Source organism: Populus euphratica, unplaced genomic scaffold (genome assembly GCF_000495115.2).
Source record: "Populus euphratica unplaced genomic scaffold, PopEup_1.0 scaffold184.1, whole genome shotgun sequence".
NCBI classification, from domain to species: domain Eukaryota; kingdom Viridiplantae; phylum Streptophyta; class Magnoliopsida; order Malpighiales; family Salicaceae; genus Populus; species Populus euphratica.
Window position 1 is genome coordinate 80,805 of NW_011500065.1, and position 70,836 is coordinate 151,640.

Below are 70,836 nucleotides of genomic sequence, written 5' to 3' on the forward strand. Positions count from 1 at the left end.
TGCTGGAAACGTTGTTCCAGGTTTTGAAAACAGCAAGATTTGCACCAAATGGAATTCTCTTATCAGAGAAGCTCTGAACAATAGTACTTCGAAACCTGTTCACGAAGATAAGGTAGGAGAGTTTCAAAAGGTGCTCCCCGTGAAGAAAAATAGGAGTAGTAATTCTCTTGGCAAAAGCAGCAATACTTTTCCTCACTGCTTTGATTGTATCATAAGTAAGCAAATGGTTGGAATTTTTATCACCATTTGGGTTCGAGGTGATCTCCTTCCATACATACAACATCCTAGTGTCTCATGTGTAGGCTGTGGCATCATGGGCTGCCTAGGCAATAAGGTATATATACATATATTCCTCACGCAATGAAAAGGAAAAATCCATGCAAATAGATATGTATCAGTGCTTTTTTAACTTGAATATGGCTTGTCATGCAGGGATCTGTCTCGGTTAGGTTTTGCTTGCATGAAACAAGCTTATGTTTTGTGTGTAGTCATCTGGCTTCTGGAGGGAAAGAAGGAGATGAAAAGAATAGAAATGCCGACGCTACTGAAATCTTGTCACGCACAAGATTTTCTCGTGGCCCTTTGCGCAATTTGCCACGAAAGATTCTTGATCATGAGTACGTATATTTATGTGTGAAATTTTATATCACAATAATATGCAACCAGTTTAGGTGATTGATCAGAAACATCAAAACATCACTTTCTCTTGCTCTAATATCCTTCCATTTTTTTTTTGTTTTAATTTAAAGTGAGGGTGTGAGATGCTGGTTTCATGACAAACTTTTATAGTGTGCTTGGCATTGAAAGTTTATAAGATTTAATTAAGGGTAACCTTTTGTTTTCATCATAAAATAAAGAGAAACTTAGACGATCACTTACAATTTGGAAAGTTTTTATTACAAAAAACAATCTAGTCGGTTAATACCCAACATGATAATAATTAACATGTTTAATTAGATGGATTTGTGATGTTTTCTGTTGTTTTGAAGCTGATTAGCTAACCCAGTAACTAAAGCCATTTGCCTTGTCATTTCAAGTGATTTGAATATTGATTTCGGCTTTCATAATTAATTGCTGTGTGATTCAAAATTTATATGAACCATAGACTAATAAATCTTTTTAAAAAACTCATGATGTATAATATCTCCCGCCCCTCTCCCGTTTATTGGTCATAATGCTACTCTAGATTGTCTGCAGGCAAGTTGAATCCTCAGCCATTAATTAGTTGGAGAGAATTTGTTTAATTAGATTCAACAGTTCTTGTGTGTTTTCTTCTTCTTCCTTTTTGTTAATCAAACTAGGCCAATAATGCCATTGAGTGAGACAATTTGTTTTCATATAAATAGTAAATTTATTACAAGTTGCATATGTTTAATTATTGTTTAGCACTATTTTGGCTATCCATATGCAGTCAGGTAGTCTGGCTTGGAGATTTGAACTACAGGATATACCTGCCTGATTCTAAAACAAGATATTTAGTTCAGAAAAAAGAGTGGAACATCTTGTTAGAAAAGGATCAGGTATATATGAATAAGTAATATTGATGGTGAAAATCTTATTATATCCTTTCAAAATGATTATTACAGTCCTGAGGATGATGATAAAGTTAAGTTCCTTTTGAAAATAAATATTTAGCTTAAGGCTGAGCTCGTGGAAGGTCATGTATTCCAAGGTTGGCATGAAGGAAAAATTGAATTTGCACCTACTTACAAGTACTATAAGAATTCACAAGTCTACTATGGCTGTGATCAGAAGAGGAAGGGTGAAAAGAAGCGTGCTCCTGCATGGTAACTCGTTGTTCTTCATGATATTTATCTTGAATCATCTAAAACAAGATAATTAACTATGATGATTTTGCCCAAGAGAGGTGTTTTTGCAGGTGCGATCGAATAATTTGGTTTGGAAAGGGACTGAAGCAGAAACAATACAGCAGAGGTGAATCTAGATTGTCTGACCACAGACCTGTCCGTGCAATCTTCACAGCAGAAATCGAAGTCTTAAGTAATTCCAGGAGATTAGGAAGCTCTTTTCCAGGCAGATTCGATTGCTTAAGAAACCATTTTGAAGCATGTAATGACAGAACAAGCTTCTATTTACAAGAATAATATCAGTAACTTCCCATATGCTGTGTGAATCATGCAGGAGAAACTATGAATAGCATACATTATGAGGGCTCAATGGTACGCGCATGCATGCTATCAAACAGTGTATCATGTCATTGTTAGCAGATACAAAACAAGCATGCAAGTCAAGAGAGCGGATGAGATTAAATTTAAAAAAAAAAACTAAAAAAAAGATTGGAAACAAGTCTTATACAAAACAAGCATGCAAGTCAAGGAAGATCTTTAACAATTGATATCAGAGTCTCATTCTTGAAACCATCAGTACATTATTTTGTTACCAACAAGAGACCATAATGGAAAATAACAAGTTAAATGGCATTAGAAGAACACACCTGAAGGATTGATGAAGAAATGCAAGAGGTCAAGAGTTGCATGAGATTAAGGCTGATCTTCAAAAGCAAGGAAAAGAGGAAACTAAGAGGATTGATAAGTTATCTAAATGGATGGAATCAGGGTTGGCTACTCTCTAATCTTTTGCAGCTACTAAAGAAAGTATAAGAGATGGAAAGGAAAACTCTAGTCCGGGTAGGTTTAATCTACCTTAAAGAAATTGCAATCGTGAAGAGATTCTTGGGCAACGAGAGAGCATTAAAGGAGGATATAATATAACTTTACGAAGATTTGATATACCATTCTTTGTTGGTGAGTGCCCAAGAGAGTGTATCAAAAAATAAAGAAAACTTTTCAAGATGCATTATACCCCCAGTGTACTAATAGGTTGAGATTGCTTCAATCTACGTACAAGGAAGAGCTTATAAAATATGGCTTGAAGGGTTTATGTTGGAAAATAATAACATAAAAACCTAAGAGGAATTTTATAAAGCTCTTTGTGTCAGGTTTGACGATCATAATGATGTGATAGAGGAGTTTAACAAATTAGAACATAAGAGAAAGGAATGGAAGAATACACAAATAGATTGCATGAATATTCTTAATCCAAAATATTACCTAAATCATAGCTTTATTAGTAGATTGAAGGAAGATGTTAAACTAATGTTAAATACCCTCAAGCTTGCTACTTTAACGTAAGTTTTTAATCAAACAAAGTGTTAAGAAGAGTCAAATATTACGATAGCTAGAAGGAGTAAATCGGTTTCAAAGATCAATCTCTCATTAAACAATAACAAACCAGAAAATAATTTCACTCATGAACCCTTTAATCAATATAGAACTAAAGTATAACTAAGTTTAAAACAGTTTTCTAAAAATCTTTATGAATAAAGAAGAAGACTTGGATTGTGCTTTAAATATAAGGATAAATTTTTTTTTGGACATAAATGTAGTTCAAAATGCATTCATTTATTTAGGAGAAGAGAGAGTGACGAGGAAGAGTTTTTTTTTTTAAGTAGAAGAAGAAACTGATAGTGATGCTATGAAAAATGGAAAAAATTAAGGAATATAGGATGTCATTAAATGCTTTAATTAGTTGTTATGTTTATAACACAATATGTATTAAAAGAAGTTATTACATGAGAGATCTTATGATTTTAATCAATAATGACATCATTTATATTTTTATTGATTAAACTATGATTAAAAGGATTATTATTGTTATTGTTAAGACTACTATTTTAACAGTGATAATAGCCAATGACAACATTATAAAATGTGATGCTCACAACCTAGAATTCTAATGGTTCATGTAGGGGTATGAATTCCATGCTAACTTAAGAATATTAAAGCTTAGAAGGTATGATATAGTGGTAGTAGTAGATTGGTTAAGAATCTACTTATATATTCAATTTGATTTTATCAAGATGAAGACTTCTTTCAAGAAAGATGGAAGAATGATAGATTTAAAAGGAATGGTAAAAGAAGTTAGTTTACAAATTATCTCAACCTTGAAAGTACATAAAATCTTAAGGAGGCAATTTATAGCTACATTGACCAATTCTTATCTTTAGATGCTCAATAAAAGAGTGGGTAAAATATACAAATTATAAATATGAAAGCTTTACTAGAAGAATATCAAATAATATTTCAAGAACCAAATCATATTTCTCCTTCTAGAGTGATTGGACCATCAAATTCCTCTCATTCCAGGAGCTAAGCTAATAAGTTTAGACTTTCTATGAGCTTATTCATATATAAAGAGGAAATTAAAAAAAAATGATAAAAAATATGTTACACAATAAAATTATATACCCCAGTTATATCCCTTTTGCTCTTAAGTTTTGTTAGTAAAGAAGAAGGCCAATGCTTGAAGGTTTTGTGTGAATTACATGTAGCTTAATGATTTAATTATTAAGAAAAAGTTTTTCATTTTTTTAATTGTGAACTTTATGCTTTATAATTTTTTTATCAAAACTGGATTTAAGATCTGGATATCATCAAGTGATAATATACGACAGTAATGTGGAGAAGATAACTTTAGAACTCATCATGAGCATTATGAGTTCAAAATAGTGCCTTTTGGTTTAACTAATACCCTGGCAATATTTCAATCATTAATGAATTATATATTAGAACCTTTAATAAGGAGATTCATGTTAGTATTATTTGATGACATCTTAGTATATATTTCCACATTGGAGCTTCATCTTAACATCTAAAAGAGGTTCTGAAGATACTTAAGAACAACTAGTTATTTTTAAGAAGTCCAAATGTTTATTTTGTAAAAAACAAGTTGGATAGTTGATGACATATAATATCTTTTGAATGAGTTGCCATAGATTTTTAAAAGACAAAAGCTATTAGGGTGTGGCTAGTTCTAAAATCAGTCAAAAAGTTAAGAGAATTCTTAGGGATAGTTGTATACTTTATAAGATCTATTAAAGGGTTTGGAGTGATTATGAAGTTTTTGATAGAATTACTTAGAAAGATAGTTTTAGTTAGAATCAAAAGTCATAAAAAACTTTTGATCAACTAAAATATGTATTACGCCAATCTTTTATTTTAGCTCTACAAAAATTTAAGAGTTCCTTTATACTTGAAACAAATGCTTATTATATCGGGTTAGGAGTAGTCTTGAGCCATAAAGAAAGACCTTTATCCTTCTTTAATAAGTTATTAAGTTCCGAATACTGGGGACTATTCAATTATAAATAGAAATACTTAACAATTCTAATATTAATGGATAAATGTAGGCATTACTTGGAGAATATTAGTTTGTCATAAAAATTGACCATGAAAGTCTAAAATATTGATTGGAACATAAGATAAATACCCAATTACAAATGAAAGGACTGAAAAAGCTATTGAGGTTAAGATATCATATTCAATATAGAAAATGAAAAAAAAAAAAATATGATCATAGATACATTATCTAGATCCATTGGAGCAACCAGTGAGTTAAAAGTCATGACAAAATATGTCAATACAAATTTAGAAAGCTTGGGATCAATTCTAGTAGTCATGCTAGTTTGGTATGAAGAAGTTTAGGATTCCTATGATAATGATCACGAATTATATGAAATATGGTTGATAAAATATTGAATATTGATAACTGGACTAATTATACATTTATCAATAGAATACTAAGGTTTAAACACAAGATAATGATTGATAAAAAGAGAAATATTGGAATAAGCAAAACATGATTCATATATTAAAGGACATGCTAATGCATAAAATTCTTATAAAAGATTGAAGTCTATGCTTTATTGGCAATTAAAAGCTTTAGTGAAAAAAATAAATGTTATATATGTAAGGAGGAAAAAGTGGAAATAGTAGCCTATCTTGGAATTTTACAACTTCTACCAACTCATGAAGGTACTTGGAGGAATATCACAATGAATTTTATAAAAGATCCTTTGACTTTAAAAAGAAAATGATATTATATTGGTGATCATTGATAAACTCATCAAGTATGGTTATTTTATTACTCTCTTACACCTTTTCATAGCTTAAGAGGTGGCTTAATTATTTTTGGATTAATTTTATAAGTTGAGTGGCCTATAAGCTGCTATAGTAATTAACAAAGACAAGAAGTTCATAACTTTATTTTAAAAAGAACTATTTAAATTTCTAAGAGTCAAGCTCCTTGTGAGTTCTTGTTACCATCTTAAGAATGATAATCAATTTGAAAAAGTTGACTAGTGCCTAAAGATTTATTTAAGATGTGTGACCATGTATAATTATAAATGATGGGATCATTGGCTATCTTTAACTCATTGGTGGTATAATTCAAGTTATCATTCTTCTATAAAAACGACTCTATTTCAAGTATTGTGTAGTTATTTACATCCTAATTAGGAGTTGATTACATAAGAAAAAAATTATGTTAGTTGTTGTAAAATATATAACAAGGGAGAGAATCAACATGAACCAAATATTGAAGAAAATAGTTAGAGATTGACTAAACATAGGATCACAATATACAACAAAACCATAACTTGAAAGGAATTTCAAGTAAGAGATCAATTATTTCTTAAACCGCAACCTTATAGATAAATAAACATGGCTTTAAGAAAAAACTTCAAGTTGAGCCCGAGATTTTATGGACCATTCTTAGTTATATAAAGGATGAAAGAGATGGCATATAAGTTATAATTATCAACATGTTCAATCATACATCCAGTGTTTCATGTTACATTATTAAATAGAAAGGTTGGAAGTAACGTTGTAGTCACTTTTAACTTACTTAGATTGGATGAGTATAGAAGGGTCAAGGTGTTACTGGTGGAAACTCTAGATAGGAAAATCATGAAGAAAGGTGACATAAATTTTGTTATGTGATCAATTAAATGGTCTAACTTGTTTTATAAAGATGTTACATAGGAGAACTCAAAAGAATTAAACATATAATTTTTAAAGTTTAATGTGGATTCTTGAGGATAATAATCTCTTGATAGAAAAAGTATTGTTATGATAATAAAGAAAATAAGTACATGTAATAGTAATAAAATGACATAAATAATAACAATGGTTGATTCAACATATGTTTGTAGTGGTAGTAGTTAGTTTAATATGTGTTTGCTAATAATTCTATATGATGTAAGTAAGTTAGTTTAATGTTAAAATGAGTTGTGAAGCAATTTATTGAAATTGTTAGTTAGTTAACACAATTAGTTAGGTGGAGAAGATACTATAAGTTAGAAACTTATAAGGTAAACAATAAAAGTTTGTCATTTCTGTATTTCTAGAAGCTTGCTATATTTACCTTTTATTTTTTTTAATCCTCTCAAACCTCTATTCTTGAAAGTGTTACAAACCAAGGATTGATGGAAGGATATTAGCAATAACATGCGATAAATATATCAAAAAAATATTTAGTTATTGTTAACATATTTTTCATGTATTGATTAATGTATTTTAGCATGTGAAGATTAATTAGTTAAGAGTTAGTTAGATGAAAGTTAGTAGATAGCTATAAAATTAGTTCATTATATAAATAAAAATGTACAAGAATGGTGGAATCTAGGCAATAAAAAATTGATTTCGATGTAGAATTATATTATCTCACTCTTCTCTCTATTTCTAATTCTCTCTCAATTTTCTTCTAAAACAATTGTTTATTAAGGAGAGATCTTTAATAATTAGTGTTAAAATCATTTTTTAAGGGTAAAGGAAAGTAGCTTATGCTCAATAAACTATTAATAATGATGGAAAACAACATGGTGAAAGCTTTGGAAGAATACATCAAGAGATTTAAAAAGTGAATGTAAAACATTCATCATCAACTTCAAGAAAATATTGTTGTGATTTAGAAATGAGGCTTAAAATAATTATCTTTGGTGATTTTTTTACCCACAAAAAGCATTCCAAACAAAAGTCAATCATCAAGACTATGTAAGTCTAACTTCTTTCAACGAGGGTTGCTGAAAAATTTCAACGAGGGTTGCTGAAAAATGTTTGAACCTTTTCAAGTTATTCATATTTGTAACATGAGGTGTGATATTTATGAAATTAACTTGTTTCAGATATTTCAGTTATTTGAAATTATAACGAAACTTGTTATACTTTATGATAAAAATCATACTTTCCTTTAAATACAAGATGTTATTTCCACAATTAATGCTCATCAATAATATACAAGCATTAGTGTATATGTTCAATTCTCATTGCATCAAGAACTTGCTACAATGGGTCAAAATACTTTCAATGAGATAAAATGCTCTTTTTTAACTAAATTTGAGATGAGTTTTACAGAGAGAGAAAAAAAAGTGAGTTTTGAATAAAATGAAGTAAAGTTTGATTCTTTTAATAAAAATAAGAATGTTGCTTATTGTGAATTATTGTTTAGATCTTCTAAAAGTGAAGAGTTTGACGAAAATTTAGAGAGTTCTAGTGTGGAGGTGCAAGAAGCTAAGAATTATATGGATGATGAATTGAAGAGGGAAAATAAAGCAAGATTAAAGAGGATTAAGGAGAGTGGATCTAAGAAAAAAAAGATTAAGGAGGATCGGTGACAATTCCATAACAAGGAGAAGCCTATTTGGTTGTGCAAGCTTGAAGAGATCACCAAGGAGGAGCATGCTTCTCCCTACAAGAGTTTGACCAGTGTTTGGGATGATTATATAGTTGTTAAGCACTTCTCTATTAAGGATCAACGGGAGTTAAAGGCTATTCTTTTTATGTCGAAAAGAGATCCATTTGATTTGTTTGACACTAACAATATAAAAAACATTAAATTTTATGACAGAGGATCTTCGTTATAGATGACTTCAAATAAAACTCTTAAGGTTAATAGAAAGAACTCAATGAATAATTTTTAAATATTTGCAAAAGTTCATGCGGACAAGGATCTCTCGAAGAGGCAAGTATTGCTACGAGCTAATGATTGATGAAAGAAACTTAGCAGCAACGTGTGATGAACATGGCAAAAATGCAGTATTCATTGTTAGCTTGTTTTGCACGTATTGATTAACACATTCTAACGTGTCAAGATTAGCTTGTTGAATTAGCTAGTAGGTTACAAGTCCGTGGATAATTCAAAGAATGCACGAGAATAGTAGAATCTAGACAATAAAAGATTGATTTTAATGCAGAATTGCATTATTTCGTTCTTCTCTCTTATTTCTTCAACTTGTTCCTCAGTTTTCTTCTAACAAAATGAATAAAGAGATTCAACAACACAGTGGAGAACTACGTACCAACTCCACCCATTGATCTACCTAATTACAATATATTATGGAACCCTCAGCGATAAGAGGCACTTTCTTGGAGTGCATATCTTAGGTGATAATCTCTCAGATGAGTAATTAATCCATAATAATTTAGCATTTATGGCCGCAGCATTCCCGTGCAGCTGTGCATGGAGCTTTCCAAAAGTGAAATATCTAGTATTTTATCACACGCAAGCAGATGCTATTTGTAGTTTTGTACAAAGTAAATGCTTTTGGAAAGTAGCAATACGTTAAACAACACCCAGCCTCACATATTCCATGATGAATTCTCAGAGCTGTATGCTTTTAAGTGGACCACGTTGCTCATCCCACCGACAACATTGCTGATGATAACCTGGATGGAGTCGTGGCTGGCGTCTCAAATGCTATAAATAATGGGCATGACTCATGGGGGCCGCTGTTTGGTAAGCTTTTGTTTGCTTTCGGGGTGGCAGCTTAACTTGAACCTTTCCTCAAAGGTTTACTCGGGGTTGTTAAAAAATTTTTACATGATTATTATTTGTTTTTCAGAGAGATTGGATGTTGCTCTGTGGTTGCAAATTGTTTTTTCAGAGCTTTTGGGGTATTTTTTCAGGTATTTTCAAGTTAAAACAAGTCGAAAAATAAAAAATCAAGCTTTTTAGAGTTCTAAAACTTAACACCGATTAGAGACTGCGACGAGTCATTTGCTGCCGTGACAGGAGATATTCACCATTGATTTCATGGCGTGTAGCAACCCTGCTAGTGGTTTATCCATTGCCTAAAGTCAGTAAATTGTTTTCTAATACGCCCATAATAATAGGAAAACGACAAGTATCCAACCTTTCTTTGTTTTTTCCCAAGGAAAAAAACAAGCTTCGAAACTGCAGCAGCTTAATATCAGCACCCCCTCCGCCCCCCAGATGAACAACTTTTGTAAGGGCAAACCACAATCTTGGTCATGGCATTTAAACCCATGCTCGATCCAAGATAGCAAATAGTCTTGAGTAACACAAGAGAACAGAAACAAGACGATGATAAAAAAGAAACAGGTCCATACGCGGTTGTAATATATCCAACCGAATGAAAGTTCTATCTCTTAGAAAGTTAAATAGAGTAACTTTCAACCTCCACACGTACAAAACAATAGTTTTCAGAGCACCTCTAACAACTCAAATGACATGAATAGGAGAAACCTCAGAACACCAGCTAAAACTCAGAATTGTTCACATTATTATTAGGACAAAAAAGAAAACCGAATTAGGGTACAGCTCCGATAACAAGGTAGAACCTGCTATAAGCCCCACCAATCTAAACATTCGGTCCAAATTCTCCATGCCTCATTACAACTGACAAACAAAATCCTTCTCTGATATATACTAGGTTATCAGCAATTTTTTTTAATTTTTATCTAAGATAGTTTTTTTGAGCAACCTATCTGGACGATACTTCCTTTATCATAATTTCCCCACAATACTTTCCAAAAGAACATACTTTTGGTGGAATCAATCTTCTCCGCACAATATCTTTACACTAGAAATCTTGAACAACCCATCAATGCCCTCTAAAGTAACATAAAATGATCTAACACTGCACAAGCCTTTCCTAACAAACTTCCATACCAATCTATCATTCCTAGACCGGTTCAAGTTGATGTATCATATTCCAAAAATGTTCATTGTGCCAGATCCAAATCAAATAAACTTTTCCTTGAGAGTAAATTTTGACACCCACTTAGATCCCAATTTGCTATATCAGAAACCTTTGCTTCCATCAGGTTTCCTAGTGAAGACCTGGGCAAGTGCCTTAGTTTTATAGTCTCAAAAATGACATGCAAACAGCTTAGAAATTATGCCCAAAATTTTGAACTGCACGACCTTGAAATGCTGCTTTTTTTTATCATTCAAAATGAAGGCCTCTCTTTCACCATGCAGACCAGACCTAGAACAAGATTTATCTAAATTAACCAGAAGAAGAAACAGTAAAGAAAAGGAAATCTTTTTCCTGTACATTAGAACTAGCATGTAAAGCATGGCACTAACAAGTTTGAGACTTAAGGCTAAAGTAATGAGGAGATGTCAGTAAAACAAAAGGTTCTCTGAGACTGCAAGAACAAAGTGAAATTAGGCAATATCAGCTCCCTGGTATTTCACTCAAGTGACAGCCCACGACCTGCTAAACAGTCTCCCAGGCTTCAATATTTTGAGTCGCTTCTTCCATCCCACCATGCAAATTTTCATATACTTTCAAGCAACCACAGAAATTGGAAAAATTAGAATATACTGAATATCACACAATTTCAGCACAAACTAAATTCCAGTGAATGACTATTTCAAAACAGTTATCTATAATCTGGAAAATTTACAGCAAAGCTAGTTGAAAAAATCAAGGCTAAAACCTTCTAAGCGATGCTTTTCGAATTGAGAACATACATTCCCCTAATTCCTGGATTGCTGGAGTGCTAAACTTCTTGGAGATGCCAATGACCTGCCGATATTTTGTTGTATTAAATCAAGCATGAGCAAGAGAAAAGAGTCCATTCCAGTAATGAAATGTCAGAGGTTTAAAAATGTAATGGATGGAAACAAAAAGAAGACCAGGAAAAAAAAAGGAGAGTTATTACAAAACATAAGGAAATAGATCAAGCTAAAGTTGTTAGTGTGCTGACGAAGGAAAATATTCCAACAACGAAGAATAGCAGTTATGTATTTTGATAAAATTTTTACTTCAATATATGGGTTTCAGTTTAAGTTAATTGCTAGGTTAGGAGACTAAAAAATATCATGTTTTTTTCTATGGTCCTGAAATAATAAATTCGGGAATATTACCTAATTATCATATAACTGCTATGAGTCAGTTAAACCTGCTATAGCAGGTTAATGCTACTCGTTTAAATCATACTAGAAAATAATTGCAAATTCTGGGTGATTGGCTTAGCAATTTACCAATAATCGAGAGGCTTTTAATCCAAGGATGGATAATTTATTTGTTTCAATCCAAGGGCCTTATAGCTTTTCAGGATAGGTTCCAAAATTTTTAAAACGGGTCCACATAACTGCCAAAATATCATGCTACAATAGTTGTGACAATTTTTTATTATAATATCATCCAGGAGCTATTTTCTCTTTGTTCATACCCTCTATCTCCCCGTGGTTCAGAAGACTTTGCCACATGATTGACAAAATTAACAGCCATGCAAACACTTATGCTGAATGTCAAGTGCCATCCTAGAAGTTCACTTTTCTCACTTCCTAAAACTAGCACTTTCAACCAACCTAGCATTTAAATACTTTTTTTTTCATGCGAATTTTATTTAAGATAAATTTTGCAAAGGAAATGGTTTTGGAACATCAACAGATTTCACATAACACTTCCTTCATTTTTGTGTATTTTAGTGAACTACTTCTAAAAATTGGGGAGCAAATATTTCCTAGAAAAAAGAACTCTTATTTGTGTCAATGGATGAGTTTTTCTCATTCAAGGAAGTTCTTGCTCATCAAAGACAAGTGAGAAAACCTTGTCTTGCTCTGTGAATCATCAGCTCCCCCCTCCCCTTCCCACCCAAATACACTACCAAGAAATAAATGAGGGAGAAAAGCTCAATGCATTATTAGCTACCAACTTTTCGACACAATTATTTCACTTTCCACCAATAACCCCAACACTCTTTATAGCTTAGACCCTTCTGTTTACTTCATTTAGAAGCCAACAAAATTTATCAACACTCACATTCCAATCCTAGAGTTAAATCAATAGTACAATCACCACAATACATAGCGCAAACAGTTTAAATAAAACTGAGTTATTTAAACAAGATGCAATTTCACAATTCAGGATCAACTAACATAATTATAAGCCCACAACTTTGGGGGAAAAAAGAAAAGATTCGAAGTTCAATTGTCAATGACGGTGAAGAGCATCAGTCATCGAGATGGTTCATGCACAGAATCAAATTTAATGATTCTCTGTAATTAATCCATTCTATCTTGTATTTAAGAAAAAGGGAATGAGAAAGGACATACAGAAAAAGAAAAGGTTTAATTCAGAACATACATCAAGAATACACTGAAAAGTCATCTCTCTCCTGCTCATCCACTCCCCTGCATATAAAAAAACAAAATAATTTTGTATAATAAACAGGAGGATGAAAAAATCCTTCAATTAAAGTATATGTCAGAAAGAATTTGTATGAGTGACCCTCAAAAGCTTGAGAATCCCCCCCCCCCAAATTAACTGCACCAAAAAGAACCAAAAAGATGAAGACTTTTGTATCAAATCAGCAATTTTTTTGGGTTTCTTCCTAGTACTGCCTTTCCATCTTCTAAACAGCATTCCTAGAAAGCTTATTGCATCACGGCCAAATCAGAAGACTTTCGTAAATAAATCTCTGAAGGCCAACCGGTCAAGTTTGTAGTAGCAATGATTAGATAAAGTGCTCTGACTTCAAGATTTCTCTTCACATGTATTCCAGAAATGGGGATGGGCATGTGGATTCGGTTCCACATCATAGCACAGAATATTTTGTACTTCCTATGGGCTTCTAGTTTATTTTGTTGGGTGACTCTAAGAACAGCATGCTAAGGCATGTGCTATTTGGTGGTGGTTTACAGCTTCTCTTTGATTAGTAGATGGTTTTGCCGAACAGAGCATGTAATGGCCAAGAGTTGCACTAATGAGACCATCCATTGACCAAGTGAAGCATTTTTTGTGGAAGTTTTCCATCTTTGCAATTTTATTTCTTCAAGATGGACAAGAACATTTGATAAATGAAACGTTACATGTGCTTTTTTCACTAGTGGAACTTTTCATTGGTAAATATGATGGAATACATAAGTGGAAATCAACAGAAAAATTTGTCTCCGGAATGAACAGGGCAGTGCTGTTGATGACAATGAAGCCTACTAACCTATGAAATACATTGGTTAAATGAACCCCAGAAACAAACCCTAATTATAGTGCAGTTTTACTCTTTAACACTAACATTCAACCACACAATGCTAGCAATATATGGTAGAAATCTTCAATCATCTGTCTGTTTATTTACAAAGGCTAGCCATGTGCAAACATAAGCACATCAAAATTTTCTCAACATGCACGAAATATCAAAAACTATACCTGGAAGAAAGCTTCTTTTTCTATCCTGAATTCTCACACGAACAAAATGGCATGTGTTTTTAAGATTACAACATTATTATTCATAGAAAATAATGTCATAGTTTGTACCTCCAATATAGCTTTGGCTTCATGGTCAAATGCTTTGCAGAGAATCTCGTAACTCTTCTCAAGACCCATCTGTACAAGGAATAAAGCTCCTTATAACTGAGGGGGTAAACATAAATTTTAGATACTGTACATAATGTAATCAATAATTGCATACCAAGGGATCAACTCTGGATGGTGATATGCTTGATATTGTGTATCTGCATAAAAATGATATTGATGATGAATAAAAAAGTCTTAAAAACCATTTTTTTGTGGCAGAAATGATAAAGAAAGATCATGGATTGGTGGGAAATGGTTAGTAGCCTAGGAAGGAAAGCGGTTTCTTCTGGTTTTTAACTACCATTAGCATCCAAGTATACTCATTACCATTGCATTTTATCTAGCAAATGAGTGGAACTCAACTTAGATACTCAGAGCTAAATGTCACTAAATTTAAGAGATCACTAAGATAACAGTATTTCGAGCAAAAGACAAACCTCAGCTTACTTCTGTAGAAATTCATGGCTAATGCATTCGCTTTTTGAACCGTTAATACTACAGCACCCATGCAGCTCTACAGAAGATGAAATGAGTAAATTAAATCTCAACTATGAAGCACAATTAGCATCTAGAAGATTTAATTCTGAGGTACAAAGTAAAGATACTAGAGATTTACATGGCAGGGGAGAAGGATAGTTCATATTACTTGTATGCTGTTCAATTAGAAAACCTAGAAACATGGGTGTTTTCATATATCTCATTAGTTATTCACCATCATTAAAGAGCTACAAGAAAGAGCATTCAGCACCTTGCGAGCAATAAGCTCAATTAGTTGCATAAGGAATTTCCCCAATCCCTTCCCTTGGACATGAGACTCGAGCTGTATTTCATACACATAAAGAACAGGTATATCTTCCTCAAGAGTAAAGCGATAATTTACAAATCCAACCAAGGGGCTTTTATCTAACTTCATTGAAATTTCATCAACACTAGCATTTGGAGCCTCGTGAACAAATATATAACGCGCTTCTGAAGCAACCATGTCCCTACATTTCACCTTTTCTTCTGTTGACCACTCAGGACCAAACGCCATCTCCATATTGACCTGTAAATTTCAAACAATTTAGGCAATTCCACAATGGTACTAACACAGAATCTCCAACTGACATGTTTATAGAGCACGTGCAATATGAGATCACAGAAGCCCAAAATAACAAAAACAATAAGACTCTTAAACTCATTTTATTTTATTTTTTACCTTAAGGAGGTTTTGAATGTACCGCTTTACAGAAGAGGAAAGTTTATCCCCACTTCCAGATTCTAAAAACACAGACAGACCTAGTAATCAAATCATGACAGGGATTCAGCTTTCAAAAACATAGAATTTGTAAACAAAAGGAACCAACATGCTAAAATCTAATACTAAATAACTAGAGTAAATCAGCCAACTCAATCATCCAATAAAAATGCACTCATAAGAACCAAGTAAAGAAATACAAAAAAAATAAAAATCAACCATATGAACCAATTTTGAGCGAGGAACTAAGGATTATACCGTTTCTATTGTAATGACAAAATGGTTGGAAATAAACAAGATGGTCCTTCTCAGAAGATGCTGCTTTTATCAATTCATCAATTGCCTTCTTCTTTTCCAGTATCTAAATAAAAAAATAAAAAAAGACTGAAACTTTACATCTCGAAATCCCTTAAAAGAAAAGAAAGAAAGCCTTTTTTTCGTGTTGTTTTTTGGGTTATACCTCTCTGCGTTTAGCCTTCTTTTGTTTGCTGCTAACAATGTTGCTGTGGCTCGCCACCCCCCTCGACTCCATTATTTTTCTGCAGCTCCACTCAAAGCTCACACTCCACAATTTAATTACATCTTTCAGGTAAACTTTATCTTTATCCCTATAAAATCATTAATATCCACTCTTAACCCTATATTTTAAACTTTCCTAATGTTACCCTTGTAGTTTTCAAAATAATTCAAAAATTCCCCAAACCATTAAATAGCCAACTTTTGAATTTGGTTTTTATTTTTTAAATATTATTTTTTATTGTGATATATTTTAATATATATTAAGACTCCTTTTTTTTTATTTCAAAAATATTTTAAAAAAAGTTTAAATTTTAAATTGTTTATTTCAAATTAGAGTTTTTATATTTTTAGACCGTGATGATGTGCTGATGTTAAAATTAATTTTTAAAAAATAAAAAAGTATTATTTTAATATATTTTTAAGTAAAAATATTTTTAAAAATAACTTTTATGACATACTCAAAAACACTATTAAAGGAATATACAAGGGAAAATAATAAAAATATGAAATTAGTGGGTTTTAGTTAGTTGTGGCTAAATTGAAACATTCTGAAAATATAGGGATAACAATGGACAATTTTAAAATAGAGGGATGGAAGTAAAACCCTTAAAAACGAGAAACCTTAAGAGTTAAGAGGTCTTGGAACCTCTCGTATCTTTGCCACCCTTCTGTCTCTCGGAAGGGTTTTTGGTCTGCCTGAAAGACACGACCATGGCAATGATCGAGTTTTCACAAGAATGGAAGTCAGGATTTCCAATAGACACTGTGTCTAAAGCACCACTCTTACTCTCAAAAGAAACCTCAGAATCCCTTATTGGTCCACTTATCTTCAACCCAATCCCTGAATCACTGGCACACCTCTTCACCTCTCCTGCTCTCGCACCTCCTCTTCTAAACCCACCACCCCATCTTTCTCTCACAAGATTTATCTCCACTTCAACACTCGCTGACTCTCCTCTCCCTCACTCTACTGCTTCCTCTATTGCCTTTTCTTTTGGCCCCCAAGATCTACACTTTTCTTCTCCTTTGGTAGCTTATCATAGACTCCAGTTCCTTAAATGCCCACATGATGATACTGTTGTTGTGTTTTTTTCCACTGGGACTAATCTTGACCGAGTTGGGTTTTTGTTACTTTCTGTTAAAGATAAGAGCTTGGTGGCTACTGGGGATCAAAAGGGTGGGATTTTTACTGCTAGTAAGAGTTTGGGGTCAAAGATTGTGAGGGTCTTAGTGAACCCCATTGAGGATGATTCTTTTTTGAATGGTAATTATTCCTTTTCTGGCTCTTTTGGTTATTTGTTAGTTTATACCATGTATTCTGTGAATTGGTTCTGCGTTAAATATAGTGAAAGTATGAAAAGGCCTGTTTTGAGTTATTTAGGTTGTAAGAATTTTAAGAGTTGTGGAATTGCGAGTGCTTGTTGGAGTCCTTATATAAAAGTTCAGAGTGTGGTTATGTTGGAGAATGGTGCATTATTTTTGTTTGATTTGGAAGCCGATTGTTCCGATATGTATTTTAGGGGTGCTAAATTGAAAGTTTCGTGGGGTGATGAAGGTAAGTTAGGAGATTGTAAATGGTTAGGGTGTGAGTTTAGTTGGCATTGTAGGGTTTTGATTGTTGCACGGTCAGATGCTGTTTTTATGATTGATTGGAAATGCGGTGGTTTTGATGTGACTTGTTTAGCAAGGATTGATATGTTTAGTGCATATGCTCTTAGTGAAAGGGAACGGTTCCTAGCTATGTCCAGGGCAGTTTCAGATAGTCTTCATTTTGCTTTGGTTTCTGAAACTATGTTAGTTATTTGTGATGTGCGCAAGCCTATGATACCATTGTTGCAATGGGCACATGGTCTTGATAAGCCATGTTTTATTGATGTGTTTAGATTGTCTGATTTGAGGTCCAACTCAAGGGATGACACACATGACTGGGCGAATTCTTCAGGTTTTGGCATTATTTTGGGGTCATTTTGGAATTGTGAATTCAGCCTCTTTTGCTATGGACCATCCTTTCCTCCTCGTAAAGGGTCCACTGCCTTGGAAATTTCTAAATTTTCCAGTTGTTTATATGCTTGGGACCACCCTTCAGGTCTCATGTTATCAGGTGATGATTGTCAACGTGGAGATTGCCTTGTAAGAGAACAGTTTTGGAAGGAAGCTCTTCCTGAATGGACTGATTGGCAGCAGAAAAAACACATAGTGTTGGGCTTTGGTGTTTTAAACAACGATCTCTCTTCATTGTTGTTTGAGCCTGATGAATTTGGTGGTTTTGTTTTAATTAGATTGATGTCATCAGGAAAACTTGAATTACAGAGATATTGTGCCTCATGGGAATTGGTTAAAAATATAGAAGTGGCTCAAAGAGATCCAATGCTGCATTCAGAAGACAACTTACTTTACTTCATGGGTGATGAGGAATACAAGGTCCCTAGAAAATTTAAGTATTTTGAACTGAACTATCTACATGCACATTTGAATGGCAACCTTTCTCAAGTTCTCGATTCAAGCATGGCAAAGCCTTGTGAGTGTCCTCATGAGAAGGAAATGTTCAGCCTAGAATTTCATGAAGTATTGTGCAAGAAGCTGAAAATTTGTGGGTTTGGTCAATTTAGAACATCCCCCGCCATTACAGTTACATTTAATGACATAAACTTGCCAACAAGCATCCATGAGGTAGCTTTGAGGAGAATGTGGGCTGAATTGCCAATGGAATTCTTACAACTCGCCTTTTCCAGCTATTCTGAATTGCATGAAGTACTTTTGGATCAGAAAAGGGTTGCTTTGGAATTTTCAGTTGTTCCAGAACTACCTCAATTACCTCCATTTTTCTTGCGGAAGCCTTCAAACCACAGCAGTAGGTGTTCACGTAAAGTGCAAAGTAGTGATGCCCTTGTGGGTCCAGCTCTTCCTCTCGCTTTTTTGTCTACGCTTCATGAGCTTCGTAATGGTTGTCCAAATTCACAGGAAGAAACAGGCGGATTTTCATCAGAATCGGAACTCAACGTTCGATGCAATGAAGTTGTGCAGGTGGCCAAGGAAGTGGCTGTTTCAGATTCCACAACCAAGCTTCAGGATGATAATGCTATCTCCCTTGATGATGACAGAGATGACTTTTTGGATCATTCTGAAAAACCAAAGTCTTTCCTTCTATACCATCCAACTGCATGTCAGCTCTCTTTTCAAGTTCACAAAGAGGATAATTGTGTGTATCAGGATGACAAGTTTGCTTCCATGATTACAAAAGTGCATGAGAAACAGTCACCTCATCCTGAAAAGGTGGAAACTTTCAAACTAGAGTTCTTTGATGATCTGTGCCCAATCGACTTGAAATTTGATGCTCGTGAGGTGAAATTTAGTTCACAAGAGTCGAAAATTTCAAATTTATTGAAGAAGAACTTCTCAAAATGGCAAGAGGAATTCACTCCTTATCGGGAATTTTGTTCCCGATTTACATCCCCTTGTGACAAGATGGCCTAATGTAAGATTTCTATTGATTGCAATTTCTACTGCTTATTTCTTCTATTATGGTTGTTTCGGTTTCTTATAAGTTCATCCCTTTTCCCTTTAATTTTACTTTTTAAAACATCTATCCAGCTGATGCTTGCAAACTGCAAACATTATTGTATAGTTTCTTTTCTTTTTTCTTTTTCTCCCGGGACCTCGTTCTTCTCATACTTGGTCTGATGAACAGAGGTTTGTGATCTGTGCATAACGCTCCACTTGCAAGTTATGTTATACTGATTCTATAGTTTGATGGTTTTCTTGCAATTCCATTATTTACAAATAGCGGGAGAGTGGTGATTTTGCAAAGCAGCTGCACTGAATTTGCATCAATTGAAGGCCTTGAATATCGATGAACATTCTTCCAGTTTGATTCATGTTTTTCTCATACTTGACTTGTGCAATCCTCAAGGTAACTGTGAGTATGAAATAGAAAAAGTCTACGGATAAAATCTGCACTCAATAACCGAGAAATTACTTCATCAAAATTATTTTTTTTAGACATCGGTGCAATATCCTTTTTTTGTGTGTGAACCAATCAAGGATTGGAATTCAGAAATGCTAACATTAATTGACTGTAAAATCAGAAAAATTCAAATTGTAAGATAAAATAGTAAAAGCATTTTTACTGAATCTGCTTTTTCAGTTGTTTGACCCACGAGAATTGCATATGCAGGTTCCAGTTCAACAGGTGAACTTTCCGGACTATCCATACTTGCAGGTTGTACACCTGGTCCGTTGAAAGCCCATGTATTTCAGTTTTAGTTGAAAATATTGTGTTTGAGGATCTATACTTCGACACAGTATCAGTTTATAGGATGGTTATGGCTCATCATGGGACCTCAACTTATTGAAAGAGGAGGTATCTGGTCATGACATTGACATAGCAAGATGTTCAGTTCCACTGAACTTTTTACGTTGTACATACCCCCAATTAGTTTATAGAGTCTCAATTCCAAGGCTTCTGAATCTGTACATGCTATATGATTCGAGAATTCCTTGCCTGGCTATCTTGGTGCTTCTACCATTGACAGGTTGGTGTTGTACTTAATTCCAGTTTATTTTCAGACGATTACAGTAGGATTTCAGGTCACCCTGATGTGCATTATGGAGTACAATATTGAGTTAAGTGCTGCATGCTATGACTTCTCCTTTTGTAATCCTGACCCTAATAGTAAAACACCTTTGAGAAATGTATCATCTATCAGCTTAGTTATATTTTAAATAGTTGATGCTGAGTTATTTGGTTATAACCTGTTCTTCAACTTCTCAATTTCTTTAGTTTCATTGCTGCTTTTTACATTTTTTTTAATCACATAGGCCTTTGGATGACCTGTAAATAATTGGAATTCCAGAATTTACTGAAGCAACTCTGCACCCATCTTGCTGGGATTAATTAGGAGATGTTATTGTGTGTGTAATTTTATTTTTTTAAGGCAAAGAAAGTTTTTAAAAGGCAATTTGAAAAATATACTGTGACGTAAAAACAAACACTCATGCTCGGTACGAAACTTCATTTATCATTGGATTATATTTAAAAAAATACAAATTTAAATAAGTAAAACTTTTTATAACATAGTAAAAAGGATAAGTTTTCCAAAATCTGATCTCATGTGGTTAGCTTAGTCGTTCCAGGTATTAGTAGAAGCTAAATGCAGTTTAGATGAATGGCTTTATCATGAAAAGAGGAGGGGGGTCAAGATTTCGTGACAAAACGATTGGATAAGCATGAATATTGTGAGAGCCTCTTCTGCTATTTGGTATGACCATAGCCTTTTAATTCTTATGATAACCGTTTACCTTTATTTCTTGCATCATATTATAATTTAACCGCAGCAACTACTACTTTAGATGTTATTTCTGTCCGTATTTTCTTTGTGCTGTTCTGTTCATGATTGTCTTTGATTTATTCAGCTTGATTTTATAATTCTATAAACTATGTCATTGAAAAAATTCAGGGCTTTGTTAGTATTGCCCTTTTGGATATTGGAGGCAATTAATATCTTATTTCTATCAAACTCATCCCTTAATTTTAACAAGGGAAGATCACTTTAGGCTCCTATAGCCTGATCTGTTTTGAATGGTTTTGTTTCATGTGTAGCATATCACAAATGAGAGAGACAAAATGGTAAACATGACCCTGTAACTTGAAGAATGGATGCTTTCACATCTTCACACAACGATTCTCCAGAACTAGCTATTCAAGCATGCTGGACTGTGTTCTGAGAGAAATTTACTTGAATGGATCTCAAGACACAACACAGGTTTGTTATGGCAACCACATCTTCAGGGTGTTTATGATTACAACATAACATAAATTAACCTTGTTATGATAATAACTTAAATTAAGCAGACTTAATTCCTCATAAAAATATGTTTCTCATGTTGAGAATTGACTAAAATATATTCATATCAATTCAAGCAGTTCGATCCTGGGAAGTCCAGATTGTCAATACACTCGCACTGTAAAGTTCAATTAAACAACAGGAATGGCATATAGAAACAATTTGATACTGATAATCTTAGTTAGATATGTTGAAGAATAAAGTGATGCTTACTGTCTACACATTACACCTGGTTTGCATTTATCCAACAAGCAGGTGAGATATATCTTGGAGTGCAAATGATCTAACATGAGAAACTGATAGTGCCTTCTGGATAACAAAATTTCCAAAAGGATCCACAAGGAGCATGGAAGCACCTCGATTGCTTAGGAACTCCAAGATTATTTGCGTGGATTGATCCTCACTTGTTGTTAACAAGCATTTCTCCACAACATTACTTCCATACTTGTTACAAGAAAGAGCAATGTAACTCCCTTCAAACTGTGCGAGGAGATTTTGTGATTTGTGGCATCTTTAAATACAGAATATGTTGCACTACTGTTCAGGGTGTTTAGGGTGTTTATGGTTACAACATAAATTAAGCTTGTTATAGTAATAACATAAATTAAGCATGAATCAGAACATGGCATTAATGGAACCAGCAATGCTTAGGATGACTAATGCAATTGAGATACTAGCAGACGATGTTCAAATCATGTAGTATTTGTTGGACTAGGTTCTTCCGTACCACATATCATGCCTGGAGACACAAGTTTTGAAGATGGTTTTCGGTGTTGTTTTAATTTATGATGGTCGGTGGTGTTGTTTTAATTCATGATGGTCGAGATTTGGGATGCAGACGGCAGGGTTTTTTTTTTTTTTGGAGATCTGGGTTTGGTTATGGAGCATATGCTAGGTTTTTTTATTTTTATTTAAGGGTAAATTTATAATATTTAATGTAAGGGTTCCATGTTTGTTAAATAAAAAATAATGACAATCTTATAAATAATTAAATATTTTTATTATTTTTTTATGGGAATATTAAGTGCTATCACATATAAAATTTAGAATATAAACTATAATATTTTATAAAATAGCGAGTAAATGAAAAATTAACCAAATTATATGAAGTTAAGGGTGTTTTTCTCTTTTAATAATGATATAATTGATGGTTAGTTACTATATTATTACCCACTAAACACACAAACAACTATGATAGGAAATAAAATAATAAATTATTTTTATCAATTTAATGATAAACTGTTTCTACCAGTTTTTATTTTATTAGAAAAGGTTTGTATTGAATTGCTCAAACTTCCAAAATTCACGTCAAATAGTGTAATTAAACATTATGTAATGAAGAAACAACTTCATAATAATTTAGCATAAAAAACAATAATATAGTTAGAAAATGTTATTCAAAATAATTGTTTTAATATTCTTAGTACATTAAATAAAATTAATTACATTTTGGCACTTCAAGCTATAGTTGCCTAGTTCGTACTTGTTTATAAATCATGGTTTCTTATCAAATTAATGAAACCAATGTGATCTCTGGCACTGATTCATCCTCTTTAACTTTAGATTTTTTATTTAAATTTAAATTAATTAAAATAGAGTAACTAAATATGTGTGGGAAAGTATTCAATTTCAATTGATAATAATTGATTTAAATAAATTAAAAAAGTATTTTTAAATAAAATATACTTTAGATTTTTATTTGGTTTTCAAATAAGATTGTGGTTGTGATATTATTTTCTAATATTTACAAGCGTTCCTTTTTTCTTAAATTTCATTCAATTAATTTCTCATATTTATTTTTATTATTATTTAATTAAATAAATAATTATTTTAAAAAATAAAACTGTTACTCTATAACATGTGTTGCGAGATTATTTATAATCTACGTCTTTTTTGTAACTCTTTAGTTTAATTTTTAGTTAGTATTGACTCTTTTTTGTTTTTTATTGATTTATATAATTTTTAATTTATTTAATTAAATATATACATTAGCTTTTTAATTTTTAATTAATTTTTTACATTGAAAATACCTACACACACACGAAGGCGAGTCGCTCGATTACAATAGCGTTCAAATCACCAAAAGACATGATAGCCTAGAAAATAAAGGAAGTTATTAAATAAAATTAATTCTTTGATGTAGATTTAAAAGAAACTTATTGGTAACATGAAAATTCATTTTTTTATTCTAAATTAATTATTTTAACATCATTTTAATTACTAGAATTAAAGTGATATTTCACAATATTTTTATAAGTTATATCAAATTAATTTTGAGTTAAAAAAAATAATAATAACAACAACTTTCTGTTAAAGGAAAACTTACATTTTTATATGGATTATATTCCTATATAAATAGAGGAAATAATTAATTTTTTTAATAACTTCTCTAGACATCTGAACGAACCAGTCTATAAAGACAAGGCCTAACTCAATATAAAGTGTATCATGTCAAGTGCACACGAGTATTGACTGAATATACCTAATCGCATATGGATTCTGCAAATAAGCTGAGTAACTGCTAATTTCATGAACAAAAAAGAGCATCGACACACAGATGCAGGCTCATCTTCATCCTCCCAAAATTCTTATACATAGAGTTGGGGACAACTTCATCCTCTGCAACCACTGCATGTATGGATACAAGTTGATAAGGACCTGTAAAACCATAAAAAGTAATGATAAGCGAAGGAAAAATAGGAATAACGGCATTAACGAACAATACAAAATAAAAAAAAAACATGTCTTGTCGTATGAATTCCAAGCACTGTGAAACACGGCCCTTGATTATCTGTGGGATTCATAAACAGCTTAAAATTTACAGAGGCTACAAGCATCATCACAGAAAGAATACACTTCATGGTTGATGCCTTTAAACCTTATCCTGCTAGTTTTAATTCAATGAAAGGGCTCACCTCCCAACACAGAATACTACTTTCTGAACAACATTAGGAACTCCCTTTGCTTCCACGTAAAGCAAATATGCATGTAAGTACATGTAACACTACCAAGAATTTTGATCTTAAACATCACGAATTGAACAAATGATTCATATATGTTTTTCATACTTTTGACGTACTTTCATTTCATGCATGGAGTGCAAAGTGCTGTAAAAATTGAATGAGCAGAGGTCAACCATTCCCTGAGAGACATGCATATTCCAACTTCTCCAAATTAGATTGAAAATCAGAATTGTATGCAAGTTCCGTTCTCGTGACAACCATTCCACCCACCGTAGATTTGATTTTATTATAGGGTAACTGTGAACATTTTTAATCTGGCAAAGCCAAGTAATAAAAACAAAAACAATACTAGGGACTAGGTCAGTCATTTCAGTTGCAATCAACCATCAGGACAAAAGCAAGTTAAAGCAAAAGAAATAAGAAGATATTACATTTCATTTCTGTAATAATGAAAAAGGGCAAGAGAAAGACAGGATGGTCCTTATTGTCAATATATTCTCTTTTATTTCCTTTCTTTAATAGCTATTAGTCTTTCTTTTGTAGCTGTCAGTATATTCTCTTTTTCTTATTCTATTTCTATCATAACTGTATATCCCTGGATTCTCTCTAAAGATCTCAATTATTGTCTAGGCCTAGTATTAAAGAATCTGATTATGTTTATTAGATCCTAGAATTAAAGGATTTGATACTTCTTGATGTATATATATATTGTAACTCTCTTAGTGAAAGGGGGACAGAAAACATTTCAGAATTTCTCTTGTATTATCTTGTCATGGTATCAGAGCCAAAATTCTGAAATCAATTCATCTTGTGTCTAGTTCCTTATCTGGTTCTTTTATTCTGTTTTTCTTGGACTTGATCTTTTTGTTCTTGTTTCTAGTTAAATCTTGTCTATGGAACGATCTGAACATTTTATTGTTCGATTTACTGGAAAGAACTATTCTGCCTGGGCTTTCCAGTTTCAGATTTTTGTCAAGGGAAAGGAATTATGGGGTCATATTGCTGGGACAGTTCCTGCACCTGACAGTGAGCAGGAAAAGGAGAAATATGTGAAATGGGAGGTGAAGGATGCTCAGATTATGTCTTGGATCCTTGGAAGTATGGAACACTCCATGCTTCTCAATCTCAAGCCTTACAAATCATCTAGAGAAATGTGGGATTATCTGAAGAAAGTTTACAACCAAAGCAATGCAGCACGAAGGTTCCAATTGGAACTCGAATTAGGTCAACTCAGTCAAGACAGTATGTCAATACAAGAGTTTTATTCTTCCTTTGTAAATCTTTGAGCTGAGTACACAGACATTGTGTATGCAAGTGTACCTCTTGAAGGACTTATTGTTATTCAAAGTGTGCATGAGACTAGCAAGCGTGATCAATTTTTAATGAAGTTAAGAGGGGAATTTGAAGCAATCAGGTCCAACCTGATGAATAGAGAACCAGTTCCTTTCTTGGATATTTGTGTAGGAGAGCTTCTCAGGGAAGAACAACGGATCATTACACAAGCTGTCTTGGAGCAGAAAGCTCAAAATTCTACTCCAATCCCTGTTGCATACACTGCTCAAGGGAGGTTTAAAGGAGGTAGAAATATGTCAAATGTTCAGTGTTATAGCTGCAAAGGATTTGGGCACATTGCCACTACTTGTACCAAAAAATTCTGCAACTATTGTAAGAAAACAGGGCATATCATCAAAGATTGCTCCATCCGGCCTCCAAAGAAATCTGAAACCGCCTATAATGTCTCGGTTGGTTCCTCCAATACTCCTAGTCCTGGTCAGTCCTCTATTACCCCTGAAATGGTCCAACAAATGATAGTTTCTGCCCTTTCTGCTTTAGGCCTTTCAGGTAACCGAAATTCCATTCCTAAGCCTTGGTATTTTGATTCTGCTGCTTCTAATCACATGACCAACACTGTCTTACCTTTAAATAATGTTAAAAAATATAAAGGTAATCTTCATATTCGTACTGCCGATGGTAATCCTTTGTCTATCACAGCTGTTGGTGATATTCAGCCCTTCTGAATACTGTCTTTGTCTCTTAAGCTGTCCACTAATCTTATATCTGTTGGCCAATTAGTTGACAACAATTGTGATGTTCATTTTTCCAAATCTGGTTGTTTTGTGCAGGATCAAGTGTCCGGGAAGATGATCGTGAAGGGACCTAAAGTGGGACGTCTATTTCCCTTGTTTCTATCTCCCTCTCCTATGTTAAATTATGTTGCATGTAATGCTGCTCACTGTGATAATCAGGTGTGGCATAGACGTTTAGGACATCCTAATTCTCATGTACTTCGAGTCTTGTTTAAATCTGGTTTATTAGGAAATAAAAATTCAACTTCTTCTCATAATGATATTGTTGATTGTGCATCTTGCAAACTTGGTAAAAGCAAAACACTTCCTTTTCCATTGCATAAAACTCACACCACCAAACCTTTTGAAATCGTGCATACTGATGTATGGGGTATTGCACCTGTCATTTCTCATGAACATTATAGATATTTTGTTACATTTATAGACGATTTCACTCGTTTTACTTGGGTATATTTTCTTCGATCTAAAAGTGAGGTTTTCTCTGTGTTTAAAGCCCTTCTTGCCTTAGTTGAGACACAATTTTCTGCCAAAATTAAAATTCTGCAATCTGATTCAGGTGGTGAATATATGTCAAATGCATTTCAATTTTTTCTTCAAAGTCATGGGATCATATCACAACGTTCTTGTCCTTTCACCCCACAACAAAACGGTGTGGCTGAAAGAAAGAATCGTCATCTTCTTGATGTTGTTCGAACTCTTCTCCTTGAGTCATATGTTCCTTCTCATTTTTGGTGTGAAGCTTTATGTACTGCTGTTTATTTAATTAATCGATTACCATCTCCTCACTTGAACAATGATTCTCCCTATGTTCGTTTGTTTGGACATGCACCAAATTATTCCAATCTTCATATTTTTGGATGTGTTTGTTTTGTTCACCTTCCTGCACATGAGAGAAATAAACTTACTGCCCAATCCGTCAAGTGTGCTTTCTTAGGCTATGCTGTCACCCAAAAAGGATTTCTTTGTTATGATCCACATGCACGTCGAACTCGTGTCTCTAGGAATGTTATATTTTTTGAAAATCAGCCTTTCTTTTGCACCCAACAGCTTTCTGTATTGGCTCTATCTGTTTTACCATTTTTTCCTAAGTCGTCCACACCAATACAAAGGTTTAAACCTGGTTATGTTTATCATAGACGCACTTCTGCTTCTGCTCTTTCTTCAGGTCTCACCGAGGTTCCTTCACATCTTCCTGCAACATCTGATCTTGTTCTGCCCATTTCCTATGCTCCCCCTCCTCTTCATAGAAGCTCTAGACCTCACAAACCTCCTAAAAGGTATGGTTTCTCAACTCCTGTAGCTATGTCTACTACTCTGTCTTCTATTTCCATTCCTACTTGTTATAAACAGGCTAGCGAACATGAGTGCTGGAAACAAGCCATGGAGGCAGAACTTCACGCACTTAAGGCCAATCATACTTGGGACATTATTTCTTGTCCTTCACATGTTAAGCCTATTGGGAGCATGTGGGTTTATACTGTGAAACTCAAGTCTGATGGATCTTTGGATAGATACAAAGCTCGATTGGTTGCTCTTGGCAATAAACAACAATATGGCTTCGACTATGAAGAAACCTTCGCACCCGTTGCTAAGATGACTACGGTGAGAACACTTCTTGCTATTGCAGCCTCTAAAGCCTGGCCTTTATATCAGATGGATGTAACCAATGCCTTCTTGCATGGGGATCTTAAGGAAGAGATTTATATGACACTTCCACCTGGTATGTCCATAAAGGCTTCTAATGCAGTTTGCAAACTAAGACGCTCTTTGTATGGGTTGAAACAAGCACCTAGAGCCTGGTTTGAGAAGTTTCGCAACACTCTTCTCACCTTCTCCTTCACACAAAGTCAATATGATTCATCCCTTTTCTTTTACAAGACCACCACTGGTATGGTATTTCTCTTAGTTTATGTTGATGATATTATCCTCACTGGTAATGACATTGGGTTGATCACCAAGCTTCAACATATGTTACATAGTACATTTCAAATGAAAGATCTTGGACATCTCACATATTTTTTGGGGCTGGAAGTTCACTCTAGAGATCATGGTTTGTTCTTAAATCAACATAAATATATTCAGGATCTCATTGAGCTTGCTGATTTAAAGAATGCTACTGCTGTTGATACACCAATGGAGGTGAATGTGAAATACCGAAAAGATGAAGGCGAGCTTTTGCCTAATCCTTTTTTATATCGGCAACTTGTTGGTAGTCTTATCTACCTAACAATTACAAGGCCTGATATCTCCTATGCTGTCCATATAGTTAGCAAATTTATGCAGGCACCTCGACATCTTCATCTTGCTGCAGTTCGTCGTCTTATTCGATACTTAATTGGGTCCCCTACTCGTGGGTTGACACCTCGACATCTTCATCTTGCTGTCGTTCGTCGTCTTATTCGATACTTAATTGGGTCCCCTACTCGTGGGTTGTTTTTTCCCAAACATTCTACTCTTACCTTGACTTCCTATAGTGATGCGGATTGGGCTGGCTGCCCAGATACTAGAAAATCTATTACAGGCTGGTGCATTTTTCTTGGAGATGCCTTGATCTCTTGGAAGTGTAAGAAGCAGGATTGTGTCTCTAAATCTTCTACAGAGGCTGAGTATCGAGCCATGTCAGCAGCTTGTTCTGAAATTGTGTGGTTACGTGGTCTTATTTCTGAACTTGGGTTCCCCCCTACTGCTCCTACTCCACTTCATGGTGATAATACTAGTGCTATTCAAATAGCTGCAAATCCGGTCTACCATGAACGCACCAAGCACATAGAGGTGGACTGTCATTATATTAGGGAGGCCTTTACTCGCGGTGTTATCACTCTTCCTCATCTCAATACTGCTCTTCAAATCGCTGATGTCTTTACAAAAGCCTTGACACGCCAACGACATAAGTTTCTCAGTCACAAATTGATGTTGTTCGACCTACCCGCATCAATTTGAGGGGGGATGTCGATATATTCTCTTTTATTTCCTTTCTTTAATAGCTATTAGTCTTTCTTTTGTAGCTGTGAGTATATTCTCCTTTTCTTATTCTATTTTTGTCATAGTTGCATATCCCTGGATTCTCTCTAAAGATCTCAATTATTGTCTAGGCCTAATATTAAAGAATCTTATTATGTTTATTAGATCCTAGAATTAAAGGATTTGATACTTCTTGATGTATATATATATATTGTAACTCTCTTAGTGAAAAATACAGAAAACATTTCAGAATTTCTCTTGTATTATCTTGTCACTTATTAGCAGGAGTAGCTTTACCAGTTTATCAACCGCCTTCTTATTTTCTGGTATCTACACACCCTGAGAAAGAAAAGAAAGGATTTTGTATGTCAAAATACCTTATACAAAAAAGACTGTTAATTTGGTTTATTTCTTGTTTTCTTAACGCCTCTCTGTGTTTATCCTTTTCTCTGCTGGGGACAATGTTGCAGCTGCTAGGGAGAGCCCTTGCTTCACTGTTTTGCTGCTGCTGAGCTGAAAAGGACTTTATGCTTTGCTCACTCCCATTTGAATCTTGCTTATTATTTAAGCAACTTTTTCCATCAATCCAGTTGACTTGGAGCTGCTGCTTCTAATCAAGGGGAGTGCATCCGGTATCTATATGATTATTCCCTGGAACAAGAAAGACAGCTGAATTAAAGCTTAGAAACATTGAGTTCTGAATCCTCTAGGGCCCAAACCAAAGATTTTAAACAAAGGCCGTTCAAATTCCTTCATAATATCCCAATGAAATTCAGAATTTCATCTAAATAATACCAACTAAGTTTGCATTTAAATATGCAAACTCTGTTTCAGGATTTCAAACTTGGCAATATACAGCCTTGTCAGCCAAAAAAATAAATAAACTGAAAGTTAAAGTCCCAAAAGAAAAGTAAGGTTTGGCGGCTATAATTGAGAGTAATTTAGCTGCAGACCCAAGGGATGGACAAAAAAGCATAAACCAGGAAAGGAAAGAAACAATGATCCATGAGAGCAACAAAGAAATTTTCAATAATCTTCTAAATTAGCCATTTTATAATTTTCTGCCTCCCCTCCTTGGGGAGTACAAATATACAATTGTAAAATTATCCTCTTCATGCCTACAAAACTATCTAAATACCTCTTGTAGTTCTCAAAGGGGGGGAAAGTTGACTGCACATCTATAATTCCAGCATCACCAATAACCTCTGCAGGAGCAAGACCCTTTTTTGAAATGATGGAAGCGGCTTGAGTCTCTCAATATGATTTCATGGTCAATGATCATGGATATGTAGGTAATGGCATTGTGGCAATCCCCACACACACGCAAGTTCTTGGTGATCCGGATGGGTGCCCCTGGAGCTGATATTAAGATGCCATAGGCAAGGGCCAACTTCTCACTGTGTTCAAAAAGAAGATCACCTTTCTCTTCATCATCCACGTCATGAAGTGCAAAGCTGGTCTCTGGAACATATCCAAGGACTTTAATCCGTTGAGTCAAGCCTCTCAGGATTTCATATATCTGCTTTGACTGTGGATGAGTCTTGTCTGCAACATAGAAGGTTGCGGTGCCTTTCTTTCCCTGGACCCAACTGCAGCCAGGTCTCTTCCTAATTCCACTATTTTTCATTAAAGATCTGACCCTGGCCACATCTTTCCAGCGCCTGGCATTGGCATATATGTTTGAAAGAAGTGTACAAGATCCATCATTTTCTGAGTTCAATTCCAGCAGTTGCTTTGCAGCATGTTCCCCCAATTCCACATTTGCATGGATCCTGCAGCCACTAAGCAATGCCACCCACACTACCGAGCTTGGTTCCATTTGCATACCTTCAATGAGCTCCATAGCTTCATTTAAGCGACCAGCACGACCCAGTAGGTCAACCATGCAAGCATAGTGTTCTTGACCAGGAATAACCCCAAATTCCTTGCTCATGCTGTTAAAAAATTTAATCCCCTGATCAATCATTCCTGAATGGCTGCAAGCATAGAGCACAACAAGCAAGGTTACACCATCAGGCTGAAGACCCACTCTCCTCATCTCATCAAAAACCTGAAGAGCTTCTTCACCACGGCCATGCATACCATAACCTGTCATTAGGGATGTCCAAGAAACAAAATTCTTCTGCTTCAAATTGTCAAACACAAATCTAGCAACATCAATATCTCCAGATTTTGCATACATATCAAGGAGACAATTGGCCACATAAAGAAAGGCAGAGTCAAAATGATTGCGTAATATGTAAGCATGAATTTGTCTACCAAGCCTCAGTGCAGCCAAACGAGCACATGCAATTAGGGCACAAGATATGGTGAAGCAATTCGGCTTTACTAATCCATCCTGTTTGATCATCCAGGAAAACAATTCTAAGGCATCATTGGCTTCACCATGCTGGGCATATCCACCAATCATAACAGTCCAACTCACCACATCCTTATCCTCTGGTTCTATGGAATCAAACATGGTGCGTGCCATGCTGATTCTTTTGCACTTTGCATACATGTCAATTAGAGCATTAATCACCATAATATCATCCTCAAGATCACTCCCCTCAAAGTTCAACATGCATTTTATGGCATAACAATGAGTCTCCTTCCCATGAAGCAATGCTCCAACCGAAGCACAACCAGAAAGAAGAGACACAAGGGTAACCACATTTGGCTTTGACCCACAAACTTGCATTTCCCGAAACACATCCAAAGTTTCACACCCAAGTCCTCTCTGTGCAAATCCTGCAATAACAGCACTCCAAGTCACAACATTCAACTCAATATTCTCCTCCCTCATCTTCTCAAACAAACCAAGAGCATCCTCAAACCTACCAATCTGTGAATACCCATTAACCATAGCATTCCAAGACACCACATCCTTCTCCTTAATCCTGTCAAAAACCTTGCTTGCCTCATCCACCATTCCACACTTCGCATACATATCCACCAACGCATTACCCACAAACAAATCCTCAAACGACCCACTCCTCACTGCAATACCATGCACTGCTTTACCATGCAACCACGCACCCATCGATGCGCAAGCAGGAAGCACATTCACAAGACTAACAACATCCGGCCTCATATCAATATCACCCAGTTTACACATGCTATCAAACAACCTCAACGCATTCTTACAATCCCCCCTTTGCACATAAACAGCGACAATTGAATTCCACGAAACCAAATCATACACCCTTCTCTCACACATTTCATCAAACAGTTTGTGCGCATAGTCCAACTCACCACACCTTCCATACATCGTCACAATAGCATTACAAACAAACACATTAGATTCAAACCCAGTTGAAAAAACAACACCATGAATCGAAGCACCAAGTCTACAACACATTAAATCCCCACAAGCCTTAAAAACCAAAGGAAAAGTATAGTTATCAGGAGTCCAGCCCAGTCTCCACATGTTACGGAAAAGAGCAAGGGAATGGTTCAAAAGTCCGGGTCGGATGGAACAGCGAATCAGTGCATTCCAGAAGTAGACAGCGGAAGGAGAGGGAGTGAGGCTTTGGAGGAGGGAGAGGGCATGGGAAGGAGAACTGATAGCAAGGTAAGTGGAAATGAGATTGGTGGAGAAATGGGTAATTAGGCCTTGGACAAGAGTTTGTTGGTGGATAAGGTTTACCTGAGAAACTGAATTGCATTGTTTGAGGAGTTTAGGAGTGATTAAGGGAGGAGTTATTGCAGCAGAGGAGGAGAAACGGCGGCTGTGGTGGAGGAGCATGTAGCGGAATAGCATGCTAGTGTAGTTGCGGCGGGAAATGTAATTATATTTGAAGTCCTCGAGTGTTTGTTTTGGTGGTAAACATGTTTTTTAAAAATGATTTTTAAATTATTTTTGTATTTTTAAATGATATATATATATATATTAATTATTTTAATATATTTTTAAATAAAAAAACCATTGCATTATTTTATCAATCTTTTTATATAATATAATGTATCAATATTTAGAATTGTTTTTATTATACTCACATTAATTAATATTAATATTTCTTTTAAATGGTATATATTAATTTTTTTTTTAATTCCGTTGAGTACTCATCCCAATCCCTTCGTTCAATTATTTTTACAAAAACCATATTAAATTATATTCGAAAACATTAAAATATAAAAATTAATACATCTCCAATTCTCCATTCATGAATTTTAATAATATAAAATAAATCCACATATTAAGCCATAAGAACTCTAAAAATCCAAATCCATAAATTAGCCAACATCATAAGGTAAAGTTTTCACGTAACAATAGCAGCTAGTCTTCAAGTGTCACCCACCATCCCTTAGCCATGCATGTAAGAATAATTCCAAGCTGCAATAATTAAATATAAAAATAAATAATTTCAAGAATTATAAACGAGAGTTATTTGCAAACAAAATAGTATTGAATGGATTACAGAGCAGAAAATTAATTCATGGGAATAAATATATATATGAATCACAAATAGTATTAAAGCTAGGTATTGGATATTGCTAATGATTCAATATACTCTTGCTATTCAAAAGAGTTTGCTTGGAGGGTTTTGTTTGCATCCATCATTATAAAAGTTCTAAGGTGTGGTTGAAAGATGCGAGGAAAAAATTCTAAAAAAATAAGAATAACATCTTAATTTTTAATAGTGTTTAGAATAATAACAAAGAATTGAAATGAAATTTAAAAATCTTAATGCTTTTATTTTTAATAGGAGAATGAATAATAATTAAAAGAATGATTTTATCTTATAATAGTGCTGATAAAAATAACAAAGATGACAATGGTGATAAATGAGGAGTAAAAATTAATTGTAATAATAATAATAATATAACAATAAAAATAATATATTTTAAAAAAATTAATGGTGAGAAGTGGCAATAAAAGAAGGTGATTGTAATTGGAAAAAAACAGTGAGGATAATGGTGTAATAATTGTGACTAATTATTATTTTTTTTTGAAAAAAAATAACATCACCACCATTAATGTTGATGGTGGTTGTAGTAGTTAATGTAGTAATGCTAATAATAATTGTTATAAAATAAAAATATATAATTTTTTTAAAAAATTCATTATTATTCCTTGTTTTTATTCTCATCTCCTCCTCAAGAATCACACAATATTTAATTTCTATTATCATTTAGACTCCTCATTCTCATTCTTATTTTAATTTTTTCTATCAAATACATGCAAAGTAAATATAAAAACTTCCATTCTCATTATCACCATTTTATTATTTATTACCAAACAACACCTAAGATTAAAATTCAAACAACATATCATGTCCACTTCAAATGTTTATGCTCACAATACCAATATCTACTATCTAGTAAAATATATTTCATAATTCAAATAACTTAAAATATAGAATTATTATTAATCATAATGAGAATTATCTAAAATATCTAAACAAATTGAAAAATTTGATAGTGCTTCACTGTTAATATAAATAGTGAAGCACCATAATTTTTTTTTCTTTTTATTACAAAGAGTGGATTGTTCATAACAACTTCCCTTATCCTTTCTCTCTCTCCCCCCCAAACACTACAACACTACAACGACAACTAATAAATCAATAGCTAGCCCATTTCCTTCTATTTTTGTTTTACTACTAAGAATTTGACTAATATAAATGGTTTTTTCATTTGACTAATTAGCTTTTTTTTAATTATTATTAAGAATTTGGTGAGGAAGATTACATGCTGCTGCAGTCCCCTCACTCCTTGCTAACTGGAAAAGATGCCCTGGTATTTTCAGATTGGGTATTGTTATTAACAAGTGGTATTCGACGTCTTAGAAGGCAGAGTCCTTTATTTTAAATTTTTTTTAGTTGAGGAATCTGTTTTGGGCTCGGCTCCTTTGTCGGGTTGTGGGGTCTGGGAGTATTACCAACCTTGATTTTCGAGGAAACATGAGTCGGGTACTGTGACATATATAAAATAAACATGAGTTATTGTTGTTTCTAAGCTAATCCATCTGTTATTTCTATTGTTTTCTAATTGGAAATAGATTTTCAATTGCTTTTCGAGCCGTGTTTGTAACTGGAGGCATGACAGCATCAATAATGCTCCAGGATGCCCTGGAATTTCCTCCCGTCTCAAAATAACTACACAGAATGCTATTTTTACATGTATAATCCAGCATGACATCCAAAAAGCCTAAATTCCTGTGGCTGGTATTACAAACAGTCCCGAAACATATTAGTGTCATCTCTTATAAGATTTGATCAATCTCTGGAATTTAAATTTTTCTAGAGATTGTAAGACGGCATGGATAAAAATCCCCCTCTCAGCTATGCGAGCAAAATTTGCAAAAGCGGAAAGCCTGATTAGTTGGGCTGTAGCATACAATCATGAGGAAAAAATAGCTCTTTGTTTAAATCTGCAGTGAGAGGGAGTTCAAATTGGAGGGAAAAGCGGATGCAATCTACTCATGAAGCTGGTAGTTGTTTTTGATAGCTATGGCAGCTGCTCTATACCATGCAGCTGCAGCCATGGCCCCAGGGTCAGGCACAGTGGCAAGAATGTCTGAGGAGACATATGTAGAGCGACCAGCCTGCATAAACTATTTCATAAGATCCCCAAAACACATGCAATGCTATGCATGAATATATATAGAGGTGCTTTTGCAGGAAAGAACGTGTAACGTGATTTTGTGGTCAAAGCAATGAATACGAGGTTGGTCGTCGACATGGACAGACAAGAACATTATAAAGGAAACATGCATGGAGAATTGACATCTTTTCAATTATTCCAGGGAAGAGGAAAAGAGAATTCACCCGTGTCAGCCACCCAGAGCATTAAAAGAAATGTCTAGTCTTGATATACAGCGGTCAAATCTTTTTACCTCGACAACCTGTCTGTTATTTATATTTGAAGTCACTCCATTTGATTTTTGTTCTCTAAGAAATAAATCGTACGGTAGTTCTACCTGTATGGATATGTTATTTCACTTCTTTCACTAGTGACCTCCTTTTCTTCTCCCAATCCTTCCTTCCCTGAGTACTACGCTTGTGTTCTGTTTTTTTATTTAGTTTTAAAGGATGGGTACTGGAGAGGGTGTAAAATTGGTCGCAATTTCACCTAGTCCATCCATCATTTACTGTATGTAAATTCACTTATTTTCTATATGGGCTCAAAGAATTGGTGGAAATCATTACCAACCTCTTTTTTACCATGGAAGCATCATGCTTTGTCAGAACCATGTTTTATCAGAGTCAACTTGCATAGTGACCTTTGAATCAAACAGGAGATTGGGGAAGATACTAGTAACAGGAATCTAGAAATGAAGAAGAACAAAAATTTCACCTGTGCTTGCATGTGTTTGGTTGATTCGGCCCCAGCCACTGCTGCTTCAGATGAGAGAAGAAAAGCAGTGCAAGGATCATCCCCGGCATTTAGCCTCTGCTCATGAAAGTAACTAGATTAGTATCAAAAGAAAATACCACATCAACAGAGGAAATATAAAACAGTAGTTATTGTTGACCTCCTGAAGAACAGCTGAAGCTGGAATAAGGGCATCTAACAATGTGCGAAATCCAGCACTAGCGCCGCCATATTTACTGACAGCAGCTATGGAAGCTTCAAGTGCTTTAGCCCCTGATTCAAGAGACTAGTTAGAATCAAAATTTTCATATCCAACAGTGACCACATTAGGAGCATCATCTCACATTGTTTTGATTTGACAACTGACTGGGTGTTTGCTTTCAACTGCACACAAGCTGCCTTGCAGAATATGGTATATCTGTTTCAAGAAGTAAAATGCAGAGCTTTAAGAGTAGATATCCATGAACGATAATAAGAATCATAAGAAATGAATGTAGATCTTAATCAAGCATTGGGTCAACACGAGTAAATACATAATTCCACTGGTTCCTCCCATAACTCTTCTGATAGATGATCCAATTTCACCAACTGTTTCTGCAGCATCATTCAAGGGATAACTGGAAATAGAAGGTGATTCAGGTTAGTGATGGAAAACGCAAACCTTATTCAAGAAATGAAAACTTTCTAACAATTTACTAAGAGACTAAAGGACATCCTAATACTAGGTATTATAGATTCTTTAGATTCTTAACTTGAGGAGCCATTCACCATGGAGCAGTAGTTTATTTATTGCTGGTAGATCCAATCAATTCATGGAAATAAACGATTGCATATGAAAATTATATGAAGTCCATTATAACATGATATGTTAAAAACAAACAAATCATATGAAAATTCCATTATATGTTAAAAACATCCTTAAAATTGCAAAAATATACAACATGGTACAATAATTTAACCCTGATATCCCCTACAAAAGTTCTGAACAATGGGGAAGCAAACTTACTGCTTCTTCATGTCCTCTAGAATTGCTGTTGCACCCCTATACATCTGCAATAGCAGACAAATTAGCCCTATAGCGCACCAAGTCAGAATTGCAGGATGAAAACAGAGATCGAGATAGACTCACTGTTGATCCACAGTCACCATCACCTACTCTGCCATCCCATTCATTTAAATTGTCCCTTAGATCAATGATCGCATTCACTGCTGCTTCAATAGCTACCTCAAGAAGATGCCCTTCTTCACTAAGCTGTTGTGGCCGACTTAAAGACTAGTCAAAACCAAACAAGGGAGGTCAGGTTAAACAAAGTAATGCTATTTAATTACCTTTAATGTCATCATTATTCAACATATCATTGTAAATAGGCCAATATTTATTTAAATTAGCATAAGGATAGTCATCCGGTGTAATGTTTTTGCCACCAGAAATACATGGATAATCTACTGGCATCTGCCTGAATGTGTAATGATTACCCTCCTTGAATGTGTAACCATTTTTTATTTAACTCAGTGCCATTACCCTCCTTGAACGTGTAACCATTTTTTATTTAACTCAGTGCCAAAGGGAACTTTTTATATTTTTAGCACGTGTAACTCCTCTACATAGCACTTCTAGGTAGCAATGCCTAAACATGAGCTCACTTTTTTGTCCCAATAAAATGCAAGGCAATTGAACTCCAGTTTCTCAGGATGGAAGGAGAGGGAAGAGGAAAGAAAGGAATATTTTGAAATTAAAGAAAAGGGAGTTTACAACTTACCAATAACACACGTGCATGCACGCGCGTGCTCACACAGAGAAAGAGATAGAGAGAGAAAGAGAGAGATTCATAACTAATAGCATGTTCTGTCATCGATCTGTTTTCTACAGAATAAATGGTAGAAAAACAAAAAATCCAAGCTGTGGGGAGGGAACTATAATCAGAGAAAAGTGATATCTTTTTCCTAAGATCACACATGGAAGTAGAGAAATGTGTGTGTGTGTGTGGAAATACCTCATCACTCTTTGCTGAATGAGACAGTGGCAGTGGAACAGGTATCTTGGCAGGTGGGCGATTACCTGCAAAGAAAACTCATGAAATCAGTCAACATGAAATCTGTCGAAGAATACCTGCGAAGAAAACTCATGAAATCAATCAACATGAAATCTGTCAAAGAACCTCAATCTGACTTGATAGTTAAAATTATATTTGTTTTTTTTAGAAAAGCTACTAGAGGAACACAGATAAACAGATCTTGATGCTAGCTAATAGTAATGAAAAATTATCTTATAAAACAATTGTATAGATCAGAAGCCAAGCAATAAGCCACAAATAATAAAAGCAATATCCTGATATATCACCACAGACCATCTACTCCAACAGGCCAGTATGGAGCCTTGGTAGCAGCATCCAAACGTTGCAAAAATGCTTCATCTGCCTTCATTATGGAAATTGAGAATCCTGAAAGAAGCAAAACCTGAGATAAGCTACATCATTCATTAGTCATTAATAGAATGCTCTTTCAAAAATCATGAAAGAAACCTAACACTGAGATGAACAGCTATATCGGTTCCAAACCTGCCATATCAAGGGAAGTCATAAAAGATCCAGTATACACTCTATCGACAGCCAATCCATGTTCAAGCTGCAACTGAGGAACTGCTTTTCCTGCTGCAATCATTAACTCCATACCAGGGGTGGCACCTAGTCTGAAATTTTTAAAACAACAGAAGAACAAGCGGGAAAAACTTTCAGATGTTCAGAACATCCAACAACCTGATCAAAATAGAATGCTTGATTTTGAACAGCATTATTCCCACAATTTAATATGATAGATGCTAATCTAAAGCACAGAAGGAAGAACCTACCCATTGACCAAGAGTACCACTCTATTGCCACGAGTAATTGGGACATAGTTAGTCTCCTGCAACAATTCAATGATAAAAACAATAAGGGCATCATTTATGATGTCAGTGAAATATGCAAAATTAATATATGAAGTTCCCTCCTAGGAATGGGGTAATGACATTTGCTGCTGAGTAAGAGATCCTTATTTCTTATTCATATGAGCTAACATAATCTTAAAGGTAGCTATTTAATTAAAACCTCCTTGAAAGCTAATATAGATTCAAGTGGATTTACATATGAAAAAATAGCTCCCAAATTGAGATGCATGGAAAAGATATTAAAAAAGTTTGGTGCCAGTAAAGAAATCCATAATGAGAAATTAGAAATAAAATCAAGCACTACAATGAAAATAAATGGACACAAAACGTCACTGATGCCCTTGGATAATAAAATTGGGAATGAGAGAAAAGTTATACAATTTAAATCATCCTTCAAATGTTAGAGGGTAATATAAAATTATTCTTAGAGCCTCACTTGGCCATTTAAGTTTTTGAGTTGAATTGATTCTTCAACATAGTATCAATACCTTAATGACCATGTAGTCAGAAGTTTGAATCTCACCATCCTTATTCTAATTAATAAAATTAAGCACAAGGTAATGATAGACAAGTGCTAGTTTCAAGTGCAAAGAGCTTTTACTTTAAAAGGTATGTTAAAGAGTGATATAACATTATTCTTAGAGTATCACCCAACTACTTAAGCTTTTGGGTTATACTATTTATTTGACACACATTGACCGTATTATGGCTCAAAACGAGCATAAGACACTTCCTTCATTATTCTTGCCATAATTATGTTAATTGTGGTATTTCCTTCATTGTTAAGATTTTTAGGTTTTGAAGTGTTTAAGAAGAGTTCAAGATGCAGTTTAGTAAATTAAGCATAACTTTTAATCCAATTGTTACATCAAGCTGAAATTTTGACAGAAAATTATTAAAACCTTGCTTCTACTTGGGTTAAAATTTCATAATAATCAAGTCAGGAAGGCTTTCAAATAAGGATCAGAAGTTATTATGTAGAATTGTCTTTATTTATCTTTTTGTATTTGGATTTCTTTTTCTTATTTAGAATAGGACTTTCAATTTAATAAGGATTGTACTAGTTAAAAATCCTAATGCTAGATAAATTCTATTAGTTAAGTATGTTTTAATTAGAAATCATTTTCCTATAAGGATTCTAGGTCTAGAACTAGTATAAATAGGGACGTCTAGTTCAGATTCAAACTTCTAATAAAATATCAAAAAATTTCTTGATTCCTTTATGATGTTTAGTGTTGTAATCTCATGGTTTGAAAACCCTAGTTTTTATCTATGTTATACATTGCGTCTATTGGTATTAGAACAAGTTGGCCTTTTTGAAGGACAGACATGGTGGCAACCCATTATGCAATGCAGGAGTGGAGGTTCTCTAAGGCATTGTGAGGGCTCAAGAGCATAAGCTAGATCATTGGGAACAATGGTTTGATCTTTTGGAGCAAACCATAGCAGGTCTAGCTTTGCTAATGGGAGACGCAAACATGGATTGTGCAGAGGAGAGAAACTTGCCTGGAGACTTACCTTGGGGCATGCCAACCCCAGACCTATTCCTAAATTCAATTAAATTCCTTTCTATGATGGAAGATATTTTTTTAAAAAAAAATTATTAACTGGTTGATAGAGTTGAAAGCTCACTTTTATTTCAACAAGATTCATTGTTATCAAAAAGTATGGCTCATCATACGCAAACTTTCTTCTTCTGCTACATAATGGTGGTGTGAAGTTACAGAATATAGAACTCGTACTGGTAAGCCTAATAACTCCATCATGGAAAGATTTGAGACAATCTTAGAGTTTATACAAAATGATTATGAGGAGATTTTATATTAGATATATAAGCAAAAGGATTGTTATTATTTGTCTTATGTTCAATCTTCTCAAATAGCAAGAAATAATAAAATAGAGGTGTCATCTCTTTAAAGTAGACGGTTTCAACACCACCTCATTGATAACAACAAAATTGCTACATGTCAATGTTTCATCTAATAATGATGAAGAAGAAATAAAAAAAGCTCCTAAATTAGTATCAAATGATTCTCAAGATCTTAAAGCACTAAAAGAAAAGCTAGAACAAGTAATTGGAATTGCTAAGGAGTGTGTCATCCAAACCAAGCTTATCCATGTTGGATAAATATTTTGAAATTATCAAATCAAATAATGGTCAAGGCATTGTTGCCGGGGATGACCAAACACTTCAACTAAAGTTGTCATCATCTTAAAAGACGATTTTATACGAGGTTGATTTTTTAGGTCCTAAGAAGTTTTGCCAAGATTAAAAAATTACACATCGATATATCTTAGCTAAAATTAGATTTAAGATATTCAAAACAAGCTATCTCATGCATACATTGATGATAATGTTATATTCTAAGTATATATTTCTTTGCAGTGGTGAGTTCAATTTCTGATAGTTAACTAGAGTTAAAGAGCATTAATGTGGGGCACTTTCTTCATTATTCTTGTCATGATTATGTTTATTGTATTATATACTTCATTGATAAGATTTTTTGGTTTTGAAGAGTTCAAGATACAATTTAGTAAATCAAGCATAACTTTTAATTTGACTATTAGATCGAGCTGAATTTTGATAGAAAATTATGAAGACCTTGTTTTCTATTAGATTAAAATTCCATGATGATCAGAGATAAGAAAGGCTTTCAAATAAGGATTGGAAGTTGTTGCACATGTTTGTCTTTATTTATCTTGTTGTATTTGGATTTCTTTTCCTATTTAGATTAGGAATTTCAATTTAATTAGGATTTTACTTGTTAGGATTTAGAAATCTTAATACTAGATGGATTATATTAGTTAGGCATGTTTTAATTAGGAATCATTTTCCTACAAGGACTAGGTCTAAAACTAGTATAAATAGGGATGTCTAGTTTATTTTGAGAACATTTAGATTCAGAATTTTAATAAAATATCAGAGATTTTCTCTATTCCTTTACAGTGTTTAGGGCTATAACCTTAGAGTTTGAAAACCCTAGCTTTTATCACATTATACGCCGCATCATAAACCTACATTAATTGTTTGTCTTTTCCGCTATAAAGTCTCTTCTATGTTGTCATAATCTCATGCATCTACCTTGCAAAATGAAAACTTGTAAGCGACACCAATTCTTACCAAAAAGGGCGCATAACTAAGGCCCCAAACACCTGGGACCAAAGCATAATACTGTTGAATTTAGCATACAGCAAAATGAGTACCTTAGGGCTAATCCTAAGATTTTCAACATACCGGTGATAGAATTTGTTGAAGAACGTGAGAAACCACCACTTCGACAGGCTGAAGGTCCGCTAAAGCAGCACCAGGTTCACCATGCTAGAAAGAAAAGGTGGTTTTGAAATTGAGTTCGTAAATGTGCAATCAGAAATCAAAGTGAAGCAAATAGACAGCACTGAAGGTCAGTAGAATATGACAGGAAAATTGGACAGCTATTAAGTGAAATGCATGGCATCTAAAAGATTCAACTCAAGATAGGAAGCTCCACACACCCCTTCTCTCCCTCATATGAAGTAGAAACATAATTGCATTATGATAAATGTGCAGATAAAGAAGTGCATGGACTCGAGTATCATCAACTCAAAAGGATGTCCAGTACTCTTTCGACACTAAGAAAGCAATCACTCCATGGAAATGACTCACAATTCCAAGACCTAGTTCCATCTTTCCTGGGCCCAAACGATCTGATGTAACCTGACCAGGTAATGTACAAACTGACAAAGCAACGCCCATTGTTCCAACCATTTCAGATGCACGTTTCGCTTCTGCAGCAACTTCATCAAGAGATAGGCCAGCAGCAGCTGCAGCTCCAGCAACCTTTAGTGTAGGGAGAATAAGTTATAAGAAGAAAGCTTGTACGTGAAACAAATAGTGGTCAAACTTCCTATCAAATTAGTTACAGAAAACCCACTAAAATTATGAATTGGTTGATAAAAAAATACATTTATAAAAAAATGGTGAGAGAAAACCTAAGCTAAGTATTGAATTTGCAGAAAGAATCAAAAGGAGGAGGAAAAGATCAAAAGAAATAAAGACAAGAAACAGAACCAAAAGTGTAAGCTGAATTCACATCCTATCAACCTTAGGTTGTGTGTGTATGTGTGCCACAGACATGTATTGAGACGGAGAAAACCTTATGAACAAGAATAGTCCCCGCCAACCCTCTTCGTCCAGCTATGCCTCGAGGTGGAGGTAAAGCACAGTCATCTCCAACAATAACAGTCTGCAAAAGCAATATGATTATATTTAGATATTCTCTCTGGCTATGCAGAAGAAACATGAAGTTCAGTTAAGAAAGATACCTCTACTTTATAACCTTCAGATTTTGCTTGCTCAGCAGCCAAACCAAAATTTAGACGATCACCAGTATAATTCTGTCAACATCCCGACCAGAAACTATGAATCTTAAAATAAATCTGACAACTAAATATTTTTCAAAGAGTAATTAAATTATGAGAAAGTTGCAGAGTTGATTGTCCCCTTTCTGAAAGTTTCATTTGGTCCATTTTTTCTTCTTCACCCCTTTTTTCTTGCTTCTGTTTTTTCTTCTTTTAGGTGCCCAAATAATACTTGCCACGCCAAATAATTTGAAACTAGTAATAATCAACTGATTAGTTTAGAAATATCAATACCTTGACAATCAGAAGACATCCCATCGGACCAGTTACAGCTCGGATACCCTAAAGTTGAATTAAGAGCAAAGCCATCTAAGAGAAGGATGGGGTGCATAACTGATAAGGTGATATAAACTGTTTCCAACAAGAAATTAAATAGAAAGAAACCATACAGCTAGAATTGCATCAACTTGGGGGGAAGCAAAAACTTCTCCACAGATAGCAGCACTTAGCATCCCTTCTCCGACAAATCCAGCATGGGCAGGTTCATGCCCACTTCCTCCTCCTGTATCAGATGAAACCATAGCATTCACATCTTACTCGCACAATCCTTAAGCTCTATCATTTAGGATCATGTAATGCAATATCATAACCGTTATATGAGTTTTCTTTTTTCCTTGTTGCCATGCATCTCACATCTCATTCAGGTTTCTTTAGAGTTGGACCTTTTTTATGTCATTCCTGTTTGTCTATTAAACTTTCAAAGAGGCAATTTTAAAAGAAAATATGTCACTCTAAGAATCATTTGAAAGGAACCAATGATATCTTAACTTGGCAGCAAGACCAAATGTCAAGTAGGTTCGGGGTTCAAGGTGCTGGTTTTATTGCTGATGGAAGCCACAAACAAACAAACATAATATGTGTCTGACAGTATTGTAAAATATTAAGAGAAATTGGGCCAAGAATCATTTGCTCTGTGTGCACGTGTGTGGAAGAGATGTTACACAAAAATCTAATGGAAAAATAGAAAACAGTTCCATGGAGTAACAGTTCACTTCAACCAAATAATGCAACTATCCAGACAACTGTTTCAGAAAAAAAGTAAAATCACCATCACATTTGCACATCAACACATTGAAGATCTTAAAAACACTAAAAGCAAAATTATCCAGCCTGGATATAGAACAATAAAGGTGATAGCTATCATTTCTTTTTGAATTACATAGCTACATTTAGCACCAGTACCAACCCAGTGCCAAAACTTATTCATCATCCAAAAGCACATACCTTTACAGTTCCCCATTTCTCTTCTTATGCCACAACAACATCAGAAAACCGAACAACACGCGCATATCAAGAGTTTTAAAGGCACACAATATATATTTCAAATTTGAACACCAAAAGAACTAAAAATTGTCATGTTCAAATACTTTCCAGCACCACAAACCTGATATAATCGCAACTTTGTCAAGCATAGCACTGGCATGATCAGCACGTAACACAACCTTAACCTGCATCTCCAGAATAATGAAAGCATCAAAATTCAAGACCAATTCTAATTTATTTAAGGTCCCTTTAAAAATTTTAAATAAAGATACTATTTAAAAAAAAATCACCTCCGGAAAGCCATCCAGGTACTGTAATCCAGGGTAGGTTTCCACAAGACCTTCAATGAACTCAATTACTACATCTGCAATAAAAAATCACTTCAATCAATCCTCACTTAGCAATTTTCACTAATTAACAACCACATTTAAAATTTAAAAAATATCATCAACTGAGTCAAGCAAAACATGAAATCAACCTATAAGTCAACCATACCTAATTTCAGAAACCTATCTTCATTTGAAAAAAAATTATTTCACATTTTGGGTCATTAAATAAAAATAGAAAACACAATGCAACAAAAAAGAAAGAAAGAAAGAAAACAATACACGGAACTGTGGGGTTATTCCAACCCCATAATTTGTTATTCCCACTCCATGATCTATTTTAATTATTTAGATAGACCAAAATACCTCTAGTTATATTTATTACAAATGATGGTATTAAATGTTGGTTCTATATTTACATCTAGAAAATATAGATAAAAGTAGAAATTCTTCTTTTTGTATCTAGAACAATCAGATTTTACCTTTTGTTTTTATTATCACCTGTCAACTAATTTCATTTCTTGGAAAAAAAATTTCTTTACAACATATTTTTTCCCTTCTATATATTATCCGCATATAAAATATTTATTACACAACATGCTATCCACCAATAAAATATTTTTTACAGAAAATTTAATAGAGTACTTAAAATTTTAAGAACTTCAGTTTTTATTTAATCTTTTTTTTTCTTTGAATTGATTTTTTTTCTAGTAATTAGAAAAAAAAACATTCTAATAACATTTTGATTATGGAAAAAAAATATATACTATCAATATAATTTTATAAAAAACGTGGAGTGGTGGGAATAACAAATCGTCTTTTTTATAAAATAAAAATCTAAAGCATTTCTTACTTTTCTCTACTCAAATTTTCCAGGCAATCAAACAGAATATTTATTCAAGAACTCAAAAATAACGCCAATATTACAATAAACATAGAAATGTGAACAAAAATAAATAAATTCCAAAATAAAGAAAGCTTCTCTCATAAGCAACATAAATAACAAAAACATTCAAAAAATAAAAAAATAATTAAATATTTTTCTTTTCGCTTTCTCAGCAACCAAACACAAAACAACGATCGCACAGAAGCAATCCGAGTAACAAAAAAATAATAAAAATAAAATGCGAGAGAAAAGAGCGAACCGTTGGGGTTGTTAATAAGTTTCTTTCCTTGAGAAGCCATAGCGCGTCGTCGTCGTTTCGGTAATCAAAACGAGGACTTTTAGTGCAGCAAGCAGTGCTGAACGACGAATGTATAGCTTCAGAGGGGGGAGGGAAAGAGAGAGGGGAAGGGGGGTTTTTATTATTATTTTTAATAATGGGATGTTTTACTTGGGTGGATTATGGAAGACTTTATTTGCTTATATATTTATGTGGTGCTGCTGACGTGTTGTTGTTGCTTGTAACGACAGGTAATATTTTTCTGAATGACGAATTTGACCTTATCTTTCTTGCGAAGATTTCCACTTTGGTCGCCTCGTGATGGGTAAGTCAATTTGAATTTGGGGCCAGAAAAGGAAAATTAAATCTGGCCACGTTGAAGAAAGAATAAATTTCATTTATATAAAATAAAAAAATATAGATAAATTCACATAACCTCTTCCTGAACACTTACAAAATAATTAAAAATAACTATTATTAAAAAAAAGTCAAATAAAAAGGACATTAATTTAAATGTAAACTTAAAAATAATTTAAAAGCTTGAATTTAAAAAAGAAAGGAAAAGTTCCAGCGTTGTTAGGCCTAATAACCAACATAAAAACATCTAAACCAATTGAAAATGGCCCTCAAGTGGGGCTCTTATTTAAAACTAAGAAGAAATGTTGTTGTTCACAGCGAAACTCTTTTGAATAAAAAAAAAAAAACGACATGTCATTTGATTTCTTAATATTTTAGATATTATAGTGGTTAAAAAATCCAAACTCATGGTTATTTTTATTTAGAACCTATTTGTCAGTTTATTTTTTACCCATAATATTAAAAAAATCTTAAACATCTTGATGAATTCATTAATAACTTTAAACAATCTAAAAAATTGCACAAAATATAAAATCAACTTGGATTTATAAATATTCTTATCTGGATTTTGAAATAATTTCAAGATAATAAAACACTTAAAAAGAACTCTCCTTCTAAATAAAAATCGTTGACATGAAGATCGATTATTTTGCTAGCTAGAATCAATGTCAATGTTAATTTTCTATCTCTAATAATAAATCAATCAATGGCTTTAAAAAAATCTTAAATACCTTGATAAATCCATTAATGGCTTTAAATAACCTAAAAATTGCACAAAAATTGAAATCGACTTAGAACTAGAAATATTCTTAAACTTGTATCTGATTTTTTAGATAGTTTTTAAGGTGAAAGAACACTTTAAAAAAAACTCTCCTGTCAAACAAAAACTGTTGACTTCAAGATCAATTATATTGATAGCTAGAGAATCAATGTCGATGTTAATTTTCTATCTCTATCATTAAATCCATCAAAGACTTTAAAAAAATTCTAAACACTTTGATAAATCCATCAATGATTTTAAATAATCTAAAAAATCACATGAAAACCTCAAAATTAACTTGGAACTATAAATATTATCAAGCTTGTTTCTAGTTTTCTAGAGACTTTTAAGGTTAAAAAACACTTTAAAAAAACTCTCCCACAAAATAAAAATTGTTGGCATCAAGACCAATTATTTTAATAGCCAAAAATCAATGATAAAGCTGAATTATTTTCTATCTCTATTATTAAAATTTAATAATCTTTATCCTCTCTCAAATCAACAAAAAATAATAATAATAAAAATAAAGTATTATACTAAAATATAACTGTATAAAAAATTAAGAGACTAAATGGATTAATTTAAAAAATTTAAGGATTAAATTAAATTTATAGCACACAACCCATTTTCAATGACTTTTCCACATCGTCCTTCTTTTTTTAGTATTTTTCTTGGGCAAAAAATTTAAATTCATTATCCTTTGATTTGATTTGGCTTTAAAAGAATTGCACATAAAACAATTCTAGAAAAATTCTGAACAATTAGTTCGCAATGAAATATAAAGGCATAAACAATGTTTTGCCCATGTCGTTAAGGGTTTTGCAATTTTTTTTATTTTACTTGTTGTGTTTTTCAAGAAATAAAAAATATAAATAAAAAATTAATATAAAAAAATAGAAATAAAATATTACTTTCAAATAAAATCATGTCATTTTGAGTTTTTTTTATATACTATTATCATATGTATAAAATTATAAAAATTATTTGGGTATGGGTGTGTTATGTGAATATTAGTGTGTGTGTATTATACTAGATTAAAAAAATATAAATTTTTTCTCTATATATATGTATATAATGCTAAATAATAAATAATAATAAGACAATAAATATTTAAAATTCAACAAAGAGGATATGAATATGGTAAGAACCTATGGTAAACTTAAAAAAAATTATTTACAAGATATTAAAGAATCCATAGTTAAAAGAACTCGTTTTTGCCTTACAGCTGCAAATACTTCGATTAATAAATAGAGAAAAGGCAAGAAGGCTAATATTATAAGTAATTTTTATAGCAAATAAAATAATTTGGTCTTGACCAATAACCATAGACGGGAATACCAACCGCTTTAAAGTCAACAGTCTTCCACCGTTGGATCAAACAAAATCAAGTTCTTAGCCCGGAGCTGGCAACCCGAATCATGCGGGTCAGGGTAATGCATCGCTTTCTTAATTGGGCTAAACTCAAATCAACTCCTACAATATGATTTGAATATTCAAATCAATCTCCAACTTACATAATTTGTAATTTTACCATCCTTTTTCCTATTAATCAAGTTCCCTATATACATTATTATTATTATTTATATGTTCTATTTTTGAACGTACACAGTGAGAGATCAATTCTATTCCGAGCAGCAAGATTTTGTTGATATTAAAAGTATATCTTAAAGTTTATTTTACCGTATAAAATAAAGTTTATTGATAAATATTTATGCAAGTTGAATTATTCAACTCATTTATATTTTCTTTTTCTTTTTTCTTATATTGTTGTTGCATAATAATTTTGCTTTTGCTGTGATGGATTTTATTAGAAAAGAAATTAATGTATTATCCTGGTCTTAACACTTGTGCTTTTTTTATTGCATTTATAAATCAAAATTTATAAATATATTATATTGTTTTTAAGAAAAGCCTATAATAAATAGATGTCTAAATCTATATATAAAAAAACTCAAAGACAAATATATTTCCAATACAAATATAATATAAAAAAATACAGTATGTATATTAATTATTTATTCAAACTTGCAATATATACAGAATCAAAGTTATAACATGCATGCTAATAATAAAAATAACAATACTTAAATTAAAAATAAATAAATATAAAAGTTACTTGTTGAATCACTTTAAAACATGAAATTATTGTTATTATTAATGATGAATTTTTTATCCTCAAAACTTTTTTTCTCTTTATTTATACAATTAGAATGTTTACAGTATGCTTCTTACGATTTTAATAACTCTATCTTAATTTAAATGTACTTCTAAATAAAATCTCTAAACTAAAATAAATGAACATAGTTATTTTTCAACAAAGTATCAATCTAAATTTTAGATCTAAAAAATTAAATCATAAAAGAGAATAAAAACACAAAAAAAAAATATGAGAAAAAATATAAAAAATTCAAGTTAGAAACTCTTTATTAACCCTATTTTTATAATAAATTTTAAAAACTAAAATATTAAAAAATTAATTTTTAATATTATCAACCTTTGACTAATCACCATAAATCAATAATTAAATTTTAAAAAATCAAGAAATTTTTTTTAGAGTAATTTCTTATTTACCCATAATTTGATTAAATCATGGTAATTAAACAAATTTTTAAGTGCATTTTGATATTTATTTTTTTACATATATATATATATTTTATAATTTGATTGAAATTTTATTTTTATATTTTTATATTTAAAATTAAAATGATGCTCCGTCATTCAAACTAAGTTTATTATATATATATATATATCAAAGCGGTGCTTTTAAGAGAGAATGATTCTTAGTAAATAGTAACCTCTCTTTGAATAAAGATGACAGTGGAAAGCAAGCTCATTTAATGGAATAATTGATAGTTTAGGAACAAATCAACACTCTTTGGATATAATGAAGGACTACTTTAATACTTATTCATATTTAATGAATAATTAACGACGATAACTGGCGACGTCAATGATCGTACACAGCAAGCTGGCAACTAATCTCGGACATTAGTATCGGGAGAGAGAGTAATTAGCGTAAGCAGTAGTTCTCTCTGTATACAGACACAAGCAGCCAAAACTAAAACCCAAAAAAGTCTCGTTTTCTTTGTAGAAGGACCATGTCTGAGCAGCTAACGGAGGAACAGATCGCCGAGTTCAAGGAGGCTTTCAGTCTCTTTGACAAAGATGGGGATGGTATTGTTGTTTTCTCTACACTGTTTTGTTTCGTTTTAGTCAAGTTAAGATCTACATAGGTTTTTCTTGTTCTTGTTTTGCTACTGACTAATTATGCGATGTAGTAGGAGAAGTGTGATGTGGGTTTTGTTCATGCATTTGATTTGTTGAAGGTTGATGAAATCAGTTGTTATCATTGCCATGTTGATGGTTTATTTATAATCTTGCATGACTAATTGTACAAACTTTCTCAGTTTTTATTTTTGTTTTTCGGTGATTTTGGTAATGGATTTAGGTAAGAGGAGCCATTTAGATTATTAGGTAGCTATGTAGGATGACAGACTCCTGTTATTATTTAGCTTTTGTATGATGTATAGTTTTTTTTTTTGTTTTTTTTTAAGGTTGCATCACCACCAAAGAGTTGGGAACAGTAATGAGGTCTCTTGGACAGAACCCCACTGAAGCTGAGTTGCAGGACATGATCAGTGAAGTTGATGCTGATCAGAATGGTACTATTGATTTCCCCGAGTTCTTGAACTTGATGGCAAGGAAAATGAAGGTGAGGTTCCCAGAATTATTATTTGTATTCTAGGGGCACAATTAGTTAGTTTTGTTCATGAATGGTTGTCTCCAAAAGTTTCCAATACCATGTTAGAATTATCATGTTCTAATATTTGGATGCCTGTTAATCATTGTTCTGTACACAGAACTCTAATTCAGAAGCAGTGGATTGTCAGAAACTATAGATATCGCAGTATGCTCTTTATCGGTATTGCGTATCCTATAATATGGCATGTAATTGATTCAGCGTTTTCCATTGTTTTGCTGGGTCTTACTTCTTTGATTGTTGTTGTTTTGCCATGCTAGCAAGCTTTTATACATGTTGGCTTTCTTTTGTTCTCTAACAATCCAACTGGCATGATTCTTACCTTTGAGGTTTTCATTTGGAGGGTTTTATTTTGTGGAGAATGATTTCCAGAGTTAAGAAGCTTCCAGTTTCCTGTTAACTTGTATATTTTGCTAACCTCCTTTTTGTTGAATTTTAACTTTTTGGGTGAAGGATACTGACTCTGAGGAGGAACTTAAAGAAGCTTTCAAGGTATTCGACAAGGATCAGAATGGCTTTATTTCTGCTGCAGAGGTAAACACCATATATCTTTGATGCTATCTACTTGATTTGTAACTTCATATAGTCACTAAAGCTATTACAAACGTTGTCTATCCGCTATTGGTATTTGCTGCTCTAGGATATAGTTTTCTCCGCATTGATGTTTGCTTGACATGTGCAGCTACGACATGTGATGACAAATCTTGGGGAGAAGTTGACGGATGAAGAAGTGGAAGAGATGATCAGAGAAGCAGATGTAGATGGTGATGGTCAGGTGAATTACGAGGAGTTTGTGAGGATGATGTTGGCCAAGTGATGGAAGGCATTTGGTGGATTAGGATTAGTGGTAACATTTTGTGTTTGAATGGGATGATACATGCCTTTCTTCAATTTCTGCTCCAGTCGTTTGACTGTGATATTCTACTGTTCGGCGTTTTGACAATGCAATATATTAGTTTCATGCTAGTATGCCTAGTCATATGAAAATAATTCTATGTGGGAATGGATGTTGGTTTATATCACATGATAGATTCATAACGTTATGTGTATGTGTAGTGTGTTGTGCTCTTGTGACTTCTCTAGTTGTTTCCGCCCGGATGTTAGAATAGAAAATATGTGATCCCTTTTTAGGCAGGGCGTCAGTTGAGCTGTCAGAGTTGATCATCGAAGTTAGCAATGAATGCATAGAGGACCGTACTCTGAAAATGATATCTTTTAGGTGCGCGGAGAAATCCTGTTTATAAAGAGCTCAACTCTAATGTCTTTAATTACCCTTTTGAAAATGATTTGTTTTGCTTTTTAAAATCTGCAACCAAATTTTCATAGCTTGCCACGACCTGCAGGATATTTCTTTGGCTGCTTTCCCCGTGGATATGCACTAGGATATCGTCTGTGGGCATTGATTTTCTCTGGGACTCAACTGTATGTAGTTATGATCCTCACGTCGCACTAGGACTCAGATTACAGTAGTGATCCAGTTGGATCCCTCCATTTGAGGTCCAGACCATGATCTTTATCGAGCTTGTCAAAGTGTAAGACAGCATTACCAAGTACTTGTCCCTGTCTTTGGTGCAAGCTGTGAGCCTGGTTGACTCAGGCTTCAGCTCTGTTTCATCTGTTGCTGTGTGCAAGTTCCTAAGCATGAACAGTCCTTTTCTGTTATGCATCTACCCTCGGTCCAAAAATTCTACACAACTGTAAGTGCGACAGATCTGCACCAAGGATATTTAGAAGTAAAACATGTCAATTCCAACTTGTTTTGGGATGAAACTCCCAATAAGAATCCGACTCCATTCGAGTGCCATAGAGTGGCAACAAGGGGGAAAAAATGAAAGAAAAAGAGGTCCTGAACATTAAGAAGAGAAACCAGCTAGTCTAATACTTTAGGGTTTTGATATAACAAATGGAGACAAAAAGGGAAGGGAAGGAGGAGGTCAGGGGAAAAAGAAAATGATAAACAGTGGCAGAAAATCAAGCTATCATGCACAATTATCCTTTATTCCTAAATCCCCACCCCAAACTTTCTAGAATTTAAAACTGGGTCCTTAAAATCAAAATTACAAATATCTACCACCACCACATTTGATGAATTTAGGTTGAAACTCTTGAATTTGCTCAGATGAAAGTGAAATATATATGAGAGAACTCTTACCAACAATTCAGATCACGTCAAAATCATGGGAGAGACATTTAGATCACATCAAATTTACCATAATTTTGAGACAATTAATTAATTAATTACCCCATCTTGATTATATGTATACAATACATATATGCATGCATATTATTAATTAACGAAGGATTTGCTATATTAAGAAAACAAAATTTGCTTTCAAGATCCCATTTTCTCATTTTGTTGGCAGCCTAGTTTAATTTGTCAATATAGTGATTTTTTTCTGAAATTCCATGGCATTTTTTTTTTCATATTTATAATAAGATTAAAATGAAAAAAGAAAGAAAGGAAGAAAGAAAGGAGAGGGGATAAGATAAGGTCTTTTATCTAGAGCAGATTGAAGCAAGGATAAATTACAACCAAACATGAATAAAGACAGGAAAAGAAAATGACCCAAGAAAAAAAATACTCTCCTCTCCCCCTCTCTCTTACTGGGTGGTAAGAGAAGATGCATTGCCAGGAGAAGCAGAAGTAGTAGAAGAATTCTTATGATTATGCATCCAAACTTTAAAAACCTGTCTGGTAACCCCAATTCCTTCACAAAACCTCTCTACTTCATCTTCTTCATCTTTCCTTTGCAACTTCCACCCCAACTTCTCAGCAAACTCCGTCATCTTCTCCTTCTGTTCAGCTGTAAACTTTGTCCTAAACCTCTTCTTTCCACTCCTTTCACCTGACTCCACCACCATCATTGGAGGCCTGGAATTCCTCTCATTATTCCCTTCTGCATAGTCTATCATTTCCATCACTACTGTCTCTGAAGATGGTGAGTGCATAATGTGATCCCTTCTGTTGCTGTACGATACTTTGCGATGGAAGTTGCGGTGGCAACCACAGGCTGCACATTGGAGGGTGGAAAGTGAGGTGTCATCAAGGGTGAACTCACCACATCCATCTCTGGCATAGCTCCCAAGACTGGCTGCATGGTTTCTTAGGCATTCTTTGTATAGATCATTTGTGCTATCACTTTCCATCGTGTTTCTGTCTCTCTCTATTTTCTTTCTTTCTTTCTTTTTAATTTGCCTGTAAATTTGGAGAGTGTAGATGTACAGTTTTGATGTACTCTAGTATAGTGTATATAATGGAACATGGGAAGGGGGGTTTGGATTCATATGACGGTCCTACATGGTTGTTATTGTATTTTCATTAATATTTAATGCTACATATGTTATATACAGTATGCTTTATTGCTCATCTTTTCTCAAACTTGCAAATGGCAATTTTTTTTTATTTGATGTGAAAATAATGCTTTGATCATAACTTTCTTTCTTGTTTTTTGTTTATCATCAAAGTTTACATACCTTAACTTCTCAAATATTTTATTCACACGGTACTTATTGGATATATTTGTTAATTAATTGATGTAGAAGACACCTAATTTAAAAGAATATTTAGTTTGAATATTATATTAAGCTTTAAATTGCAGAGAAACTTATTGTGATTGTGCTTGAATATTTAGTCATCTCGTATAATATCAACAGATTTAAGTATTTTTCTTCCGTATCCAAACTGAAAAGATTTGTCCTCTTGTTGTAATATTTAACCAAAATGAAGGGCTTCATTGCCCCAATAAATTAAAATATAAAACAAGCATAGCTAAAGGAATAGGAGCCCCCCTCTATAGTATGGGTTAGTCCAATAATTGACGTCGGGAATGCAGAAGCAAAAGAAAAGTCTTCTTGACTTTTGTAGAGGTTTTCCACAAAAATATCCAATTTATTATTTATTAAAATAGCATCCACACTGCTCGTCCAATTCATTCCTTCTTTTTTTTAGGGATTCATACAATATAATTTTGAAGCATTTGAATGTATCAAAGTTAAAATGCATATAAAGATTGAAAGAAGTAAAAATAATTTAATGGTCAGAAGAAGAGATGAGATGACATAAAAGGCTAAAAGAGAAAGAAAATAAAAAAATAAACACCAAAAACACATGAAGCTCAATATAAACGTATAACCATTAATTTTTTTTTAATTACATAAGTTCATATAAATTATAGAAAGCAATTTTTAAAGTTGATGACGAGAGTTACACACACGTGATTTAAAGATAATGACATGCTTATTTATTAATGTTTGTAATACATGTGCCAAATATAAAAAAAAACATTTACATTTGTTGGCGCCTATCCAATTATAAAAAAATATCAATTGTTATTTATATTACATACATGAGACATATAAAAAATTAAAAGTTTATTGATAGTTCGTGGCCATGCATTTTTCAAGTCACACATGTGCAACTTATACATAAGTTTTTAATTTTATTATTTTGGATTTATTTTTTTAGTTATAATTGTGCTCTTAAAAAAAAACCTAAAGTTTCATATTTCAATTATTTACATTTGCTACTTTAGCACTAAATATGATGCACTTCATGTACAACAACATCAACCACGCAAGCTACTTGATGCGTAGCATCATTTATTAGGTAATTAGAATTAGTTTTAGTAGTTTAACCTAATTACTGGACAAAGCTGTAGTGGTTAATGTGGTTTAAACCTTGTTATCATCTTTATTATTAAACGTTCAAATTAACTCGAGATTTATTGAAGAGAATACATAGTACCATTGATGTTAATTGAGCTTCGACAATTCATATTATTATTAATAAATATATAATAAGGAGGATTATATATACCTGAGAAAGCTATTTATATTATACAATTTAAGTCCAAATTGCTCATATTGTACCAAAAAAGGAAAATGAAAGAGAAAAACAACTCCTATACAAGATCTATAAACCTCATTTGCAACCATTGCTTAAACACACGAAAGGAAACTCTAACAAGTAATGCTTGTATATAGAATTATGTTCACTTCTTTGTAGTTTATGATAGCATAGGCTAGACTTTCAAGGCCTAGATTATGATAATGGTGTGAGCATGATTATTGTGAAGTTAGCGAGAGAAGCTGGTGAGGAGGGTCATAACTTACAGGAACTGCCTGCTGCTGCTGCTGCTGCTGCCTGCTGATGTGGCGCACTTGATGTGTTAGAATCTTGTCGTTTTGGCTTTAGAGGTTGCTTTGCTTCCCTTTCAGCACTCAATGTCCTGTCATTGTTCAATGGCTCACATGTATAACACAACGCTACAAGCTGTAGCTAGCAGTACATTAATTAATTGGGCCCCAAAACAAGAAGGAACAGAGAGACATAAAAGAGAGGAGCCCTATTCATGATAATAACTTAATAAGACGGAAGGGCAAGAAGAATGAAATCATAAAAGACTCTTATTTTGATGCCATGCATCATATTTATTATATCAACCAGATTGGATATATTAAAAAAAAAAGATTTTGGCTAGGTTGACTTTTAACAAATCAATGATAATTATTGTGATTTTATTGCCATTTTCATCACTTTTATTTATATTTTGAAAGCTAGATTATGGATAGTTTCTACTATATTCATGCTATATTTATTATTTAAAAGGAAAAATATTTAAATGCCTCTGCTCTATTTATCAAATTTTGAGTATTATATATATATATATGAAATTAAATTTGGATTATATTTGATAATAACAATTAATAAATATAATAACTATACAAAAAAGCTCACCCATTGGAAGTTTGTGTTGGTATCATTCTTCGGATTCCTAAAAGTATCTCATGGTATCTTAGATAAATAATATGTCCAGACTTGAATAGCTGCATACAGTATATTTTTAGGGTTGCCTTTTGTTCATGTAAAAACCATCTTGTCAATTCAATATGGCTCCTGCCAGGGTGAATGATGATGATAAGCATCATGTATTTGTGTTTTATGTCCTTGATTGTTGCTAAGAGAATATGCAGAGAAAGGAAAAGATAAAACAAAAAGGGTAAATATGAAAAAAAGATGGCTTTATATGATGCGCGTGCTTAATGTCACATCTGACAATTTATTTGTGTATATGGACCATTTGAAAAAAAGAAAAGTTTAAAAAGAGCTTGGTAAAAGTGTTTATGAAATAGCAGATGTCGTGGTTTATAAATGTAATATTTTAATAATATTATGTTTTAAAATTATGATATTTACTTAAATATCGCTCTTATAAATTATAATATTAATTATAATTTTATTATAGTTTTGAACTATAATATTTATTAGTAGACTATTTTAAGAAATGACTAGAAATTTTAAAAATAATAAAGTTAGATATTAGCCAAAACGACCTGATATTTTTGAGAAATAGCTAAATTTTTTTGGCTACTATCTAGTTTTTATTTATTTTTTTGTATTTTGAGTATAAAAAGTTTATAAAATTATAGTTTTTGTTAATATAAAATTTAATTTACTTGAAAAACCTTAATAATTCCAATCAACAAATTCTCACATTTCATAACCACAACTAACTTCGAGAATGAAAAAAAATCATTTTAAATGAATAAAAAATATTTCATCCTATCTAATATTAAAGTAATCCTAAAATATAGAAACATAAATTATCCATTTATTTATATTTATGTCATCTTCTAGATGATTCAGGCTTATCAGTAGCACCACTAGATCTATCTTCTTCACTTGTTTGAGTGACCTCGTCCTCTTTCATAATATCATCAAGAATTAATCGCTCTTTAAAGACATTGAGTCTAGTGTAGTAAACATGTAATCACTAAGACGCAATGGTGTGAATTATGCTTTTCTTCAGTATTACAAAGATAAGATGTGGCATATTGATCCTCCTATAGCATGAAACTAACCTAATATCAATAACACATTAAGGTTAAATTAAAAGTTCAATACATAAAACTCAAAATTTAACATTTCATAATTATGAAAAGATTTGACTACTTACGAGATTTTGAATCCGCTAGGCATATGTTGCTCGTATTGCATGTATCCAAGTGATGGAACCTGCTTAGGATCCGGAATAATGACTCGAAGTGTGATACTCATGTACCAAATCATATTCTCCTCATATGTAATCATGAGATGCATCTTTGTAAATATCTCATTTATCTTTGTACCTCCACTGTGATATATAAGTTTCATATCGCTTAACTAGTCATAATCATCATTTTTACCTCGAAAAGTTATGACATGCAATGCATCACTTGAATTGATGTCGATTAATATGTGTTATTTATAATTGAATTATTGCATTATCTTGTTTGAAAAATGTAGCTCAACCATCTCAAAAATATTAGTGGGACCAATGATGTCCATATGTCCATTCCACTAGTGCAAACTGCTGGAGCAACCACCAATCTATCATCCTAGTAAGGCATTCATATTACTTGTAGAATATAAGTTTTTTAAATTTTAAACAACAATAGTTTGGTGAAGTTTAATGATTTTATTAAAAATATGATTAAAAAAAATACTTGTATAGCAAGTTGCCTACTAAAGCTCGCTCTGATAAAATGATAACAAATGTGTTTGATTATTTTCAAAGACTCTATTAGCACACCACTTAGTATTAAAATTATGTCAATTTAATTGTGTTTTTTAAAGTTATAATTACACAATATAAATGCAAATAATTTTAAAATAACATCACAATAATACTTACATTCGAGTGGTAGATGAAGTGCAATCCATATACTCTAAATAATCATGGACGACAATCAAGGTAACTCGGGTTTGCCTACTTGAAGATGTTCCCATGACCATAACTATTGTTTAATTAAAAAAACCTTTTGAATCAGTTATGTTAACAACAAACATTTAAAATCTAGATAGTTTTTCTCGTTTCGTACATGTAGAAGTAACAAACAACTTCCAACCTATTTAACCCCCTTCATGCATGAAAGATATATATGTCTATATAAATATAACCAAATATTAGATCCTTAGGTAAATGTAAGGATGAAGTCAAAATCCTTCATGAATATCAGGTAAATTAAAAGTTCATATCTCTATCTTAGGTCACTAAATAATAAACTACCAAATAGATGGAGAATATATGCTTTGGCATACCTATATAATACATTAAGATTATCATAATAATTCATATCAATTTAACAAATAATCAATACATTAGATTCATAATTTATTTTGTACCTCTACAGGACCTTCTTGTTTGCATCAATTAATAGTGTTGCAAATATCTCTTCAATCCACTTAAGATGTATGTTACCCCCTTTCAATTAAAAAAAGGGTGCCAATCAAAATGATTACTTACATAACATAAACTTATTATGAACACTCGAAATGTGACTATCCATCCATCAATGGCCATTCTAAGCAAAACTGCAAGGTCCTGCAATGTCGATGTCATCTCTTTATGCCTAATATGAAATGTGTGTCTCACATCTTCACCGCTTAATCAGTGCATGGATCAAATCGTGGTTAAACTTGATATGATCTAGACCACTGACGTATAAAAAACCTATACAGAACACATATGACTGGACTAGCTCATTTAGTCTCATCCACCTATATGTATGGTAATAAATAGTATTTTCATATTGCATAAAATTTTTAATTGTAAGTGTGTGTGTGTGTGTGTGTATGTCAATGTTGTAACCGCAAGATAGAAGTGTCGGCGGGTTTAACAGGCATGTACTGTGATTGATGCTCTCCATGAGCATAGTCATGCTCTTCCTGCTTATAATCATATTAACCTTGCCCATAGTCCTACTCTCCTTGAATATCATCCAAATATGGATGATCTTCCACCTCGAGTGCATGACATCCTATCTAATAATACTTGTGTTTAATGTGAGACAAGATATGTTTAAAATGCATAAAAAAATAATACACCATGACATGATAAAAAAACAATATATATTTTGCACAAAATTGTATTTTTATACATACTTTGTTGATCAAGACATGTTTTCTTATTATGGGTTATGCCATTGTATATATCATATCTATAATGTGCATGACCTTTTCTTGTATTTGTTTTATTGTGCAAACGAGTTGACATTTGTCAACCACGCCTGAACTTCTATCTATATGAGTCCGCTTCAACTCGAGGTCCATGCAATCTATCTATTCTAATTCGTCTAGTAATAGACAGAATGACATGTTATATGTTGATTTATAGTTTTGAATTGTGTAATGATCATCAACAAACTGTATAAAGTTTATACGATTCTCGGCACAACATGTAAAAACATGTGAACATGACTGTTGGAATGTTTGTCATTTATCATATTTACATGTTCTATCATTCAAATTGATTGTCCATCTAACTTCTTTAACAACACTCGGTTTAATAAGAATGCTAATTTGAAAAACTCCTTATTCAGAATTAAATAACGTCGCAATATAATTTTTTGATTTAAACCTTCTCAATATCAACTCAATCTCAATTACAAGAGCTAAATCTTACTATATTAGATTTCAACATTAAGTTCACCTTTTTTGCTTAACCCAACTTAATTTCAACCATAATATTTATTTTATTATATTTTTAAAATATAATATTTAATAAATATTATGTTTCAGTACCACAATAATGTCAAATTATATTACTTCGTTAACATTTTACTGTTACATTGCTATTTTTTTTTAAAAAAGTTTCGAAAAAACCCTAGACCACAAGTGTTAAATCAATGTCCTATCTTGTTACCTCATATTGATTCTGTTGCTACCAGTACTGAAGGCAAAGTCGGCAAGCGTTTTCTTTTTCAAGTTTCAGCAAAATACTACCAAGGATTTATTACTTTGTTGACCTCTGTTTTACATATTAAAATAATGCTGCAATTCTCTGAAAGGCATATAGATCTGGCCCAGCCAATAGATTCGATTTTCAGCCGTGGTTAAAAAATGATTTTAGTTTAATTTTTTTTAAATGACATGTTTTGTTTATATATATATATAAAGAATGAAATGATAATTTATTGATTATAAATCTATCCAACTTATAACTCACATTTTAATCCAAGCCGGATTTAATAACTTAGTTATAAAAATAATTTTTTTTGTTTTTTTAATTCTTAATTATAAAAATCTAGTGTTTTCCATGTTCTATCTATCTCAAAATTTGCAACTCCTTTACATAATTAGCAATAAAATAAAATAGATTATAAAAAATACTGAGAACTAGTTGCCATGAGTTCAATTTTAGGCCTTCAAACTAATATCTGGATTTCTTTTATACTTTTTCGATTTGGATTGATATGAGTGTAGACTATGTATATATTGAGATAGAGGCAGAGATAGTAATTGTTTTTCCAGTGGTAATATATTTTTGAAAAAAATATTTTTTATTTTAAATTAATTTTTTAATATTTTTAAATCTGTACTGCTAATATTAAAAATAATTTTAAAAAATAAAAAAATATTAATTTAATAAATTTCTAAACAAAAATATTTTTAAAACAATTATTATTATAATACCAAACACTGCCAGTCAAGAAAAACAACCAATGAGAGTTGTAATATTCACAAAACATATCTCAAACAAGATTTTATTTATTTGTTCAGAGAACATCATGGGGATTTAGGGTTATGTAGCTCGAATTTATCATTGAATCTTCTACTTGAAAATAAAAATAAAAATAGCAAGCATTTGGGATGATTATGTAAAAAAAAAAAAAAACATGTAGCTAGCACAAAAAAGGGCTGGGGGATTATATATGAATTATACATATACGACCCAGCATTAATCAGACAAGCATGAAAATGCAACAGTGTAGCTACCAAAGGGAGCCACAAATTTGATTAATGATTAATCAAACAAGCACATTACAACATGCGGTGTGGTGGCAAGAGTCCTCTTTGACTTTGACTTTGACTTTGACTTTGACCTGTACAAAGCTGCTTTGGTTGATTAGAGTAGTGTGAAAAATAATATTAAAAAAAAAAACCAAGTGTTTGATATTAGCCTCTGAGTGAGAACACTGTTAATTCTCACAGTGTTTTAAGTCTTTTTATTCTCATTATTGTCTTTTTATATAAATTTTATTATTTTGTATTGCCTTGCGTTGATGATTGGATGTAATGATTTGTTTCGTACTCCTTTATTTAGGGTTTCCAAGGTCTTAAAAACACATTTGAACATTAATTTGGTTCTTAGTTTTGCAAAGAAGAATTCCATTTGTTTGCGAAGAATTAAAAAAGATCGAATAGGCCTGAATTGAAAATGAAGTGAAATGGGAGCCTCCTTTTCTTTTTTTTTTTTAAATATTTTTTAATTATTTTGATATTAAAAAATACAAAATTTTTAATTGAGTTATCAAAAAATTCTGAAAATTTACGTGGAGCCTTCTAATATAATATTTTAGCTCGGGTTAAAATTTCATAATTTTTAAAGAAATTCAAAAATTTAATAAAAAATCACAATTTAACCAGTTTTACGTTATTGGACATAATTTTTAATCTAACCACCAGATTGAGCTGAAATTTACAAGAGATCTTAAATATATACTAAATAAAATCTAATTAAAATTTTAGGATGAATGGAGCTTGGTAGTTCTAATAAAAAAAACCTGTTAAATAAAAATAAAACGACTCATTAAAGGTAAAATAGTTATTTACTATTGAAAAATAAAACAAATTAGCCCTTTTTTTCTTTTATATATTGTCAATTGGGCAGAAGCAGAATAGAAAAAAAAAAAGAAAGGGCGAGAGAGAAAGATAGAAAAGTAAGGAAAAAATATAAAAAAATTAAAAAAATAAGGAAAGTAAGAGAATAACTTTGTAAATTTACAAAGTTCAACTTATAAACTACAAATCTACAAAAAAATAAAGTGAAGGAAGGAGAAATTGAGAGAGAGAAAAATTTAATTACTTTGTTTTTCAGTTGATGTAAAATTTTTATTTTATCCCGGTTAAGGGGTTGTTACAATATCAATTCAGATTCGATTATAAATAAATTATATTTTATAAAACATCAAAAAATATAACTTTAATATTGAGTCTATTTTTATTTTTGTATACTTTCAAATTTATTTTTTAATATTTAAATTAGTGTATTCAAATTAAAATTTTATTGTTAATTTTAAAAAATTATATACATGAGTTAATAATTAATCTTAAAAAAATTTATATATTTATTTAATAGCTTGGGACAGGAAAAATTCCTGACTTCACCATTGGCCATCTAGTTTTTTTCCCTTTTAATTTTATATTTTTACATTGTGTTATTTGACATGGTTTGTGTTGCTTTCTTTTAGATTCTAGGTTGCAGGCAATGTCAAAATATATGTTATATATGTTAATATATTAATTTCTTAATTTAATTGAAAATATATTTGAGTAATTATTTTTAAAACACCATTAAAATTTCAGTTTATTTTTGAATAAAATTATAGTTGTTTTTCTTAACAAAATGTAAATTTGCAAGGAATTGGCTATAGTACTCCATCATCATTATTAACTTGGAATCACAGCTTGCGGGCAAAGCCATCAAATCATCACAAGAAAGAAAGAATCAATTCAATATTTATATGATAAGACATTAATTATGATAACGATGTCTACCCATTAGCTGAGGCCACAATTTGCTATATTAATTGGGTTTTTTTTCTTTTTCTTTTTAACCTGAATGTTGGAGTTAATTTGTATTTATTTTAATTAATTTTATATATTTTAAAATTAATAATTATATAAATTTGCAGTAGTTTTGAGAAAACTCAAATTCAAAATCTGAATAGTTAAATTATCCCTCGAGATTAATTGAGTTTTGTTTTTAGAATTAGGGCACAGGAGATTGATAAAAAATTATGAACAAGAAATCACACATTTCTGTTAAGAAGATCGGATTGTTATTTTCATGGAAGACAGAAGGTACATTTGTTAGGTTTTAAACACTTATCTGTCTCCCTTTCTTTTATCAATTTCATGGGTCCCCGCTCATGCATACTGTGGTCAACTAGAATTCATAGCTTTTGGTTCATGAACATAGCCATTAGCCAGCTTCAACTTAAATGAATCTCATTTATGAATTTGTAATGAGGCATGCCTTGTTTTTTTTTTGCTAAAACATGTGACAATGTTGGCTGTGTGTGTACATACGTTCTTGAGTTCATACATATTTGTTATTTTGGAACAATCAAGACGTGCCATTTTCAATGCACAATTGTGTGAACCATGAGGAGTTTAGTAGCAATAGGACGAGGATTTCTCTCTCCTTTTATGATGGGTTCTCAGTTAATATTAATTACAAACTCCAGGAAGTATAGCGAGATGGTAAAAGATTTAAGATTTGTATAATAGATTTTAAGTTCAAATCAGGGTGTGTATTTTTTGTAAGAGTCTAAAATAACTGGGGTTTTACTTACCCACCTAAATCTATAAAATGTACTTTCTGAAATGTAAAGTTTTCTTGAAATAAAAAAAAACCCATTAAAGAGTTGAACTGACTTAAAAATAAAATTATGAGTTGCGTGGATTGATTTGAATTAGTTAGAAGCAACTTCATTTAAAACAAATTATTTTTTTTGGATTGATGGATTATGGTGTGTCGGATCTTATAACTATATTATTAATACTTATTCTCAAACTAATTTAAAACTTATTATTTGCATGGAATGTAATTTTTTTTAATTAATGAGTAGTGTAATTTGTTTGTTTTTAATTATTTTTTATACTTCACCCTCTTTTTGTACTAGAAATCTTAAATGCTAACCATTGATCAGCTATACACTTGATTTTTTTTTTTTTAAACTAGGGTGCCGATCAAGTCTTGGACTAGCAATGGGTGACAACTCTCACATTTCTTCTTTTTCTATGATCCGATTTGATATCAAATTAAAATGCTTGGAACACGAGCTGTCATTAATCCATTCTCCCATTCCTGTTCTTTATCTTTTTTGCTTTTTTCAACTATGAATGAGCCACATTTGTTATCAAAATGCTTGGAACACAAACAAGCACTCAACCTAGCTATTCTCCCTCTCTCCCTCCTTTCAATGGCGCATGAGCAGATTCGACATCAAATTGCTCGGAACACAAACAATCACTAGGCCTAAATGTGCTCATGTTCCTCGAGTACAGTACTCCTTTCATGCATCCACGACCATACTCGATGATTTGGATATTAAACTTTGAGAATTAACAAGAAATCCAGGGATTGGGGTTTTCACTGTAAAATTATCATTTTGTTATTGAATGAAAAAAATGGGAGATTTTTTGATGAAGGTAGTTTGATCTTTTTTGAAGATGCATTTGTTATTAAAAAGTTGTTCATGAGTTTACTAGCCTTTTCAAGTTTTTTTATATAGTAAAGTCACGTTTCTACTCCTATAATCAACAAAATCTAGAACTATTAACTAATGATTAATTTATCTTTTTAAAGATTTTAATATAATTAAAATACTTTTTTATTCAGAGTTAAAAAATATTGACCGGTTAACCAAGAGTTTTTTTTATTTTTCCCTTATTAAAATGCAATAAAAATGCATGTCTGCCCTTAGAAAATACAAAAAATAAGCTTTGTGTTTAGATATGTTTTTGTCATTTCATACTAGTTTTGTTATTTTTTAATTTTTAGGGTAACGAGGAACATTTTCATTTTTAATTTTAAAAAACTACTAGCGTATATTTATTATATGCCGATGCGGGTGTGATATCAATGCTTTTTAGATGGTACATGAGATGCCACCTAATAGTCAAACCTGCACTACTGCTGTGTTGTTGGAAGCGGTGTCACGATCTTTTTTTTTTTATTGTGTGGTGCATGAAAATAAATGATGAGTGGTTTGTCATCGATAATCTTTTTTTCCCTTTCTTTTCTCTCTTTTGCTAGGAAAAGTGCACGATTGTTCTTTTTATTTTTGTTATTTTGATTTTAGTTCTTATTTTTTTATTTTTTTTATTTTCGTTCTTATACCTTTTAGAAATGTTTTGTTTATTTTTAATTTAGTCATTTAATTACAATTTTTCATACACTATTTTTTTATTTTAGTCCTTATTCTTTTAGTTTTTTTTTGTTGGCTTTTTTATTAAGGTTTATTGGCTTTCAATTTTATCATTCAATCAAAGTTTATGTTGTTTTATTCATTTCAATTTAACCCTCATTCTTTTGATTTATTTTTTATTTTTTTAAAGTTATTTTTCATTTCAATTTAACCTTTCAATTGAAAATTTTTGTTTGCCCTCTATTTTTTTATACCTTTATTTTTTTAATTATAATTTATTTAGATCCTTTTATGTAATTGATTTTTTTTTAGTTTCATCCTTGTATATTTGATTTGGTGTAGATTGTGCTTCATATTATTTTGTAGTGCTTTCAATCTAATAACCCAAGTCATGAAAAGTTAATGTTGTTTAACATCTTTTTTTACTTATTTTCTTTATGATCATATTATTCTACATTAGTTTTTTTTAAAGTTTATTTGTTTTGTGATTATTTTTAATTATCTTTATAAGTTTATCCTAGTCTCATAATTCAAATTATAAATTTTAAAGACCTTTTTTAATTAGATTTTTGCATAGATATTTTAATTTATACTTTAAATTTTTTTATATAAAAAATATATCAAAATAGCCTATATATTTTAACCCGTGGCGAAGGCAGTCTTGGCATGATGAATCTTGACAATGGCGCGGCTATGCTGTTCTTCGCCAGGAGACCACGAGACAAGCTGGATTTTTATCTAATGTTCCAACAAATGACATTGTTACATGCCTAGACATAGACTGGCTGGAAATTCCATTATATTCAAGGAACCTCTTAAGAGAACCTTGCTTTTTTATTGATAGTTAAGAAGTTTGGTCTTAAAATGGAGATTAAAAAGTGAAGGCAAAGAAAAAACCGAGCTTGAGATCAGTAACTACAGCCTAGATCTTGAAAGGGACTTTCAATTACTCAATTATGGTTCTCCCAAATTGAGTTTTGAGGTGAACAATGCATGAATCCAGAATACCATCTTTTTTTTTAGGATGTGTTTAGTTTTGAATTTTAAAATTATTTTTAAAAAGATTAATTTTTTTTGAATTAATATATTTTTAATATTTTCAAATCATTTTGATATCCTAATCTCATAAAAAAATTTAAAAAATAAAAAAATATTATTGATATATTTTTTTTAAGTGAAAAGCACATTAAAAAACAATCATAACCATATTTCCAAATATATTCTTAGTGTGTTTTAGATTATGATAGTGATAATAATTTAAAGTATTTTTTATTTAGAACTATATTAAAATAATTTTTTTATTTTTTAAAAATAATTTTTAATATTAGTATATTAACTGAAAATATAAAATAAATTTCATTTTAAATAACAAAAATAAAACATGAGGGAATCCTAAGCATTTGTTAGTAAAATATTTTCATATCATGTGCATATATGCATCAGGTACTGAACTTATCATGCATCTAATCTTGACCAAAAAAATAAAAAATAAAAAATTGGAACTTTAAGATTTGGTTCTCTGCCTTCAAAGATTCTGTTTTGCTAAGCAAAAGATTACCTGAAGATTAAATTCAAAACCCACATGAGAGTTAACTAGGGCTATAATTACTAAATTATGAAATGCTGCTGTTGACCAGGGAACCATGAGGCAAGCTTTGATTTTCGCCATTACTGACTTGGCAGAACAACTGAGATCTGTGGCAGGCAGAACTTGGCTGGGTAACTCATTTGGTCTGTCTGACTGCCTCCTTCAGCCTATCATATCGGCTCCTTCTCTCCTGGGGCTTTTCTTTTCATCTGTATAGGTTGGTTTTTTAATCTTTTATTATTCGCTTTTTATTTTTGTAATTTTTTTCTATTTTTTTATATCTTATTTTTGATTACTTTCTGATTAACCCTCAATGTATCACCTTCTTCCAAAAACAAAAGACTTCAGGAGGAGGAAAGGACATTTAACATAGAGATGAAGGACACAACTTTCTTATATAAAGAGTAACAGCACTGAATACATGACTTGAACTCAATTATGTAGCTCAAAGCAATCGGGCGGTTACGAGCCTGTTAAACAGTTTGGTTGTAATTGTTTTTAAATAATTTTTTTTATGTTAAAATAAATATTAATAATTTTTTATTTTTAATAAATTATTTTTGATAACATTATATTAAAATAATTTAAAATATATAAAATATATTAAATTTTAATAAAAAAATTAAAATTTTTTAAAAAATGATTTACACCATGTTCCCGAACGATACTTGTAACTTATTTAGTGTTGTTTAGTTATTGGAGTGATTGTTTTTTAAATATTTTTTATTTAAAAATAAATTAAAATAATATTTTTTTAAATTTAATTTTAATATCAGTTTATCACCAGGGATTGGGTTTTTCGCTGTAAATTGTCATTTTGTTATTGAATGAAAAAAATGGGAGATTTTTTTTCTGAAGGTAGTGTGATCTTTTTTGAAAATGCATTTGTTATTAAAAAGTTCATGGTTACTAGCCTTTTCAAGTTTTTTTTTTATGTAGTAAAGTCACGTTTCTACTCTTAGAATCAACAAAATCTAGAACTATTGACTAATGATTAATTTATCTTTTTAAAGACTTTAATACAATTAAAATACTTCTTTATTCAAGGTTAAAAAATATTGATCAGTTAACCAAGAGTTTTTTTAGTTTTCCCTTATTAAAATGCAATAAAAATACATGTTTGTCCTTAAAAAATACAAAAAATAAGCTTTGTATTTAGATATGTTTTGTTCTTTCAGATTAGTTTTTTTTTTTTTAATTTTTAGGATAATAAGAGAAATTTTTATTTTTTTCACATTAAATTTTTAATTTTAAAAAACTGCTAATGGATGCTTATTATATACCGATGCGGTGATGACATCCACGCCTTTTAGATAGCATATGAGATGTCATCCAATAGCCAAACCTGCACTATTGCTATGTTGTTGGAAGCGGTGTTATGTTCTTTTCCTTATTGTGTGGTGCATGAAAATAAATAATAAGTGGTTTGTTACCGATGATCTTTTTTTTTCTTTTCTTTTCTCTCTCTTACTAGGAAAAGTGCATAATTGTTCTTTCTATTTTTGTTATTTTGATTTTTGTCCTTTTTTTTAATTTTTAATTTTTGTTCTTATCCCTTTTAGAAAAGTTTTGTTTATTTTTAATTTAGTCCTTTAATTACAATTTTTCATACACTATTTTTTTTTATAGTCCTTATTCTTTTGATTTTTATTTTTTTGTTGGCTTTTTCGTTAAGGTTTATTAGCTTTCAATTTCATCATTCAATCAAAGTTTATGTTGTTTTATTTATTTTAATTTAACCCTCATTTTTTTTATTTATTTTTTATTTTTTAAAGTTATTTTTCATTTCAATTTAACCCTTCAATTGAAAATTTTTGTTTGCCCTATATTTTTTTTATACCTTCATTTTTTTTTAATTATAATTTATTTAGATCCTTTTATATAATTGATTTTTTTTTTTTAGTTTCATCCTTGTATATTTGATTTACTGGAAATTGTGTTCATATTTTTTTTATAGTGCATTCAACTAATAACCCAAGTCATGAAAAGTTAATGCTGTTTGATATCTTTTTTTATTTATTTTCTTTATGATCATATTATTCTACATTAGTTTTTTTTTA

General features: G+C 32.2%; 8 protein-coding genes across 24 annotated transcripts in view; 4 read left to right on the forward strand and 4 right to left on the reverse strand.

Moving 5' to 3' along the window:
* LOC105108205 (type I inositol 1,4,5-trisphosphate 5-phosphatase CVP2-like) overlaps positions 1-2,157 on the forward strand; it is a 4,388-nt gene extending 2,231 nt beyond the window's left edge. For 2 of the 5 annotated variants that reach the window (XM_011002418.1, XM_011002414.1), the window contains 5 exons: positions 1-334; positions 433-617; positions 1,412-1,520; positions 1,636-1,787; positions 1,880-2,124. The exon at positions 1-334 is cut by the window's left edge and continues 24 nt beyond it. In XM_011002418.1, coding sequence (XP_011000720.1) covers positions 1-334; positions 433-617; positions 1,412-1,520; positions 1,636-1,787; positions 1,880-2,105 — 1,006 coding nt within the window. In that variant the 3' untranslated portion in view covers positions 2,106-2,124. Of the gene's footprint in view, positions 335-432; positions 618-1,411; positions 1,521-1,635; positions 1,788-1,863 lie in introns of all 5 variants that reach the window. The other 3 variants (XM_011002415.1, XM_011002417.1, XM_011002416.1) reach the window with 2 other exon arrangements.
* A 9,208-nt stretch (positions 2,158-11,365) lies between these two features.
* LOC105108207 (Acyl-CoA N-acyltransferases (NAT) superfamily protein) lies at positions 11,366-16,236 on the reverse strand. Of its 4 annotated transcripts, none has more exons than XM_011002423.1 (9): positions 16,108-16,235; positions 15,906-16,008; positions 15,609-15,688; positions 15,159-15,455; positions 14,848-14,924; positions 14,526-14,568; positions 14,372-14,440; positions 13,202-13,248; positions 11,366-11,638 (listed from the first exon to the last, which is right to left on the reverse strand). In XM_011002423.1, the coding sequence occupies exons 1-8, from the start codon at positions 16,177-16,179 to the stop codon at positions 13,237-13,239; spliced, it is 753 nt and encodes a 250-aa protein (XP_011000725.1). In that variant the 5' UTR covers positions 16,180-16,235; the 3' UTR covers positions 11,366-11,638; positions 13,202-13,236. The 4 variants fall into 4 exon arrangements, with proteins under 4 accessions (XP_011000725.1, XP_011000723.1, XP_011000722.1 ...); XM_011002421.1 differs by having other exon boundaries at positions 11,366-11,635; positions 16,108-16,234; XM_011002420.1 differs by lacking the exon at positions 11,366-11,638 and having other exon boundaries at positions 12,923-13,248; positions 16,108-16,234.
* A 552-nt stretch (positions 16,237-16,788) lies between these two features.
* LOC105108208 (TATA box-binding protein associated factor RNA polymerase I subunit C) lies at positions 16,789-22,510 on the forward strand. 9 transcript variants are annotated; one of them, XM_011002424.1, is made up of 5 exons: positions 16,790-20,076; positions 20,341-20,698; positions 21,300-21,424; positions 21,766-21,928; positions 22,265-22,510. In XM_011002424.1, exon 1 carries the CDS (start codon positions 16,878-16,880, stop codon positions 19,638-19,640), a length of 2,763 nt encoding a protein of 920 aa, XP_011000726.1. In that variant the 5' UTR covers positions 16,790-16,877; the 3' UTR covers positions 19,641-20,076; positions 20,341-20,698; positions 21,300-21,424; positions 21,766-21,928; positions 22,265-22,510. The 9 variants fall into 9 exon arrangements, with proteins under 9 accessions (XP_011000732.1, XP_011000730.1, XP_011000731.1 ...); XM_011002430.1 differs by lacking the exons at positions 21,300-21,424; positions 21,766-21,928; positions 22,265-22,510 and having other exon boundaries at positions 16,789-19,641; positions 19,792-19,856; positions 19,951-20,076; positions 20,341-20,900; XM_011002428.1 differs by lacking the exons at positions 21,300-21,424; positions 21,766-21,928; positions 22,265-22,510 and having other exon boundaries at positions 16,789-19,641; positions 19,792-20,076; positions 20,341-20,900.
* A 1,970-nt stretch (positions 22,511-24,480) lies between these two features.
* On the reverse strand, positions 24,481-33,796 carry LOC105108209 (Tetratricopeptide repeat (TPR)-like superfamily protein). Of its 2 annotated transcripts, XM_011002436.1 has the most exons (3): positions 31,159-33,796; positions 30,398-30,671; positions 24,481-24,637 (listed from the first exon to the last, which is right to left on the reverse strand). In XM_011002436.1, the coding sequence occupies exon 1, from the start codon at positions 33,760-33,762 to the stop codon at positions 31,213-31,215; it is 2,550 nt and encodes an 849-aa protein (XP_011000738.1). In that variant the 5' UTR covers positions 33,763-33,796; the 3' UTR covers positions 24,481-24,637; positions 30,398-30,671; positions 31,159-31,212. The 2 variants fall into 2 exon arrangements, with proteins under 2 accessions (XP_011000738.1, XP_011000737.1); XM_011002435.1 differs by lacking the exon at positions 24,481-24,637 and having other exon boundaries at positions 30,301-30,671.
* On the forward strand, positions 25,846-26,990 carry LOC105108210 (uncharacterized). The gene is made up of 2 exons (XM_011002437.1): positions 25,846-26,223; positions 26,365-26,990. The coding sequence occupies exons 1-2, from the start codon at positions 25,866-25,868 to the stop codon at positions 26,988-26,990; spliced, it is 984 nt and encodes a 327-aa protein (XP_011000739.1). The 5' UTR covers positions 25,846-25,865.
* Positions 33,797-36,052: 2,256 nt separating the features above from the next.
* LOC105108211 (putative 3,4-dihydroxy-2-butanone kinase) lies at positions 36,053-47,578 on the reverse strand. The gene is made up of 20 exons (XM_011002438.1): positions 47,378-47,578; positions 46,197-46,270; positions 46,028-46,091; positions 45,033-45,145; positions 44,878-44,925; positions 44,548-44,619; positions 44,379-44,468; positions 43,889-44,062; positions 43,481-43,564; positions 40,168-40,223; positions 39,878-40,008; positions 39,668-39,760; positions 39,314-39,378; positions 38,449-38,592; positions 38,326-38,369; positions 37,853-37,936; positions 37,664-37,737; positions 37,480-37,592; positions 37,302-37,397; positions 36,053-36,549 (listed from the first exon to the last, which is right to left on the reverse strand). Exons 1-20 carry the CDS (start codon positions 47,415-47,417, stop codon positions 36,421-36,423), a joined length of 1,788 nt encoding a protein of 595 aa, XP_011000740.1. The 5' UTR covers positions 47,418-47,578; the 3' UTR covers positions 36,053-36,420.
* Positions 47,579-51,445: 3,867 nt separating this feature from the next.
* Positions 51,446-53,321, forward strand: LOC105108212 (calmodulin). The gene is made up of 4 exons (XM_011002439.1): positions 51,446-51,686; positions 52,067-52,224; positions 52,726-52,806; positions 52,955-53,321. The coding sequence occupies exons 1-4, from the start codon at positions 51,611-51,613 to the stop codon at positions 53,087-53,089; spliced, it is 450 nt and encodes a 149-aa protein (XP_011000741.1). The 5' UTR covers positions 51,446-51,610; the 3' UTR covers positions 53,090-53,321.
* Positions 53,322-54,747: 1,426 nt separating this feature from the next.
* Positions 54,748-55,591, reverse strand: LOC105108213 (zinc-finger homeodomain protein 1-like). Its single transcript, XM_011002440.1, has one exon. It carries the CDS (start codon positions 55,417-55,419, stop codon positions 54,874-54,876), a length of 546 nt encoding a protein of 181 aa, XP_011000742.1. The 5' UTR covers positions 55,420-55,591; the 3' UTR covers positions 54,748-54,873.
* Between the last annotated feature and the right edge of the window lie 15,245 nt (positions 55,592-70,836).

Excerpts from the sequence above, each read along its gene's own strand:
- LOC105108207 (XM_011002419.1), bottom strand. The coding sequence starts at position 16,179 with ATGGAGTCGAGGGGGGTGGCGAGCCACAGCAACATTGTTAGCAGCAAA. Across the intron at positions 16,009-16,107 it reads AGAAGGCTAAACGCAGAGAG|ATACTGGAAAAGAAGAAGGC; the intron begins GTATAACCCAAA and ends TTTTTTATTTAG. Across the intron at positions 14,441-14,525 it reads CATCCAGAGTTGATCCCTTG|ATGGGTCTTGAGAAGAGTTA; the intron begins GTATGCAATTAT and ends TTCCTTGTACAG.
- LOC105108208 (XM_011002428.1), top strand. The coding sequence starts at position 16,878 with ATGGCAATGATCGAGTTTTCACAAGAATGGAAGTCAGGATTTCCAATA.
- LOC105108210 (XM_011002437.1), top strand. The coding sequence starts at position 25,866 with ATGGAACGATCTGAACATTTTATTGTTCGATTTACTGGAAAGAACTAT. Across the intron at positions 26,224-26,364 it reads CAGTCAAGACAGTATGTCAA|GAGGGGAATTTGAAGCAATC; the intron begins TACAAGAGTTTT and ends TAATGAAGTTAA.
- LOC105108209 (XM_011002436.1), bottom strand. The coding sequence starts at position 33,762 with ATGCTATTCCGCTACATGCTCCTCCACCACAGCCGCCGTTTCTCCTCC.
- LOC105108211 (XM_011002438.1), bottom strand. The coding sequence starts at position 47,417 with ATGGCTTCTCAAGGAAAGAAACTTATTAACAACCCCAACG. Across the intron at positions 40,009-40,167 it reads GTGGTACTCTTGGTCAATGG|ACTAGGTGCCACCCCTGGTA; the intron begins GTAGGTTCTTCC and ends TAAAAATTTCAG. Across the intron at positions 36,550-37,301 it reads CCAAACACATGCAAGCACAG|GCTGGTCGCTCTACATATGT; the intron begins GTGAAATTTTTG and ends TAGTTTATGCAG.
- LOC105108212 (XM_011002439.1), top strand. The coding sequence starts at position 51,611 with ATGTCTGAGCAGCTAACGGAGGAACAGATCGCCGAGTTCAAGGAGGCT. Across the intron at positions 51,687-52,066 it reads CTTTGACAAAGATGGGGATG|GTTGCATCACCACCAAAGAG; the intron begins GTATTGTTGTTT and ends TTTTTTTTTAAG. Across the intron at positions 52,225-52,725 it reads TGATGGCAAGGAAAATGAAG|GATACTGACTCTGAGGAGGA; the intron begins GTGAGGTTCCCA and ends TTTTGGGTGAAG.
- LOC105108213 (XM_011002440.1), bottom strand. The coding sequence starts at position 55,419 with ATGGAAAGTGATAGCACAAATGATCTATACAAAGAATGCCTAAGAAAC.